The sequence below is a fragment of the Thamnophis elegans genome, chromosome 2 (assembly GCF_009769535.1).
Source record: "Thamnophis elegans isolate rThaEle1 chromosome 2, rThaEle1.pri, whole genome shotgun sequence".
NCBI classification, from domain to species: Eukaryota; Metazoa; Chordata; class Lepidosauria; order Squamata; family Colubridae; genus Thamnophis; species Thamnophis elegans.
In genome coordinates, this window is record NC_045542.1 from 169,040,631 (window position 1) to 169,111,719 (window position 71,089).

The 71,089-nt window shown below is 48.7% G+C and overlaps 1 protein-coding gene and 1 pseudogene across 1 annotated transcript; one reads left to right on the top strand and one right to left on the bottom strand.

Annotated features, from left to right (window-relative positions):
• Positions 1-819: 819 nt before the first annotated feature.
• LOC116502580 lies at positions 820-18,988 on the bottom strand (annotated as a pseudogene).
• Positions 18,989-37,500: 18,512 nt separating this feature from the next.
• On the top strand, positions 37,501-50,638 carry LOC116503389 (major histocompatibility complex class I-related gene protein-like). Its single transcript, XM_032209782.1, has 7 exons — positions 37,501-37,665; positions 42,409-42,645; positions 44,339-44,614; positions 46,011-46,298; positions 46,841-46,912; positions 48,278-48,429; positions 49,443-50,638. Exons 2-7 carry the CDS (start codon positions 42,561-42,563, stop codon positions 49,794-49,796), a joined length of 1,227 nt encoding a protein of 408 aa, XP_032065673.1. The 5' UTR covers positions 37,501-37,665; positions 42,409-42,560; the 3' UTR covers positions 49,797-50,638.
• Positions 50,639-71,089: the final 20,451 nt, after the last annotated feature.

A 71,089-nucleotide genomic window follows, 5' to 3' on the forward strand; every position in this document is an offset into this window, starting at 1 on the left:
GTCGTGATGGACTCTTGTGACGAGCCAATTGACAGATGATGGAAGCAGTTAGCTTCCTCCCATAATTGGGGCTTACCAGGGTTGTAAAATCTAATATATATATATATATATATATATATATATATATATATATATATATATATATATATATATATAGATAGATAGATAGATAGATAGATAGATATAGATATATAGATATATATATAGATATATATATAGATATATATAGATATATATAGATATAGATATATATAGATATATATAGATATATGATTTTTACAACCCCTGGTTATATCACTAATCCTCTATCAAGTATACATAAATTCATTGTTATCCTTATCCATTTTAAAATAACGTTCTAAAGTATTCAATTCTATATATGTATGTATGTATGTAGTATGTATGTATGTATGTATGTATGTATGTATGTATATGATTTTTACAACCCCTGGTAAGCCCCAATTATGGGAGGAAGCTAACTGCTTCCATCATCTGTCAATTGGCTCGTCACAAGAGTCCATCACGACAGAAACCCAATATTTTTACTGTTGCCTTTGTTATATTTGTGTTTTTTTTTATTTGTGCTGATAAATAAATAAAGGGAGACTAGTATAGATCTATTTCAAGCTATTTAGCTCTCATCAGCTAGCCATACCCTTACTGGGATTTGAACCTGGGCTATATATATATATATATACACATATACATACATACATACATACATACATACATACATACATATACACATACATACATACATACATATATATACACATACATACATACATACATACATACATACATACATAGGTCTTTGGTTGTTCGGGTTTTCTCCCGCGTAAAATTGGAGGTGTCTTGGCGACGTTTCGACAAAGTCTCATTCGTCATCTTCAGGTTTCATGCTTCCAGGAATTCCATATTGCTCCTTTTGCTCCTCATTTTCTCCAACCACATGTGAATTTTAGTCCAGTATCTTTTGGCTTCAATACAAGTCCACCACATGTGGTAATATGAGCCTGGTGTCTGATGACATTTCCAGAACTTTTCTGATTTATTCTTGGAAAGACCCCAAAATCTCTCCAGGTTCCAGCATGCAAGAAGGGCCGGAAGGGCTCCTCCTGGGAGTCCGGCCTAATTCAGAAGGAGGCCGATCCCATCTTCTCTCCTCTCTCCTCATGCTGGGCGTCTCCCCTGCAAAGAGGAGGGAGAAAGTATCCAAGGGTTAGTTGGATCAAGACAGTCAGAGCCTGAGAGGTGCCAGAGGATCAGAGTTTGGGGGCAGGAAGATACCTCCCCCGAGCCCCCTCCCCCAAATTCCTCACCTTCCAGTGTTTGAGGTGAATAGGAGAGGGAAGAGGGATTCCAAAAGCATCTTTACCCTCACTTGGTCCTTGGACCCCAAAGGCCCCCTCCCTCTCACCCCATACGGCCCCCACTGAGACCACTCACCTGCAAGGGGTCTGCTAAACAGTCCGGTTGCTCCCTGGATTGGAGAGAAAGACCCAGAAGGAATAAATGTTTGGATCCAACAATATAATCCAACAGGGAGAGTTTCCCTTCTCCTCTGCAGAATCAACCAGTGCAAGGAAAGCGGATTTTGTGACACCCAGCCGGCTTTCATGCCTAAGTAGAACTCAGAGTCTCTCCTGGTGCCCTCAGCAGTAAGCCAAAGTGGATACAGTTATTATTATTCCACTAGAACCCAGACTCAGAGGGACCCCAGGGAGGATGAATTGGGGGGGGGCTTTTAAAAGTGGGGGCTCTCCCTCTTTTCATCCCCTCATCCCCCCAAAGTCCTTCCAAAGGGAGAGAATGGCTCATACAGCAGCTGCTCCCTCCAACTTACCCTGGTCTGAACTGCTGGATCCTTTGTTACTTGCTGGAAAAGAAAGAAAAAGGGGATGAGAGAGGATGTCTGTCTGTCTGTCTCTCTCTCTCTCTCCCTCCTTATAGGAAGCTCAGCTCTTTCTGACTCCAGCTGCCTCCCTCCCTTTCTCTCCCCCACACAATAAAAAATGCAGAAATAACATGGAGAGAGTTTGGATCAAACTGCTTTGGTTAAAAGGCATTGGAAAGAATTATTAAAATTTATTATTTCTATCATAAAAGCCAGAAGGCAGAGCTGGCCTAAAAAGATACAGATGGATTCAAAGTTTATTTTTGTAACCAGTTGTGAGCCTTTGGGACAGGAGACCAAGAGGAGATCCAGCTGGCATTCCCCAAAGCTCCTTTTCCCTCAAATGCCCCCTTTTCATCCCTAATTTTATGGAGCTTCTGTCTCTCATTTGGCCAAGCCTTTCCTCTCGGCCTTCTTGGGGAACAGAGCATGTCCTCAGTCAGAGGGACCTTCCACCACCTGTGTCTTCTCATCTTCTTAAAGGTTCCTTCTCCAGATGTTTCTCCTAGAGGACTCCACTTCTACTAGTAGCCTGGCTGTAATGAAAAGGGGCCCCAACTTCCTCAGCCTGGTTCTTAGCATGAAGAGGAAGACACATACATACACACACCCCTCTCAAATAATTGCGCCCCTGGTCCCTGCTCTAAGTTAGAGATTAGATGGAAAGAGGACAATTCACTCACTTGGTGCTGCTCTGTAGTCATCTTGACATTTTTCTGCAAGAATAAAAATCAGTGAAAGCTCAAAGAATCCACCAGAGATCATCCAAACTCTCCCTCTGTAGGAGGAAGAACTCCAGATGCTTCACTGTCACTTAGTCCCATCAACCAAGACAGAAAGATCTTCAAAATACAAATGCATCTCCTGATTTGCCCCAAGAGAAACCTGCTGCCTCCGAGATGGATGGAGGGGAATTGGGGGAAGCAGAAGGAGCAGCTGGGAGGGGAGGAAGGTTTCCATGGAAATCCTTCTCTGCTGCTCTTTGACCAAAGCCTTTGAAAGGGACAAAGGAACTGGGATGCCTCTTCCCAACTCAGAAGGAGACAGGACTGCCCGAATCTCAGACTCAGCTGAATAGAGATTGGAGTCCCAGCAAGAGGCAGAGATCTCAGATGCTCCCCAAGAGGGCTGGGAAAACAGGACAGAAGGAAGCCCAGAAGAAGCTCCCCAAAGGGAGAGACTTGGGGAGAAAACATTCCCATCTTTCTTCCGTCCCCCCTCCCCAAAAAAGATACTTACTGAAGAATACCCAGATCCCAGAAATCGTACACACCAGGACAAGAGCAACGCAGCCAATGATGAGCTCCAGGTTGGATTTTGAATTGGTTGGTTCTGAATTGGGACAAAGAGCAGATCATTGAAGGAGAACCCCAAACAATCTTCCAACCAGGGAAGAGACCTAAAGAAGTGAAAGCTGGAAATACCCCAAATTAAAAACTCCATGGGCTCATTTTGGGTCCTTCTCAAGGTAACATGAAGGCGCCTTGCTATCCGTTGTTAGAGGACGTGTCCTCAGGATGCTGCCTTCTTCTCACACCAGCCCAGCATGAAGGCAACTGAATTCCTCTTTGGCTTTTCCACTCAAAAACAGCCCTTTGCCACCTTCTGACTCATAGCAGCTTCCAAAAGAAAAACTTCTTCAACACAATAAAACAAACATTTGTTAAACAAAAACATTTTTTGTTCTTTTTATAGGCTGCCCCAATAAGCCATGACTCTGAGTGGAATTGGCAGCTCTGTATGCTTTTTACTTCAGTTTCAGTGTTTGTATTTTATTATTTGAAGTAAAATAAGGAATTTCATCAGGATCAGCCAAGTATTGGGATGGGATTCTGTCCTTTCCATCACCCCGAAGTCAGTTCTATGGTCTGGTCCCTGCAGCTTCTCCAGCCTCCAAACACTGGAAGGACCAATGGATGAAAGCTCAGCTATGCTCACATCTGGACACAGCTGGGCTCAGATTTCTCTCCTACCACCCTCCAGCCTGCCAGAGAGCCCAGCCCTCCCCTCCCTGCAGCCTCTCACCCTTCAGCTCCAAGTCCAGAGGCTCCTGCAGGCCGTCATGCTCCACGTGGCACCGATAGCGGCTCCTCTCTTTGGGGTCGATCCAGATGCTGAGCCAGTAGTGGTAGGTCCCATCCGCGTTGGGGCCACAGACCCATGGAAGGTCTCTTCCAGCCATTCTTCCCCATCCCTCCTCCAGGAGGCATCGATCTCCCTGGGGTAGAAGCCATCCACGCGGCAGATGTGAGTCTCCATCTCATCCTCACCTCCGTCCGGCTGCTCACTGTCACCTTTGGGGTCTCTGCAGAAACGGCACCCCAGAATTAACTCTGAGCCCCTCCAGAGCCTGGAAGGTGGGTGGGAAACTTGGAGGGGCAGGAAAATCTCCCACCACTTAGTTTTAACCCAAAGATTCACATTCCACACTTGCAGCCTCTCCAAGAGTTTTAGGAATTATCCAGATCTGGAAAAGGCTCAACCAGAATAACTCCTGATTTTGAGTCCTTCCCAGGGACTCAGCCTGAAAAACCTCCGGAAGCAAATTGAGGCTCCAAGGAAATTCCTCTCTGGCTGCTTGAACTCTGAGTGATCTTGGGCTGCTCCCTTCAGGGGAGGGAAAGTGGAGATGGTCTTTTAGGTCCCCTTTCAAGACACAACCACACAGAAGATTCTCCTACTTTTTGCCTCCTCTTCTCTCCTGAATCTGAGGCTGCTCCAGGCCTCTTTCCAAGGGATACAACCCAATTTGAAGAGGAAGAGAGATCAAAGGAATCTCACAGGATCAATTGGGAAAAGAGATTTTGTCTCTGAAAGTGGGGGGGGGCAGAGAGAGGTTGATGCCAATGGAGAGAGGGTCCTCCCCAGGCAGGAGGGGCTGTGGGCAATCATCAGTGTGGGGGGGGGATTCTCCCATTGATCCTATTCCATCCAGCTGATCCTGGAGGGATGAAGGACCCAGGGGGAGGGGTAGACCTAGGGGGAGGGGGGGTCTACATGCAAGAGGGGCTGGAAGAGGAGGAGGGGGATTCCCACAGAAACAGGCTAAAGACCAGGGACCAAAGGGGCTGAATGTGACAAGAGATCCAGCCATAAAGGAGGAAAGTCCACCTGGATCCAGATGCTACCTGTCTCAGCAGTCTCCTTCCCATAGGACAGGTACTTCTCCAGCCACTCAATGCAGATTTCCTCCAGGTAGGACTTCCAGTACTGATTTTGTGGTGAAAGAGCATCCCATTTCCTCTGGGTGATCTGGGCCTGGGGGTCGGGAGCCACCCAGGTGAGGGTCTCCTTGTCAAAGGTGATGAAGGTCCTCCCTTCGTAGCCAAACTGCACAAACCCTCTTTTGCTCTTGTCTTGCTGGAGTTCACAGCCATACATCAGCTGCCATGTGTGAAGGCCGGAAAGACAGACAGGAGGATGGTTTGGGAGTCCTGAAGATAGACAGAGACCCCCTCCCTGCAGTGACCTTGACACAGGCACTGACACCCCCCCCAATTTCCTCCAAGCATTCAAGGGAAAGAAGTCCCCATCAGTAATTGCCCTTTGCCTTCCCTCAACCACCATCCCTGCATTTCCCCCCCAGGATGGAGCCCCTGAATCTCCCCAGGAAAAGGGAATCTGGAAAAGCCAGCAGAGGATCCCAAGGGAGATTGAGAAAAGAAGGAGTTGCAAAGAAACGGAAGGAGGGAGACCCTTCCATCTTTCCTTCTGCCATTCATCCGCAGGGGAACTCTTGTGGGGGAGGAAGGGATCCCCAGAGAGGGAACAGTTGCCTGAACCTGCAGCTGCAAAGAGGGAATGAGAATCTTGTGCCTCAAGAGGTATCGCTTGATCTGGAAAATGCTTGCAGGGATCCCTATGACATAAATCATGCTCTGTGTTCACAAATAGCACCAAGTCACAAGGGCTGGTTCCCACTTTGGGCTAACCAAAACAAACCATGGTTTAACGTAATTTGGGAATGAAGCCTCGAAGGGCCCCAAAGGAATATTTCCTCAGCAACAGCAGCAAGTGGCCCAGTCTGATCTGGAGACCCAAAGGGTTATTGACCTTTGAAATAAAGCTTGAAGCTTACAGGCTCTGGAAGGCCCTGGAGAAGATATTTCAACTTCAAGTGAAAGATTCTTGGATTAAAAGAAAACCAAAAGGAAATCCTGAATGTTTCTACTCCTGTGTGGGCTTGAGAGGGAGGAAGGACGCCAGGAACCCTCGAATCTAAGGGAAAACCACCTGGAAGTAGAGTTGAACTAAACTGACCAGTCCTCTCCTTTCCTCTCCACACCCAGGAATGACAGGTGAGGGGATCCTTTCTCTGCATCTTCTGCTCAGCCAGAGAACTTCCCTTTGGAGGAAGAGGAAGATCCTTGGGAGAGCCAGTATGATCCTTCCCTCGAGAGGAGATTCCCTGATCTCCCCAAGGGAAAAATAGTTCAGGATTTCTGTCCAAGAAAATCTCCTGCCATTCACAGGAAAGCACTAAATATTTGGCTGCAGTTTTCAACTTCTGAGAACAAATTCTGTCATTTCAGAAGCATCAAAGCTAAGACAGAAACTGTCTTCTTTCCCTTAAAATGAAATGTGTTCTTATCTCAGGTTTGGCACAGAATTGAATTTGTGCAGCAAAAAGAAAGCACGGGATCACATTGAAAAGGCAAGTTTCGTTGTTGATGTTTAGTGTAAGAACACTATTAATGCATCTCTACAGGTCGCGATGAAACAATTCTGGCCCATCTCTGAGCCTGGATGTTCAGGGGGTTTCCTGACATCTGAAAAATAGTTCAAGGGATCCTCCAGGGTCAAAAGCTTAAGAAAGGAGGCTTTAGAGAGGCTAAAATATATTATGTTTATAACTGCTGTGAAGTTATAAACTTTCCTCTCTCTCTTTTCCTTATGTTATTCTATTAGTTTTTATTTTTGTTGAAAAGCTTTAGTAAAAATCACATAGAAAATTTAAAAAGCTGTCAGGGATCATTAAAACAATTGAAAACACAGGAGAGGCAAATGTCACCAGCCTCTACATGAATCAAGGCAGAGCAACCACATCTGGAGTATTGGGAGCAGTTGTGGTCCAAAGGCCTCCGAAAGGAGAGGAGGGAGCCGGGGAAGGTCCAGAGGAGGCGACCCAGGCGATGGGAGGGGGGAAGCAGCCTCCCTTGGAGGGAAGGTTGGGACCTTGGGGGCTCTTTAGCCTGGAAAGGAGGCTCCCCTCCCCTCCGGCCGCTCTCCTCCTCCACCAGGGGGAGCCCTCTGGGCCCAGCTCTAATTCCCTGGGAGGCCAGCAGGGGGCCTGGAGGGATCAGGGGCAGGACTGGCAGAGCTCTGGGGTCTGCCTGGAGGGGGGAGGGGGGAGGAGAGGAGAGGGGGGCTGCACCTCCTTGGGAGGGAAGGAGGGGAAATGGGGGATGTTTGTGGAGAAGGTTTTCCTCAGCCAAAAGGACCTTTAGCTACACAGACATTTCCTTCCATCCCTTTTCCTAAATGAGGTTCCTTGGAGGTGAATCTTCTCCCCCCAAAGGTGGCAGAAGAAGGGGGGCTATGCTGAAGAAATAGCCCCCCCCATCCAGGGCAGCCCCTCCAAGAGGGCAGGGCAGGAGTTCAGCCTGAGGGACCAAGGAGGGGAAGCCAGGAAGGCTCTGAGGGACTCAGGAAGGGCCCCAAATGGAGGCTTCTTCCTCTCCTCTCTTTCCCCCTCAAGACCATCGGGAGGATCCTGGACCTCTGATCCCCCCCTCCAAGAGCCCCCACCCCATTTGGCCTCCCGGCCTCTCCTTCCAACTGGAGGATGAGGAGAAGCTCCTGGTGTTTGGGCCCCCCTCATTGTCCCCAAAAAGGGGAGAAGGAAAGGATCTAGTCTCCCCAGGTGGTCTGCACCAGATCCCTCATTTCTCTGGGGTGGAAAGAGAGAGAAGAGAGAATCTGCTTCCCCCAGGATCTCCTTAGGATCACCTGCCCTTTTTTCAGGGGGGAGAGGCCTGTGATTCCCTTTCCCCCACAGCAGGAGATCCACCCAGGACCCTCCAACTGTCATGGGGGGAGGGGAGATTTCGGTCTCTTTTGACCTCAGTTTATATCAACATCCGGAAAGAGAGATGGAGAAATTGAAACACGTTTCCATTAACTGCAATTGGCAGAAATCGTCAGCAATGGAGACAAGGACAATCTTATATTGATTAAAGAAAATAAACATATAAAAAGGCTTTTCAAAAGGTGTGGAAGGAGCTTTCCCTTTGAAGGGACCCCCCCTTTCTTCCCCCTCTGGTTCCTGGGAGGGGATTATGGGGCCGGAGGAGCCACCCGACCCATCACTCACCTTCGCTCTGATTGTAGCGTCTCCTCAGCTTCTCCAGGTTTCCTCTGATCATCTCCTCAGAGTCACGTGATATCTGTGTCTCTCTGTCCCAGTACTGGGGATCCTCCTTCCCCAACTTCTCCATCCAGGAGACTCGAGGCTGCTTCCTCCGGCTGTGGCTGTCGTAGTGAACGAAGAGCTGATCATCCACGTACCCAACAGCGACAAAGTGGGGCTGCTGTCCCTGACTGGGGTCCCAGATGGTGGTGTAGAAATACTTCAGGGAGTGGGAGGAGGCGCCTGGAAGGGAGCCAGAAGATATGAGTTAGGGGGCTTCAGTCAAGGACCCGGATCCCATGGAGGCTCCCATCTGAGGCTCTGCAGAGAAAGAAGGAAGAGGAGGAAGAAGAAAGCTGGGGAAGGAGGAGGAAGGGGGGAAAGGAAGGGGGAGATGGGGGGACAGGAGGCAGGAGGGGAAATGAGGGGGCGACTGAGAGGGAAAGAAGCTTCTTGGGGGCCTGAAGGGTTGGAGGGCAGGGAAGGTGGGGGGTGAGAGAGAAGGGGAAGGTCGGGTCCCCCAAACTTCACCTGCCCCAATTGTGTCCTCCCCACTTCCAGCAAAGCCTCCCTCAAACCCCCTTCTGGATTGCTCAGTCTCTGCCCCAAGGAGGCTGCAGTGGCCCCACAGGTAAAAGGTTCGAGATTCATTTTATTTATATGCCGCCCTATTCCCAGCGGGACTCAGGGCGGCGCACAAACCCAAAGGAGGGGAAGGGAAACACAAAAACTACAACAAAAAGTACAGGGCATTTAAAACAACCAACAGCCACACGATTCGAGAGGGGAAGGGAACTCATCGACCCCAGGCCTGCCGACACAGCCAGGTTTTAACGGCTTTTCGGAAGCCCTGGAGAGAGGTGAAGGTCCGAATCTCTGCGGGGAGCTCGTTCCAAAGGGCCGGAGCCGCCACAGAGAAGGCCCTCCCCCGGATAGTGGCCAGATGAAATTGGCTAGTAGACGGAACCCGGAGGAGGCCTAATCTGTGTGATCTAATGGGTCTTTGGGAAGTAATTGGCAGCAGGCGGTCTCTCAAATACACAAGTCCAATACCATGAAGAGCTTTATAAGTGACGGCTAGCACCTTGAAGCGTATCCGGAGACCAATCGGTAACCAGTGCAGCTCGCGGAGGATAGGTGTAACGTGGGTGTACCGAGGTGCACCCACAATCGCTCGCGCGGCTGCATTCTGGATGAGCTGAAGAGGGGATTCCACCCCCAGAAGCTCAAAAGCAGCAGGAAACCCCACCTGGTCACCCCAACTTTCCATTTATATCACTGGGGGCCAAAGTGGCTGGTGAAAAGCTGCAGATGTTATAAAATGGGGGGGGGAATCTGGGTGAGACCAGAGGCCAATGTGAACCCTCACCCTAACCTCAATATGGGGAGGCAAAGAGGGCAGAGAAGGGAGCAGCAATGAAGTCACGTAGCCTCCCAAATCTTCCTCCTGTCCCTCTCCCACCGCCCTGAAAAATCCCCCCCCCTCCCAGAGTTCAGCCATCTGAGCAGGAATCGGCCTTGAACCCAGGACTCTGAGGGGCTCCCCCCTTCCACAGGGAATCTCACTGAGATCTACTGAGGCTTGACTTTCGGAGACCAAACCTCCACTGTAGGGGGAGGAACCGACCAGGTGGTTCCGCCCCAGGCGACTTATGGACCCCATGAGGTTCCAGACGGAGCTTGGGGTTATTCCTGATACCCTCGCCACAGTCCGGTGGAGACTCTGGTTGCTGCTTGGAACTCAGCGGCGACGGAGTCTCTTGACCGGATTGCGCCACTACGGCCACTCCGAGGCAGTGGATCCAGGAGGCCTCCTTGGTTTACCGAGGAACTCCGGGAGAGGAAGCGCCAGAAGAGACGCCTAGAGCACCTATGGAGGTCCAACAAATCCGAATCGAGCCGAGCACTTCTAACATCGTGCATCAAGGAATACATCAGGGCAATTAGGACGGCAAAAAGAGCTTATATTGCCACCTTGATCGCCTCCGCTGAGTCGTGCCCAGCAGCCCTGTTTAGGATAACCCGTTCCCTCCTAAATAGGAGGGTTACGGAGGACCCCCTGCAGGGTAAGGCTGAGGACTACGTCCAGTTCTTAGCGGACAAAGTTGCTTGGTTTCGGTCGGAGTTGGACTCCGATTCTGCAGATCCAGCCGAGGCACAAGGGGATAATCTGGTAGACCACCCCTGGGTTGAGTTTCAGGATGTTGCCCCTGGGGACGTGGACAAGGCCATGAGAGCTGTGAGTGCCTCCACATGTGTACTGGACCCGTGCCCCTCCTGGCTGGTTGCTAACAGCAGGGAGGTGACACGGGGCTGGATCCAGGCGGTTGTTACTGCCTCCCTTTGGGAGGGGGTCTTTCCCCCGCACTTAAATCGGCGGTGGTGAGACCCCTCCTGAAGAAACCATCTTTGGATCCAGCCGTTCTTAACAATTATCGTCCAGTCTCCAACCTCCCCTTTGTGGGAAGGTTGTTGAGAAGGTGGTGGCCTTTCAGCTCCAGCGGTCCTTGGAGGAAGCTAGCTATCTTGACCCATTCCAGTCTGGCTTCAGGCCTGGCTACAGCACAGAAACCGCTTTGGTCGCATTGACCGATGACCTCTGGAGAGCCAGGGATGGAGGCTATGCCTCCATCCTGGTTCTCCTTGACCTCTCAGCGGCTTTCGATACCATCGACCATGGTATCCTTCTGCGACGACTGCGGGAGGTGGGGGTGGGAGGCACTGTTTTGCGGTGGTTCTCCTCTTACCTCTCGGACAGGTCGCAGTCGGTGTTAGTTGGAGGGCAGAGATCGACTCCTAGGCCCTAACATATGGGGTGCGCAGGGTTCGGTCCTGTCCCCCCTACTTTTCAACATCTACATGAAACCGCTGGGCGAGATCATTCGGCGGCACGGGATAAAATACCACCAGTATGCGGACGATACCCAGTTGTATCTGTCCGCCCCGTGCCAACTCAATGAAGCGGTGGAAGTGATGAACCAGGGACTTGAAGCTGTTAGTGACTGGATGAGGGCTAACAAACTCGTGCTCAACCCAGATAAGACCGAGTGGCTGTTGTGTTTCCCTCCCACCAATTTGACTAGTATTCCATCTCTCAGGCTGGGGGGTCAAACACTACGCCCCTCAGACAGGGTCCGCAACTTGGGAGTCCTCCTGGACCCACAGCTGACTTTCGAACATCACTTGTCAGCTGTGACCAGGGGGGCATTTGCCCAGGTTCGCCTGGTCCACCAGTTGCGCCCCTACCTGAACCGGGAGGCTCTCACAACAGTCACTCGTGCCCTTGTGACCTCTAGGCTAGAATACTGCAATGTGCTCTACATGGGGCTGCCCTTGAAGAGTATTCGGCGACTTCAGCTAGTCAGAATGCGGCCGCGCGAGCGATTGTGGGTGCACCTCGTTTCACCCACATAACACCTATCCTCCGCGAGCTGCACTGCCTACCTGTCGATCTCCGGGTGCGCTTCAAGGTGCTACTTGCCACCCATAAGCTCTCCATGGTAGTGGATCTGGATACTTGAGAGACCGCCTACTGCCAATTACCTCCACACGACCTATTAGATCTCACCGGTTAGCCTCCTCCGAGTTCCATCTGCCGGTCAATGTCGACTGGCAACTACGCGGAGGAGAGCCTTCTCGGTGGCAGCTCCGACCCTGTGGAACGATCTCCCCGTGGAAATTCGTACCCTCACCACCCTCCAGACCTTCCGCACAGCCCTCAGAACCTGGCTATCCCGTCAGGCCTGGGGTTAAGACTACAACCCGCCTGAATAGTATGAATGTTGTGTTTTAATTATGTATTTGTCTTATATGTTAAAGTTGTCTCCCCCCCCCTTCTTAAAGTTGTAAGCCGCCCTGAGTCCCCCCAGGGAAAAGGGCGGCATATAAATAAACTTTAAATTCTAAAATTCTAAATTATCCCAAGATTTCTTCATCTCAGCAACCCAGTTAGGGCCCCGGAACCATCATTCCCGGAGGCTTTTCCCTCTGAATCTCCCCCCTTCACTTTCCCCAGAAGCTGCTCTGACCCTCGTCCTCCTCTGGGGCTCATCCTGCACTTTGTCAGCCCAAAGAAAGGCAGAAATGCCCCTCAGCCTCCTCGGGAGGGGATGGGGATCCTGCTCTCCAACCTTCACAGGATCAGAGACTCCCAACGTAAAGGCCTAAATCAGAGTTTCTCAGCCATTTGGACTTCAATTCCCAGAATTCCCCTCATTCCCAAAAATCCATGGGCCTCTCCACCCTGCCCCCACCCCACTGTCCCCACTGAGGCTACTTGAGTTCCTGCTGAGACAACCATGTGGGGTGGGGGGTTCAGCTGGGAAGAGACTCTAAGGCTGCCACTGAACAGAAAACACAATTTCTAACCAGGTTACAAGAATAAAAAGAAAATAAAAGGAATAAAATGCAGCTGGGAAATCTGTTAACTAGAAAATCCCCAAGGCCCCTTTTTGGTCACCATTCTGAAGTGAAACCATTTTCAAAATTCTATGCATAATACTTTGAAATATATTGTGCATAGAAAGAATAGTTTGAAATGTTTTACTTCAATTTATTCTGTGTGGATTCTTTTTTAAATTGTCTTAGACTATTTAAAAAAAGATTCTATCTAAAATACAAAATACCAGCTGCAGTTACTCACTTAAGAACTGTGGCAAGAAAGGTGGTATAATGGGCTTAGTGACCAAAGTTACAATGGCATTGAAAAAAGTGACTGATGACCATTTTTCACATTTAGCGACCATTTTCACACTTAGCGACCGTTTGCAGCATCCTCATGGTCATGTGATCAAAATTTGAATGTTTGGCAACAGTTACAATTTATATTTGTAAATTGTAGGTATGTTGAAATAAAAAATATTACATACTATTTTTGCATTGTATGAAAATTTTTGTTGCTCCGTATAAAATTTTTAATCAAGCCCCCCTCCCCCCCCGGGATCAAAGGTGTCCCTCTTTACCAATCTGAAAATCTGGTCACCTTAACTATGGGAGGTGGGGGTGGGGGGTTCAGCTGGGAAGAGACTCTAAGGCTGCCCCTGAACAGAAAAACAACTACTTCTAACCAGGTTACAAGAATAAAAGAAGATAAAATGAATAAAATGCAGCTGGAAATCTGTTAAACTGGAAACTCCCCAAGGCCCCTTTTTGGTCTCCATTCTGAAAGCTCTTCAGATGAGAATTCTTTCACCAAAGATTTGAAAGATCATTTTCAGGATCCTTCATGGGACTTATTTGGGCAGAACCTGGGTCTCCATGGAAAAGGGCAGGACCTCCAAAGCCCCGAGAAATAAACACAGGGAGTCCTCGGCTATGACCATTTTTGAGCCCAGATCTTTTGTTGCTAAGTGAGACATTTGTTAAGTGAGTTTTGCTCCATTTTACAAATTTTCTTGCCATAGTTGTTAAATGAATCCTTGCAGTTGTTAAATTAATAACCTGGTTGTTACGTGAATCTTGCTTCTCCATTAACTTTGTTTGTCAGAACATTGCAAAAGGGGGTCATGTGATATGGGGAGACTGCAACCGTCATAAGTATGAATCAGTTGCCAAGCATTCAAATCTCAGTCATGTGACAATGAGGATGCTAAAATGGTCATAAGTCTGAAAAAATTGTCATTCTGTCACTATTTTCACTGACATTCAACTTTGAACAGTCACTAAATGAACTGTTTTAAGTAGAGGACTGCCTGTAGTCCCACTGCCCATTCCCTCCAGTATGGCCTCCCAGTCCTTCCCAGTCCAAGGCAAAGGCCTGGGCCTCCCCTTCCTGCTTCTCCCCACAATCCTGGAGGCTTCTCAGAGCTTTTGGGGAAAGGGAGCCCCAGATCCACTTCCTGCTCTGGGGAGATTTCAGGATCCAAAGGGATCAGAGCTTTTCTCCAACAGAAGGAGGGGGGATCGGACTCTCCGTGATCCAGAACCCTGTTTCTTTCCCTTGTGGGGCTGAGCAGTGAGGAGCCTGAAGTCTGCCTGAGAGGAGAAACGTCCTGAATGGAACTCGGGTTGACGTCCTCACAGTCAAGAAACCCCTTCATGTCAGTTTGGGCCTGTCTGTCTCCAAGCAAGCCCTTCATTTCATGCTCCCCATCCAGAGGTTCTTCTCTTCTTCTGCCTCCAACCAGCCTCTTTAATCCTTAAGATCCGGACAGATTTTCTTTCTGTCTTTTGAAAGCTGCTCCATTCATAGGGTAGTTTCTCAGAGCAAACAGCCAGGAACCCCCCAAGGCCCCTTCCTGATTCCTAGGAATAATAGGTACAATTTAAATATTTTGGATTCTGCAAACTGACCCATGCTGAGAGCTCCTGAAATGGAAGGAGGAGGATTTTTGGGTAGAACATCCCTGCCTGTCCTAGAGAAAAGCTCTGGGGATTTTGGGGTTTAGGACGGAGGAGAAAGTGAACATAATAAAGGCGGATCTTTAGAAACCTTATTCAAAGGAGCCTTTCTCTCTTCTTCTGCTGCATCCACAGGGCAGCCTTATCTCAAAGGTTCAGTGTCGGCGTTGGCCAAAACACCGAACCGATTCCAGAAACAATCCGGGTTCCTCCAGCACCAGAAGCCACCAAGAGCCACCCGGCCCCCCTCAAAAGCTCGGGAGATCTCATAAGGCGATGGGGGGAGCGAAGGGAGCAGCAATGATGCCATTTGGTCCACCTGGATCTTCCTCCTGCCCCCCACCCCGCTGGGAAATTCCCCCTCCCGTCCCAGAGCTCAGTCATCCAAACAGGAATTGGCTTTGAACCCAGAGCTCAGTGGGGCTCCCCCTCATACCTTGAGCCAAGGTGGCCCAGTGGTTAGAATGCAGCATTGCAGGCTAATTCCGTCCTCAGAGTTCGATTCTGACTGGCTCAAAATCGATTCAGGCTTCCGTCCTTCCAAGGTCAGTAAAATGAGGACCCAGATTGTTGGGGACAAGATGCTCACTCTGCAAACCACTTAGAGAGGGCTGTAAAAGCACTGTGAAGCGGTATACAGGTCGTCCTCTTTTTACAACAGTTCATTTAGTGACTATTTGAAGTTACAAGGGCACTGGAAAAAGTAATTTATGACAATTTTTCACACTTACAACCATTGTAGCATTCCCCCATTGTCACATGATCAAAATTCAGACACTTGACAAATGGTTCATATTTATGACGGTTGCAGTCATGTGTGGCCATGTTTTGCAACCTTCTGATGAGCAAAAAACAATGGGGAAGCCAGATTCACTTACAAACCTTGTTACTAATTTAATGACTGCAGTGAAATGGTCATAAAATGGGTCTGGTGAAAACTCTGATGGGGCGCAGGAGTTCATGGCTTCCATGGACAGCCATGGGGCTTGACCCAAGTAATTCGAGGCCCAACCCATTCAGCGGGACACATGCTTGACCTTGTATTCTCTCGGAGCAGTGGATTTGTGATCTTGGTCAGAGGGGGAGCGACATCATACCCCGGTCGTGGTCAGACCACTGCCTACTGAGGCTCGACTTCCGGAGGCCAAACCCCCACTGTAGGGAGGAGGAACCGACCAGGTGGTTCCGCCCCAGGCGCCTTATGGAGCCGTCAAGGTTCCAGACAGAGCTTGGGGTTATTCCTGACACTCTCGCCCACAGTCCGGTGGAGACTCTGGCTGCTGCGTGGCACTCGGCAGCGTCGGAGGCCCTCGACCGGATTGCGCCACTGCGGCTCCTCCGAGGCAGCGGATCCCGGAGACCCCCTTGGTTTACCGAGGAACTCCGGGAGATGAAGCGCCGGAGGAGATGCCTAGAGCACCGTTGGAGGTCCGATAAGTCCGAATCGAACCGAGCAATGGTAAACACCTGCACCAGGGAATACACCAGGGCACTTAGGGCAGCAAAAAGATCCCACATAGCCACCCTGGTTGCATCCGCTGAGTCCCGTCCAGCCGCCCTGTTTAGGATAACCCGCTCCCTATTGAACAAAAGGGAGGCGGGGGAACCCTTGCAGGGCAGAGCTGAAGAGTATGCCCAATTCTTAGCGGACAAAATTGCTCGGTTTCGGTCGGACTTGGACTCCACCCCCGCAGTTCCAGCCGAGGCACAGGGGGACCAAGTAGAACAGCTTCTGGGTTGAGTTTCAGGACGTTACCCCCGGGGATGTGGACAAGGCCATGAGAGCTGTAAGTACCTCCACCTGTGTTCTGGATCCGTGTCCCTCATGGCTGGTTACGAACTGCAGTGAGGTGACACGAGGCTGGATCCAGGCGGTTGTAACCGCCTCCCTTCGGGAGGGGAACTTCCCCGCCGCACTGAAAGCGGTGGTGGTGAGACCCCTCCTGAAGAAACCATCCTTGGATCCAGCTGTTCTAATGCTATCGCCCAGTCTCCAACCTTCCCTTCTGGGGAAGGTTGTTGAGAAGGTGGTGGCCTTCCAGCTCCAACGGTCCTTGGAGGAAGCAAACTACCTAGACCCCTTCCAGTCAGGCTTCAGACCCGGTTACAGCACAGAAACCGCTTTGGTCGCATTGATTGATGATCTCGGAGAGCCAGAGATGAAGGACATTCCTCCATCCTGGTCCTCCTTGACCTCTCAGCGGCTTTCGATACCATCGACCATGGTATCCTTCTGCGACGACTGCGGGAGGTGGGAGTGGGAGGCACCGTACTACGGTGGTTCTCCTCCTACCTCTCGGACAGGTCGCAGTCGGTGTTAGGGGGGGGGCAGAGATCGTCCCCTAGGCCCCTAAATTATGGGGTGCCTCAGGGTTCGGTCTTATCCCCCTACTATTCAACATCTACATGAAACCGCTGGGAGAGATCATCCGCAGGCACGGGATTAGATACCATCAATATGCGGACGATACTCAATTGTATCTGTCCGCCCCGTGCCAACTCAATGAAGCGGTAGACGTGATGAGCCGGGGGCCTTGAGGCCGTTATGGACTGGATGAGGGTTAACAAGCTTGTGCTCAACCCAGAAAAGACCGAGTGGCTGTTGTGTTTTCCTCCCAAAGATTTGACTAATATTCCACCACTCAGGCTGGGGGGTCAAATTTACACCCCTCAGAGAGGGTTCGCAACTTGGGAGTCCTCCTGGATCCACAGCTGTCATTTGACCACCACCTAACGGCTGTGACCAGGGGGGCATTCGCCCAGGTTCGCCTGGTGCGCCAGTTGCGACCCTACCTGAATCGGGAGGCTCTCACAACAGTCACTCGGGCCCTGTGATCTCTAGGCTGGAATACTGCAATGTGCTCTACATGGGGCTGCCCTTGAAGAGCATCCGGCGACTTCAGCTAGTGCAGAACGCAGCCGCGCGAGTGATTGCGGGTGCACCTCGATTCACCCGCATAACACCTATCCTCCGCGAGCTGCGCTGGCTGCCTGTCGATCTCCGGATGCGCTTCAAGGTGCTATTAATCACCCATAAAGCCCTACATGGCAGTGGATCTGGATACTTGAGAGACCGCCTTCTGCCAATTACATCCCTGCGACCAATAAGATCTCATAGATTAGGCCTCCTCCGTATCCCATCGGCCAGCCAGTGTCGGCTGGCAACTACAAGGAGGAGGGCCTTCTCAGCAGTAGCCCCGACCCTTTGGAACGAGCTCCCCGTGGAGATTCGTACCCTCTCCACCGTACAAGCCTTCCGCATAGCCTTGAAGAACTGGCTCGCCGTCAGGCCTGGGGATAAGGATAGTTACCCCTCCCGAATGATGAATGTATGTTGCCTACTATTTTATTATGTTTCTATCTTGATGTCTGTATTCCCCCTTCCCGGTTTTATGTGAGCCGCCCTGAGTCCCCTCAGGGAAAAGGGCGGCCTACAAATACTAATAAAACTCTAAACTCTAAACTCTAAACTCAAATTCACATAATAAATGTCTCCCTTAGCAACATAAATTCTGGGTCAATTGTGACTTCAACTCCCAGAATTCCCCTCATCCCAGAATCCCATGGGGCCTCCCCTCCCTGCCCCCACCCCCTGCCCCCACTGAGGCTTCTTGGGGGTTCCTGCTGAGACCAATCATGTTGGGGCGGCTCAGCTGGGATTGTCTCCCTAAATTCAGTCTCTGTGAGGAGGGTCCTGTCGCCTTTAAACCCTCTGGGGAATCCAAGATAAACATACAAAATGATTTCAGTTTCTGACATGCAAAGTCCTGATCGAGGAACATCAAAGGTTTTTAGCGGGGGAGGGGGGGGAGAAAACCCGGAAGGAGGAATCTTTAGGAAGATGATTTAAGAAGCGCTTCTCTCCAGACTCTCATCCTGCTGCATTCACAGGACAATCTGAGCCCGGATCTCTCCACTGCAGCAGCCTCTGCGAAGACACGGAACCGATCCAGAAACAAGTCGGGTCCTCCCAGCACAGAAGCCCCCAAAAGCCACGAATCCCAGCTAAAGGCAGGGAAGATGGCCCACGTGGAGGGGTTGGGCGAAGGGAGCCAGGAAGTTTGTGAACTGACCTGATCACCTGCAAAACGCTGCTTTCCGACAATCTCCGTTTTGGGGGAGGGAAAGAACTGAGCTTGGGGGCGCCCAGATAGACTTGACTGAGATCAGGAGGGGCCACCCTTGTCCTGCTCCCAGAGGGGCTCTCCTGGGGAAAGTGGGGGCGGGGAGAGGCAGGCAGAGTCCCATCCAGGCTTTGGGACCTAATCTCAAAAGAAAAAGGGGCTGAAAAAGGCCCCAAAGGGACTCACCAATGCAGCTCTCATGGAGGGAGACCCCCAGCAGCACCAGGAGCCAGAGGGACGCAGAGCTCACGGCCATCTTAGCCGCGATCCTCAACCAGCCTCCCCCGCTCTCGAAGTTGCAGGCAAATGGAGACTCACTCCGGGCGATCAACAATGCAACAATCCAGAAGAAGCCGGCGATTGGCCAAGCTCAACCAATTTGAAAAAAAAGTACCCTCCTGTTGTCGTTATTGTTGCTAGGCGGACATCCAGGCGCAACCGGCCAGAGAGGAGGGAAAGGAAAAGCGAAAGTTCCACCAGGAAATCCCCTTCCATGCATTCCGCCTCTTGGGGGGAGGGGTGGAAGTGGGGGGATGGAAAAGCGGGAGCCTTTTCTGGGCCTGGGTGGAGGGGAGACCCCGCACAGCCCCTCGCAGTAGGGGATCAGGTGGAGATGCCAAAAAGACAGTGAAGTCTTGGGCTGCATCAAGAGAGGGAGAACATGAAGAGAAGTCCGAGAAATGATCATTCGGTTTATCCTGCAGAAGTGAGGCCACCCTTGGAGTGTTGGCTCCACTTCTGGTCTCAGGATTCAAAGAGAGGCTGAGACCCTGGAAAGAGGCAGAGAGGAGCAACAAAGACGCTAAAGGAAGGTTGAAGGGTATGGAGGACCATGGAGGAGAGCTCGGTATGCCAGGCCCACAGAAGAGGAAGAAATGCGGGAGGGGGGGTTGTGTGTGTCAGGATAACTGACTTCCAGCACTTGAGGGTTTGTCCGGAGAAGAAGGGATTCAGCTCTTCTCCAAAGCCCCAGGCAGCAGGACACAGAAGCAATTGGTGGAAGCTTGACAATGATAGGCTAGGAAGGTTTTGCTCTCTTCTCTTAAGTACAACAAATGTAATTTTGTGCCCAAAGGACAAATGTAATTGAGCAGATGTGAACACTAATCCTATGAAAGAATTCACATAGTTTGCTTATAAATATAAACTTCCTGTGTGAATATCTTGTTGCAGAAAATGACAGGCTTTAGACTTCTCAGGATACAGGAAAAGTTTATTTGGCAGCCAGGTTCAGAAAGTTAGCCCATGGCTAGCAATGCACATTCTGAACCACCTTCATTATCGAAGCACGGTTTCTTATACATTCTCAAAGCATTGCAATACGGAAATACTTAACACATTTCTTATTGGTTGCCTTTAGGAGAAAGCCTTATAAGGAGATGTGGTCTTACTTGTCCTTTTGTCATAGGTACTGAGTAGATGTCTCGAAGGAACGTTGGCTGACTCTTGTGGTCTTGTGAGCTATTGAACTCTGCGGTTAGGCACTTGCTTCCTGTTCTTTTGCAAGCTGCAGCTCTGCCTATGTGGCTTTTTAATATAGAAGTAAAGGGGCTCTCAGAGGCTGTCCAGCCTGACCCAGTAGGTTTCACACTTAATGTCCAAATCTCACTTTACGTCCTACTTTAATCTGAGCCGTATTTTACACAACATGCTAGATTTGGACCTCTGCTCTGACTTGCACAAGACCCCAAAGGGGGAGACTCTCTGGATCAATACAAGCATTCACGGCATGTATCCGTCCCAGGGGTAGTTTGAGGACCCCTGATTTAATGCTATATAAAAATTGCAAATAATTTTTCTGTGGACCACCAAAATTTTCTCACAGACCGCCTGTCGTCCACGGACTACCAGTTGGACTGTCTACTAGGAGAGGGTCTCCAAACTCAGCAGCTTTCAGAGTGGTGGACTTCAACTCCCAGAAGTCCTGCTGGCTGAGGAATTCTGGGGGTTGAAGTCCCTAAGTCTTAAAGTTGCTCTCTGCAGGACTGTCCTGGGGTTTTCCCACATTCTTTAAGTGCCTCTCTGCGCCTCCCCCAACCCCCCAATCTCCATGCTTAGAGGTTTAAAGAGCCCTAAAGAACAGAAAACAGGCACAATTTTCTCTACCTGGAAGCAGGAACAATAAAATCTAGAAAGATTCTTTCCTCAGTTGATTTATTTCCCAGGAATGGATGGGGGAGGGGGGCATCCTCATCTCCTGTGCTTCATGCCCTGTCTGGTACCACCATTCCTCTTTTCCCATGACTTACATATCAGCACAATTTCATGACCGTTGGTGCCACAGCGACCTCAGAGCCTGAAGCCACAAAGAGAGGCTCCTGAAGAACAAAAAACGGATGAGAGACAGCAGAGGTGTTCATCTCCAGAGCTTCTGATAAAAGCTGCCTTGAACAAGATCCTGGAAGTGGGCTACAGTGGGAGGGGCAACAAATTGAGGAGTGTGCTTCTTTCAAGAATTGGGAACCCTTGTTTTAAGTATATTTTATTCAATTTTCACATTCCATTTGCAATCATTTATATACAGGGTATTACTATAAAAAAAGAAAAAAAAAAGAAAAAGGGAATAAAACGAACAAATAAAAGGGAGAAACACACTCATCATTCACAACCCCACCTAACCCTTTCATCCTCCCATACACCCCATCTACCCCCTCCAACTTCCTTTCTCCCTCTAACACTCCCCTCCTACTTCCCTTTCCCCTCAACCTTCCTTCTCCCCTTACTCCCCGGACACCCTCCTTACATTCCCCTTACTCCTTCCTTACTCCTCCATCTTCTTTCCCTCTACCTCCCTCCTTGGTGTATGCCTTTATTCGAGTGTTGTTTGATCTGATAAAAGTAAAATGAACCAAGGAAAAAAAGAAATAAAAAAGGGAAAAAGAAAAAAAAAAAAAAACCCCGTATATAAACATTCTTGTTCTTATTAAGACTATGTTAACACCCCCCCACCCCACCCCCCACAAATCCCCATCCCTAATCCTCCCGACTTCCCAGGGCCCACACCTGGCACTACCTTCTGTCTAAAATATCTTGTATACATATGGATTAAAAAATAAAAGTAATATATCAAAAGAAAAAAAAACAGAGAAAAGAAAAAAAAAAAAGAGAAAAGAAAGAAAAGAGAAAAAAGAAAAAAAAGAAAGAAAAGAAACCACTCTTTGTGTTGATCTCAGCCCCCTATCTTTATCTATACTTAAATAGTATAAATCATTCTATCTATATTTTATTCTCGTCTCTTACTTCTTTGCTATTTACCCCAACCTTCTGTAGATTCTCCCGTTCCTCTTCCTAAACCTCATGATCCCTTCCAATAAAATGTAAGCAGCGTGGTTCATGCCATATATTCAAATATAACTTTACAGACAAGTAATCAAACTTTCCCTTCTGGTAAAATTTAAACAGCGTAAGTGATCTTTCTTTACCCCCTTTTCAAACAGTAATTCAAAATCCCCTTCTTAGTAAAATTAAACAGCGTAGATCAAATATTACTTTACACAGGAATCAATTTCTATCTTAAGATAATTCCAACTGACTTCCTCTTCTAATAGGATTTAAATAACGTAGTTCATTCCACATGCATTTTACCCTCATCCCTCACTTGTCTGATATTTACCACTATCAAATTTATACTAGCATTTGTTTAAAATATAACTCAGAGGGATTTCAACCAACTTTCCCTTCAAATGAAAGTTAAGTAGCATGGATCATTCCACATATTCAAATAATACTTTCAGCAAGAGTCAGTTAACCTTCTATTTTAAAGTAATCCCTTCTAACAAAGTTTAAGCAACATAAATCATTCCGCATTCTTTTTACACTTATCTTAAGATAATCCCAACCGGCTTTCTGTTCTAATAAACTTTAAACAACGTAAATTTTACCCTCATCCCTTGCTTGTCTGATGTTTACCACAAATAACGTAGTTCATTCCACATGCATTTTACCCTCATCCCTTACCACTATCAAATTTGTACTAGCATTTGTTTAAAATGTAATTCAGAGCGATTTCAACCAACTTTCCCTTCAAATAAAAGTTAAATAGCATGGATCATTCCACATATTCAAATAATACTTTCAGCAAAAGTCATTAATAAGCTTTAAACAACGTGAATTTTACCCTCATCCCTTGCTTGTCTGATGTTTACCACTATCAAATTTATGCTAACGTTAATTTAAAATCTAGCTCAAAGTAGTTTCACCCAGCTTTCCCTTCTGATAAAAATTAGTCCGCTTTTTCTACCGGAGAGAGGTCTCAAACCCCCATTCAGTCCTCAACTTTAGCAAGCATTTTGAAATGTCTAGATTCTCGATCTCCGTTTTTCTGCTTCTCCGAGGGAGGAGGGCTACCCCCTCCATCTTGCAGCCACATGGCCTGCCGTTTGCCTTCTCCTTCCGCTTGTCTCTCCTCTCTTCCAAGCGAGTCAGGAAGTCCCGCCTTCAGAATCCTACAATAGAAATCTTGAGCCTCCGAAACAGAGTTAAGACGAAATCTTTGATTCTCAAATGTAACCGTGATACCGGCAGGGGCCTCCCATCTGTATCGAATCTGTTGACTCCTAAGCTCCTTAGTTAAAAAGGCGTAATCCCTTCTTGCTTTCAGCATCTGAAAAGGAATATCTTTGAAAACAATCAGGTCCTGGCCGTCAACTCGGAAACTGTTATTATGAAGCTTTTGCACAATCGCATTTCTAGATTCTTTTGTAGAGAAATGTATAATTATGTCCCTCGGGAGCTGTCGCTGTGCCGCTATCAATGAGTTCTGGCGATAGATTTTCCGAATTTGCCAGTCAAAGTTAAGTCCCGGGCTTCCCAGCGCATGGCTGAAGGCTTCAGCAAAGGTCTGTTTCAAATTCTCTTGCTCCTTTTCACGGAATCCTCTGACTCTTATCGCAGATGCCTTCCTATTAAAATTTATCATCATAAGCTGTTTTTCGTTATCTCTAATTTCTTGTTGTAAAATTTGAATATTGGTAGTCAAATTAGAATTAGCCTTCTCCAGACTTTCCAATTTGTTCTCCATTTCAGCAGAGTAATCTGTCAGGGCAGACACGGCTGCAAACGTATTCGCCTTCATTTGATTAACTTTAGATTTTAAATCATCATATAATTCCAATACAAATTCCCTAATTTCTTTCTTAAAAGCATTAAGCATTTTAAAGAGATATTCCTGTGTTAAAAGTTCTCCAGCAGAGGGCATAGGAGACAAAGGCTGTGTTTCCAATAAAGATTCTTTAAATTCTTTAGACACATTTGTAGCAAGACGCTTCTTTGACTTGGGTGCCATAATAAATAAACAAGTAAGCAGAGCTTCGCTCCCCTCTATTTCAAAGAAGAAGAGTTTATTTTGTTAAGGAGCAGTCTGCAGGAAGATAAAACCGGCTAAGTACATCAATCATCCACGGAGAGAAATCGCCATTTTGAGGTCTATTTAGACAAAGAAGTCTCTAAGACGAATGGTGCTGGTATTTACGATAGTAATAAAAGCATAAATCTCACAGGGGTGGGACCCGCCCGTATCAATTCTAGCTTGAAAAAACTTTGTTTTGTCCTGGGGGGGGCTAGCCTGTCTGGGGCTGCCAAAAAAAAAAAGGCAGCTGAGAAGAAATGGCTGGAGATAAACGCTCCGCTTCGGCTGGATCTAATCTCTTTCCACAGCCAAAAAAGAAAAAGGCTGTGGCTTACGAATAGACCCTAGCCTACGGAGCTATCCTCCCTGCCCCTTTCTTAGCCAAAAAGGGGTGCTATCTATGATCTTATTTAGATATACAGACCAGATCTCTGAGGAGCTCGGTAGCCCTCCTCGGCAACAGGCCACGCCCCAAGAATTGGGAACCCTTGAGGGGGTCTATTGAGGGGCCCTATGGACCATCTTGTAGGAGATGGAAAGGCTGGGCTGGAAGGGGGGGTTAAACATGTCATCAGTTTGTCCCAAAGGGGCTTTTCCAAAAGGCAACTGGACTTCCTTGGGGTTTTCCCCCCTTGAAAACGTTTCACTTCTCATCCAAGAAACTTCTTCAGCTTCTGGCAAGAAATGAACACGGAGGAAGACAAGACTCCAGATGGGAGAAGAGAGTGATTTGAAAGAAAGGCTGTTCCTGCCTTTTCTCTCATTCGCTCTGTCGGGAAAACTATTCCGCAGAGGATGGCAGCCCTTTCGATGCTCTCCAAGAGGGCTCTTCCAAGCAGCGAAAGTGAAGGAAATCAATGAATTATGACACCCCCTGTTCACCTCCAGAGGGCGCCCTCGTCTGCCTTGATTAGAAGCACCCGCCCACAAAAGATTGAGACTCCGCCCCTCTCTGAAAGCGCTAACCACCCAAAGACTGTTCCCCGTCCTCCCTTCTTCTGCTTTCCCACTAAACCCCAGGGGAGGTCTTGGGGGGAGGGGGCTCAGTCATATCCTGGAGCAAGCGATCCCTCCCCGGGAGTGGGGAAGAACTGCAAGACTGGCCTCTATTCAGCAGGGAATTGTCAACTTCGCTTATCTCTTCTGGAGAAGAGGAACCCATCAATCAGAACAGAGCTGGAAGGGACCTTGGAGGTCTTCTAGTCCAGAATTCCTCAACATTTCTGGGTTGGGGGCCAGGAATGGGGGGGTGCAGTGAGGGGAGGGGAGATGATTTTGTGGGAGGGACAAGTGCATGTGTGCGTGCGTTGATGTCGGTGATGTTACTGGCGACGCTCACGCGAGTGGGACCATAAGCTCCCTCAACGAGCTCGCACGAGTGGGGCTGTGTGTCCCTGCGGAAGTGTATGCACTCACCGGCCAGTCAGGCGGCCCAGTGGCCATTAGCCCTTGGCCCGGTAGTGGGCCACCGCCTGAAGGCTGGAAACCCCAGTTCTAGTCCAACTCGAGCAGGAGATCCTGTGCCATTTCAGACACGTGGCTGCCCAGTCTCTTCTTAAAGGCTCCAGTGATGAAGCGCCCACGACGTCTGAAGGCAACTTCTGTTCCCTGGTTAACTGTTCTCACTGTTAGGAAGTTTCTCCTTCATTCCAGGTTGCTTCTCTCTTTGATTAGTTTCCATCCATTGTTTCTTGTCCTCCGTTCAGAGGCTTTGGAAGATACAAGCTGACCCCCCCTTCTTTGTGGCAGTATCCTGCTGTCTTGTCCCTCCTGGTCCTCCTTTTCTCTAGGCCATCATGAAGGAGGCGTTTCCCCGTTCTGGTTTTGGGTCTTTCTCCCTGCCTCCAGCTCTTTCCCCAGAAGTAACGTCTTCCTTCCTCCGCGTTACGCTGAGCCTCGTTTAAAGGCTGCGGTTTTGAGCTCAGGCAAGATGGGAACGAAGGAGGGGTTTTGCACAGAGCTTCTTCAGCTCTGACAGGATTGTGGGGAATGGGAGGATTTATATTCCTTGCGGACAGCTGGGCATTTGCATCCCCCACTTCCTCCCTCCTCACCGTTGCAGCCATTGCTGGTCCAACACTATTTTCCTCCCCTGGGATGGGGGCTCCTCATCCATCCAACTCCCAGCCGCCCCCTTTCTGGTCTTTGCCCACTTCCCTCTTGTTTCCTCCTTCGCAGGGCTGGTCGGTCCTCCGGTACTCAGGAGGGCAGTTGTCTCCTCTGCTCCCCCCTCCCTCTAACTGAAATGCCTTGCTTAGCTTCTGCTCTTCACAACTTCTGCCTTCCTCTCTGTTGCCAGGAGCCTGAGCTCCCCTACTGCGCCCCAACACTGGGGAGTTTGAGAGGCAGTTGTGGGAGCTCCTGCAAAATGCCCTTGGCCCAGATTTGGCTGCTACGCCCGCTGCCCCTCTGTCGTGGAGTGAGAGTCTCAGCTCCAATCTCGTGATTTCTCAAGATAGATGACTGCAGGGCGCTCTCCCTTGGGCTCCCCTGGAAGACCAGGCTGGCTTGTGGGAAGGGAAAGTGGAGGCAGAGGCCCAGAAGTGGCGCTTTCCCAAACCCTCTGGCATAGCACGCACGCACACACACAACACACAAACAACATCCACACCCCAAAGATGTAGTTCCTGCTCTCAGAAGGGCTGAACATAAACACCTGCTGCTTCCTAGTTCCCATCCTTCCTTGCGCCTTTTATTACCGGGCGAAAAAACTGTTATTACAGTGCAGCGCAGTTTCAACCCCAAACCGCAATCTGTGGGCTGGGGGAAAATTTCCGCTGAGGTCGGAGGGGGCGGGATAGGTGTCGAAGGGGCGGGGCGAGGTGAAGACCGGGCGCTATCATTGGCGGAGCGAAGATACCATCCGTTGCAGGTGCAAATGCTCGTTTTCCCCCTGCGACGCTTTGCTCCAGGAGCGCCGCCTTCGTGTCCTTCGTGCTGGGAACTGCGGTGGTTGTGGGGGGGTGAGGGGGGGGCGGGGGTGAGAAGAACGAGGGGAAAAGGGCGCGAGTCCCTCGCGAGTCTTGCTGGGGTCCTTGGCGGAAAGGGAGCGGGGTCCGAGCCTGTCGCTGCCCAAACACGCGGCGACCCCCTTCAGATCTTCCCCCAAAGCTCTATGGGGCGAAGATGGAATCGATCGGTAGCCTCGCAAGCAAAATTAGCGAGGAAGGCATCGCGGTGGCTGCATTCACACAACCGGGGTAACCAGGACGTTTGAGCACTACCGTTGCCCGGTTGTGGGCAACGTCTCCCTAGGAACCCTGCCTCCCTTCCTCCTTGTTGGCCCCCCGGAAGACAACAAGGGGGCAGCGCTCTTTTCTCTCTTCTTCACGACCCGAACCTCCAAGAACATCCCCACTGACACTGACAGGGAAGCCACTAGTGTATAAAAACCAGAGCAAACCCTGCTTCCTTCTAGGACTGATGATATTACGTAGTTTGGTAATGAAATGTCTGCAAGAAAACTACCATTTCAGCATCAAGGACCCCAGTCAGGAGGAGTTTCTCCCCGGAGGAGTCTTCTGTGGCTGGGGGGGGGGGAGATCCCAGGTAGACCCAGTTCAGCAAAGACATTAATGATGTCACCCCAACCCCTGGAGAAGTAGACTTTAGCTCAGATAATAGCCCTCAAATGCTTTTTAATCTTTTCAGGGCAATTTTCTTCGCCCACAACTTGGGCAAAGAGCTAAAGGAGGGGAGGGAAACCTTTATTTATTGTGAGGCAAGCAGTCCAACAGCAAGACATTGCAAAATCCGTTACATCAAGGACCTGTATACAGGTGAGAAGAGGGCTGAGAAGTGTTAGGTAAGCTCCCCGTTGGGAGAGCGAGTGCCTTCAGAGAAGCGTTGTGAGAATTGTGTTGGAGAACACACAAACCAGCATACAGAGACACTGCAGTTTCAATAGGCTTTTATTTTCATGGAAATAGAGGTATCAGAGTCCATCAAACAGTCCAAGTCATACACGGGATAAGACAGTCAGTCCTCAATGTCTTTCAATTAAGGGATAATCCAAATAACATAGTCCAATATCATATAATCAGTTCAGTACTCAAAGTTGCTAGCAATTGCAAAACTTACAATAGCTCACGGCACTTTCTAACAGCCAGCTTCCACAACACTCAGATCAGATCAGCCAGCATCTAACAACAGAGAGCTAACAGTCAGTTCTGGTCCCTCTTATGGCCGATTGAGGAAAACAGCAACCAATCACATTTTACAGTATGATTTAAAGAAAACAGGTACAAACAGCATTGTTACATGATTTTATATATTGCCAACTCAACAGTTAGAAATTATATTCCTAACAAAAAATATCTACCTACCCCTCACATCCTGCACATGAACTGTTCAACTCCTCCCCTCAGGATGCTGCTATAGGGCATTGAATGCCAAGAGAAACAAACACAGTTGTGGTTTCTGACTTTATGCCATCACTCTGCTGAACACCTAATTCCCACAGAGCTTCTCTTATGTCTGTGGATATTTACCCATGTAGTAGAGCTTTATTACTATTAGCCTTCTCATCTTTTCTGCTGCCACCCTCTTATTAGTATCAGTATTATGATATTATTACTTGTTGTTTGTACACTGAGACTTTTGCACCAGAGACAAATTCCTTGCATGTCCATTCACATTTGGCCAATAAAATATTCTATTGAAAATATATATATATATATCAATGGGTTATGAGGAGAAACAAGGTAGTCTGGCTAGCAGGAGCATCCAGGGGGCAAATGACAGAGCCTACAAGGCATGCAGAAGAAAAAAGGCGGGAAAAACAATGGAAACTCCTTCTCCATATCCACAGCAACCAATCACAGTGCAGATTGCCTCATGCCAGCACCAGCCCTCTCTAACCAATCATCTAAATCTGTGTCTTCTGGCTCAATGCACAACCGCATTGGTCCAGCTACTACATTTAAATACCTTAACATTACATTAGTAACAGGCTGTTCAATGCATTTGGCTTCCACGTTGATTTGGCTTGTCAGAGAGTCACAGAGGTTGATCATAGGAGCCCAGGACTCTGCTTTTCCAGAACATTCCAGCCACATGGAGTGCTAAGAGTAGGCCTTTGGAGCATTTGAAGGCGGGCTCTGAAGGCAGATGGGGATGTACATTTAAAAGGGCTTTTTTTATTCCGCTTTGTCTGCTTTGTAAAAAGATTGTGGCAGAAGGCGGTCTGTTTCCGGCTTTGGGTAATTGTTGTCTCCAACCTTGGCTCTTGCTTGATGTCAAAGCCGATAATTTCAGGAACACAAGGTTGTGATATGTTCTTGCGGTTTTTCTTATAAACAAGCTATTCTCATTCCTAATATAACTGGCTATTGGTTTTAAGATGCTAACTTCTGTTTTCCTGTTAATGTGCACCCACCCACTTCCGATTGCACAGCAGAATAAAAGAACACAGTTTTAATCTGAGGTAGCTCCACCACCCTCCTTCCACAGAGAAAAAGTAAAGCAGCTTAAACTTTTGTCTGAGGTAGCAACCTCCCCACCTTCCCGCCTCCCATTGCAGTCAGAGAGACAGGCAAAGAAATGAAGACCAGAGAAAATGTTTCATGAGAATTCATATTCCTCACTCTCATCTCTTCCATCCACACCTGGGTCCTATCTCCTCTGATCCCCAGGGCCTCATCTGTGCATACATTCCATCGTCTGAGCCTTCATACTCATGAATGATGAGGCAGAGAGATACTTTGCTGGTGCCTAGCTGCTTGAGTTCTTTAGAGCAGGGCTCCCAAACCCCCGTCTGTGGAGCAGAACGCGGGCCACAACATGCCACGAACTCGGACACACAAATAAGCAAAGCCCCAACCACGAGATCCAGAGAGCAACCAAATTCACGCCCCCCCACCCCCTCGGTCCACGGAGAAACCTCCCTCCACGGAACCTGTCCCCCATGCCCCAAAAGTTGGGGGCCGCTGCTTTGGAGGTGTAAATAGTGCCTGAGGCTATTTATTGCTATCGCTGATGGAGACACCAAAGGAGAGGAATGGATTGTTTCTTATTTTCAGGGAAAATTTCCCCCCTTTTGATAGAGGCGTCTTTCTTGTTAATTCTTTTGAAGGGGAAATTCTTTGAGGAGGGGGCGTCTTTGGAGGGGGGGCTCCTTCTCACAGGATGATGGGGGATGTCTCGAACTCCCGAGGCTGCATTTATTATTTATTTATTTATTTATCATATGATGTTTATACATTGAGAAGCCAAGAGTTGTTTATTATTATTATTATTATTATTATTATTATTATTATTATTATTATTATACAATTGTATCACAGCGGCCAGTTGTTTCGCTGGATTTGGCATTGGTTACTAGTCGGAGCCGCTGGAGTGTCGGGGTAAATGATAGCGGGGTGGAATCGGGCTTTCTTTAAATCCTTCCCTTTCTCACCTGCCAGGCCTTCCCGCTTCTTTTCGCCTCCTTTGCTGCCTAGCAAGACAGAAACTGAGCCAAATTGGCGATTCTCAGCGTTAAGCGCCAGCCTTCCTCGCAGGCTCTGGGTGAGTCTCGCTGAGTCTTGCAATGGAGCGGGGAGGGGGTGGACAACAGAGAGGAAGTGGGGGGAGCGTTGTCCCGGACTGGCTCTCTTCTCTCCGAACTCCCTTTGCAGGAAAACGGCTTCCTTCCCTGGCGCTTCACCGAGGCTCCTTTGAGGAGGCCTTTTTCCGTTTGTATTTCTGAGTCAGCCTCCCCCCCTCCCCCGCCTCCTCAGTCCTGTCCAGACAAAGGCTGAGCTGTCAAGGGGAAAACCTGATTATGAGCATAGCTGCATTTATTAGAAACTGAACATATAGTGAACCATAAAGCATCTCACTGAGGATCCAGAGGTGTATTTCGTTAAGAGCATACGTACATAAAGCACTTACATCATAATCACGTTGCAATGAGGGTCAATCAGACAAGCAGTCCAAAGGGGCGGCTTGAGGCCAATTGGCCCCCCTCTCCCGTTGTCCAACTTTGTCTTATATATCTTGAAACCACAAAGCTCATGGCTTTCTTCACTGACATAGCAACTCAGTCAGTTGCCTCTCTTATTAAACAGAGTCATGCTGAGTTATCCTTTAGACATTTTACTGTCAATGCCTACTTCTCTATCCTCCCACAGCCTCAGCTCCCCTTGTTTAGGGAACTGTGATGTAGAGGAAGAGAAACTATACACCAAATCCCCAGATCAACTATCGTTTCTATTAGATGCACATGCTGATTATAAATGTCCCTTTATATATGCATCAGGTAATGAATGCTATATTGAACCCATCTCACCCCCCCCCCAAAAAAAACCTCTACTGTGCTTAGAAAGGCATGCAAAGAGGACAACAGCAACAATATTGTGGGTACTCATTATTTTCTCCTCACAGAGCCTCCCTGCAGATAGCTCCCCCCCATCAGAAAAGTCACTAGGGGAGGACTATGAGGAGGGTGGCATCTTCTGCCTGTGGTCCAGCTGCCCCGAGCTCCGAAATCCCCGAATCAGAACAGCCTGGAGGGAAGAGCTGGAGCTACAGATCTTCCCATTCCCAATTCCGCCCTTCACCCTCTTCCCTTTCCAGGCTCCCCCGGGCTCTTCCTGTCTACTTGGATCAGGTGGTGTCAGAACTCAGAGGAGGCTGTCCCTCTACCCCAGCATGCTCTGAACTGGATCCAGAAATAGCCTGACAATTGGTACAACAGAAAGAACAGAGGTATAATGTGTGTGTGTGGGGGGGGGGGGTTTTGAAACAACACAAATTACTGCCCATGCAAACTTCATTTGGCACCAGCTGAAGCTTCCGGATAATCTTCGAGGGCAGCCCTATACAGAGTGCTTTGCAGCAGTCCAACTAGGAAGTGAATGGCGCATGAGGGATTGTGCCGCTCAATTGGTAATGGCAACAATTAACACAAAGACAAATTCAACAAAAGCTGTTATGGGGAAGACACACACACCCATGATTCCTTAACACCGGTGGTGTGTTTTGGCCCTCTGAGCTTATGCCCAGAACCTGGACAGAGAGACCCAGGCCTTTGGCTGCTGCTGCTAAACTCTAGGTTGGTCAACAACAAGGAATTAAGAAGTCCTAGATCTGAATTCTTGGCTGGAACAAAGAGAGAAGAGGAGGGGAGCAGGAGGAGGAGACTGATGCAGGTCATTTGTCCCCCCCCCCCCTGGGAAAAGAGGCCAATTGGGGAAGGGGCTTAGACTCTTCTCTGCATTGAAATTTTGCCCCCCCCCTCCCACTGTCAGGGCCACCCAGACCCTGAGACCTCCTCCTGGCTGAAATCCTGGCCAGGGATTTCTTTGCCCAGATTTGGCTGCTACATCGTGTGCCCCCCCCCCTTTTTTTGAGGGTGAACCCCAGCTCCATGCCCCACACCCTTGTGATTCCTCCCAGGTTAGATTACTGCCATAGGCTCTCCTTTGGGCTCCCCTGGGAGACTGTGCAGAAACTGCACCTGTACAGGGGGAAAAAAAGCATTTCACACATGGGCTGGCAAGAGAGGGTGCAGCAACGTGGCTTCCTGCATTGGGGAGGGAAGGGGTTGCATGGCCTCCATTGGGGTCCTGGGGGCGATTCCAGGGGCTGCTTGGAACTGAGAAAAACACCCTGGCCAAGAGGGTCCACAGGCCCCCCCGCCCTCCAATGGGCTCCAGCTGGGTTTTTCTGTCCTGCTTATGAGTGCAGGAGGGGAGGGGCAGAGGCCCAGAAGTGGGGGTTTTTCCCCAAATCTCTGGCAAAATCCCCCAAGATCTGGTGAGCCCCTCCAGTCATCTTCCAAACTGTTCAAACCTACGGTTGCTATTCTCAGAAGCTCCGGAAACTAAACTCTTGTGGTTGCCCTCTTTCATTGCTGTTCAGGAGCCTCACTTGGTGGTTTCACCGTCTGCAATTAAACTGAATGACTGACTGTGGTTTGTCATGTTAAAAATCCTTGTTTTGTTTTTGTTTTGTCATGCTTTGTCCCTCAGTTACACCTGGACGCCTTTTCCAATGTGGGACTTTTTCTCTGTCAACCAGTCCTTGTGCAGAGACAATCAGCTTCCTTGGGTGATCCTCTCTTCGCTCATTGTCCTTTCAACGTTTTCACATCCCAGTCCTGGGACAGCTGCAGCCATGTCACTTCGCCCACAAAAATCATGCATTCCCAAGCACTGGAGTCTCTTTGGCCTGACAAACCTGCCCCTCAGGAATCCTGACCATAAGATCAGCTTGTTTGCAGGTCTTCTCCTTGACCCAGAACTTATCCAATTTTGGTGTAGGACAGCACAGAAAGAACAATTACAAGTTTAGAAAAGGATAAGCAAGACGTTGAAGGCAGGGGTGGGTTCCGGCTGCTGCTACTGCCAGTTCACTCAGATAAACTGTTTGGCTTCAATGGACTTACTTCAGAGGAGGAAATAGCAGCAGCTCAGGAGTCCAGGAAGAGTCCCTTAAGTGATCTTGGAAGTGCTAGAAAGGTCATAATCCCCTCCCTGAGGAAGATCTCTTTGCCATGTCACCTGGCAAAGGAAAGCTCTGATGGAAGGTGAAGTCCATGGAGGGAAATCACAAATCACACCTAGGAACAGACAAGAGCAGGGAGGAAGGCCTAGCGGTGATACCTGCTTCTTCTGCTCCTACTCAGAGTCAGAAGAGATACGAGGGGGAGGGAGGATGCAGGACGTGTCTCCTCAATCGAGTTTCACCCAAGTGCACCTCCGCACTTCCTGGTAGCTTCCTAAGCAAGAATTTAGAAGTGCTTTGCCATCTCTTCTTCCTGGACGGGCCTTCTGATTGGCTTGTTATTCTCTGACCCAGACAGACCCAGCTTAGCCTTTCAAGATTAGCCAAAGTTGCTGGTTCTTAGATCTGGCTAGGTTAAGATTGGGTCACAAATATTGTGACAGTTGCATTAAGAACAACTAAGCCCAGGTTATATGGGAGACACCATCTGTCTAGTTAGGACCAACAAAATTGCAAGTGGTTCAGGATAAATCCTTCTCCAGCTCAGGAAGGAGCTGTTACCCCCGAAATAACTAGCTGTTTTCTCTTTTTGCCACCTGTCAGGCTGGTGGAGGAAAAGATGCAAGAATCTTCCTCTATGAGGAAGTGACTTCCTGCTCTTATCAGACTTCTTCACAAGATAGTCTTTCTTCCTCTGTGTATGAGACTCAATCACTGTTGTTGCCGCAAACTAAATTAACATCAAGGTTGAGGGTGAGTGTTTCTGATTATTGTTGCTATTTAAGAGACAAAACTCTGCGCTTCCAATATACCTGAGAACCAAGACCATCAGGGTTGTTGGGGTTGGGGATTAAATTTTCCCAAGGTAATAATGTGGGATCGTTGGGTTCCTCTGATTGGCTGCTTTGCAGTGGAAGATCCAGTTCAGCTCAGCCTCCCTGGCCAATCAGCTCTGAGGGAGGAGAGAGAGACCGGGAAGAAACCAGGAACAGGAATTGGGGCACTCTGGGGAAATGGAGGACTTCTGGCCAGGAATGGCAACTGGGACTTTCTAGAAACAAGGCTCCCTGGCTATGATGAGCTGGAGGCACACGGGAACTTTGGGGGAGAAGTGAGGAGGCTCCACCAGCAGCTCTTGGTGCATAGGAATGTCACAATCCTTCCTTCCTCTTAACTGCTTCCCCTTGTGCCTGTAGGTGGGGGGTAGGAGAGAGCTGATGGGAAGAGAGAAGAAACACGTCCCCCCCCCCTGTAAATACGGGTATGACTTCCTCCATTTTTTTTCTCTTTGAAGCACAAGGCACCCTATGGACTGAAAAGGACTTGGACTGATCCAGAAATGCTGCCGTCCTTGTGCAGGCAAGAAGGAAAGCCGCCTCTAATGTGGAAAAGCTGGAATGGGAGAGACTTCTCCTGCTCAAGACCCAAAGAAAGACCATGGGCCGTAGTTTGAGGACCCCTGGTTTAATGCTATATAAAAAATGCAAATAATTTTTCTGTGGATCACCAAAATTTCCTCACGGACCACCTGTGGTCCACAGACTACCAGTTGGTGAACATTGCTCTAGGACAGGGGTCTCCAAACTCAGCAGCTTTCAGAGTTGCAGACTTCAACTCCCAGAAGTCCTGCTGGCTGAGGAATTCTGGGGGTTGAAGTCCTAGTCTTAAAAGTTGCCACCTTTGGAGAGCCCTGATCTAGGACAGCCATGAAGATGCTCTCTGCAGGACTGTCCTGGGGTTTTCCCACATTCTTTAAGTGTCTCTCTGTGCCTCCCCCACCCCCATCTCTGTGCTTGGAGGTTATGGCTGGGGGAGGGGGGGCATCCTCTTGTCCTTTGCTTCAGGCACTGTCTGGTATCACCATTCCTCTTTTCCAGCAACTTGCACATCAACACAATTTGACATGGGCCCATCCAAGGCTGCTTTTAGAACCCAGGAGAGGTCGGGATCCAATAAAGGTGATTAAGGTGACAGCTCAGAGGGCCCTATCCACTTCCTCAAGAGGCCCCAGCTCGCATGCATCCAGACCCCTTCAACAGACAATGCCACAGGCACCCCGGCCTTTGCTATTCAGTCCCAGTCAAGGTCAGAGCGTGTCTGAGCAACTTTATTAACCAGGGAGGCTCAGTAATTCCCACAGTGGCCCAATAGATGTTCTGGGGGCTCCTCCATAATCTGAAGGGACTGGGACTCTCCCTCAACAGGGCTGCAGGATGGCTGTCAGCAGGTGCAACTTCTACCAAAATTGGAGTGGGAGGAGAAAGATTTTTCAATGCTGAAGAGCGAATGGAAAACGTCCTTGTGTCCTTCGCTTCAAGCCCCTGGTCTCTTCAGCTGCCTTCTCTCTTTTTCCCAGCAGCTCTTGGGGGGGAGGTTAGCAACCTCGGATGGTGAAACTATCAGGTGAGGCTCCTGAACAGCCATGAAAGTCGCAACAGATGGAGAGAAACTGCAGGTGTTTATTTCTGGAGCTTCTGAGAAGAGCAATTGTTTGTTGAGCAACAGCTTGGAGGGTTGCTGGAGGGGCTAACCAGATCTTTGAGGGAGGGGCTTTGTCAGAGGATTGAGGAAAACCACCGTTTCTGGGCCCCTCCCATCCTGTATTCACAGCCAGGACAGAAAACCCAGCTGGAGCCCATTGGAGGGATGGTCCTGTGGAACCTCTTGTCCAGGGTCTTTTTCTCAGTCGCGAGCAGCACCTGGAATCGAACTCAGGACCGCACTGGAGGCCATGCAAGTTGCAACCCCCTCCCTTCCCAATGCAGGAGGCCATGTTGCTGCACCCTCTCATGCTAGGCTGTGTTTTTCTGTACAGGTGCCATTTCTGCACAGTCTTCCAAGGAAGCCCAAGGAAGAGCCCACGGAAGTCATCTAACCTAAGGGAATCCCAAGAGTGTGGAGCAAGGAACTGGGGCTCCCCCCCCAAAAAAAAGAGGGAGGCACATGACGTAGCAGCCAAATCTGGGCAAAAGGATCCTTGGCCAGCATTTCAGCCAGGAAGAGAGGTCTTAAGGTCTGGGTGGTCCTGGCAGTGGGAGGGGGCAAATTTCAATGCAGAGAAGAGTCTAAGCCCCTTCCCCAATTGGCCTCCTTGCGGGGGGGGGGCAACAGATGACCGGCCTCAGTCTCCTCCTCCTCTTCCTTTCTTCCCCTCCTCTCTCCTCCTCCTCCTCCTCCTCTCTTCTTCCCTCCTCCACCCTTATTTCCCCCCTTCTCCTCTTCTTCTTCCCTCCTTTCTCCCCACCCTCTTTTTTCTTCCCTCCTCCTCTCCTTCCCCCTCTTCTTTTCTTTCCCTCCTCCTCTTTTCTTTCCCTCTTCTTCCTTTCTCCCCCTCCTCCTCTTTCTTCTTCCCTCCTCCTCCTTTCTTTCCCCTCCTCCTGCTTTCTGCCCCTCTTCCTCTCTCCTTCCCTCCTCCTCCTTTCTTTCCCTCCTCCTCCTCCTCTCCCCTTCCCCTCCTCCTCGTCTCCCCTCCTCTTCATCATCAGCGCTTTAATGAAGAGGAACCAGGGCTGCCCCTGGCTGGGCTCCGTCAGCTTCAGGTAGCTCCTGGGGGAACCTGGCAGGGGAAAGGGTGAAGGCAGAATTAGGCGGGTCTGGATTGCACCTCTATTCCTCCCGCCCCGTATATTATCCTTCATTGTGGCAACAGCTTACTGAGTGTTAAGATCTTCCTTTTATGGCGCAGGTGTCTCTGCTGGGATGCTCTGCCAAAAAGAAGCCCCGGAGAGGGGAGGGGGAAAGGAATCCCTCCGGAAGAATTAGGAGGGCCCCGCTGTGGCTTGCAGCCACACAATAGCCGCAACCAGGTTAAACCTGGCTGTCCAAGCTCTTAAGGGGATCGCTGCGTGTTGTGGCTAAGTGAGGGTAGGAGCTTCCCTCTTCCGAAGTTTGTAACAAAAGCAGGGCTGGGGTTTTTCTTTTTCTTTTTTGTCTTCTGGGGTGGATTTTTTTTGGGGGGTGGGGGTGGGGTGGGGACGGGAAATTACAGCTCACCTCGGAGCGGAGGAAACTAGTCAGGCGCAGCAACTCTTGGCGGCGCTTTCAGTCTCTGGGTGCAAAGCGGGGTCTTCGGTCGCAGGCGCAAACGGGCTCGTTGTCGGAGGGCGATGGAGCTGCCCCGGGCGCCCCTCTGGCTCCTGTGGGCTGGGCTGGGGTCCTTCGTGCCGGGCAAGCCGCTGTGGTGAGTTTCTGGAAGGGTTTGCGAGCGGGTGGGAGGAGATTGAAAGCGAGAGGAGGGGGACGCCTGTCCCGCCTGGGTCTCTTCCTCCACATTCACCCTCCCTGGCAAGTTCCTTTCCCAGCGGGAAACGCCTCCCTTCCCTCGTCCTTCGCTCAGCCTCGTTCAAGAAGTTTGTTGTATTTTAATTTGCACTTCATTCATTTTTGTATCTGAGTAAAGAGCGTTCAAGATTCAAAGTGGCCCCAGCCGTCCAATTCGGATCGTCTGGACGGTCCAATCCGGACCTAAACCGTCCTGAAGAGACGGTGAAGCTAGGGGCAGATCCTGTGGTCCCAGAGACACCCGCAAAATCTCTGGTGACCCCCCTTGCCAGCGATCGTAAGTCAGCCCCCAGGCTGCTGAAACTGCTGACAGCTCCTACACGCAAGCGCAGGAGAGAAGCATGTCGTTTTGGTGAGAGTCTTTAAATCTTTTTTTCTATTGGAGAGAGAACACCCGAAATCTGGAAATTTAATTTAAAATAAAGGCTGACTGAAGAGAAAGCGGCGTATTTAAGACGACCAATTGAAGATTTTCTTTTCCCCCTTTTTATTTCGGAAGCCAGGCTGGACTTTAATTGCAGTTGAATGTGGATTGGCTTATTGCGCTTTTCCTATATTCCCTTTTCCTCTTTTTTTTTGGCTTTCCTTTTTGTATTTTCTATTCTTTGTTTTTTTTAAAAAAGTTAAAGGCAGAGTGGAAAAAGACAAGGATTGAGAGAGCTGATACAGTTAACACTGCCACCTAGTGGACCTGAAACATTGTTTACTATCTGACTTGTTTAGAGAGAAGCTGTTCCCTTGAAGGCTATTGGTTAAGAACTGATAGGGGCAGGAACAATGTTCCCTCTAATTTTTTTTCAGTGTGTGCGGAAAAGTATTTGAGCAGCACATTTTCATGCCTGAGCACCTGAATTTTTTTCACAGATGTTTCACAGAGCAATTGATTTATAGGATCCGAATTGGAATGGAGAAAAATGGTTTTGTGTGTGTGTGTGTGTGTGTTTCAGTGAGCGAGGGATCCAGTAAGGGAACTGCGCCTATTTAGGAAAGAAGATAAATTATTGCAAACATGATCAATCGAAGATAAGTATGGGGACAGGTTGGGCAGTAGAGAGAAAATGATAAAAGAGTGGGAGAGAGGAAGAAAAAAAGAGGGAAGAGAGACAGAAAGAGACAGAGAAGGACAGAGAAAGTGACAGAAGAGTGGGAAAGAAGGAGAGACAAAGAGAGACAAAGAGAAAGAGGGTGAAAGAGACAGAAAGAGACAAAGAGGAGAGAGAAGGGAGAAGGAGAGAGAAAGTGACAGAAGAATGGAAAGAGGGAGAGGATGCCAAGGCTGCAGGGCTCCCGCTCCTCCTTCTGTGACATTGGCCTCGGGAAGTCCGTAGCGCGGTCTAGAAGGGATGCCGCAGACTGGGCGACGATGGGTGCAGAAAGCCAGCCTGGATCCTGGAGACAGCGAGTGAAAATGGTCCCCTGGGAGTTTGGGTCCCGCTTGAACCTTCATCCTTTGGCCGCACGGCGGGAGGGACCCACTCAGGATCCTTTCCCTTTCCCTCCCTTTTCTTCGGTCTTTCCTCTGGTTATAAATGCAAGAATACATTTCCATTCACCCAACGCGGCTGAAAATCGAAGTGAAGGAAGAGGCTGAAACACCCCCCTTACTCCCCTCGGAAGAGATTGCGGAGGTGCCAAGATCCCCTTTTCCCTCCTCGGAGGATCGAGGAGGATCCGGCTCAGTTCTTCCTCCTCCAGGGCCCTGGAATGAGCGCAAAGGAACACAGCGCTGTTTTCTCTCCCTCAAACTTTACGGACAGAAGGCGTAGCTGTCCTGGGTGGATTTTTGTGATCTTTTCAGTCGCTGAACGCAAACTAGTGGCTCTGGTCGCAGGTGCAAAAGGCCTCCCTATTCGGGCGGGGGGGAGACGATGCCGCTGCGCCCGGGACCCCTCCTGTCCCTCAGGGCGGCGCTGATGTCTCTCTTGCGGGGCAGGGGGTTGCGGTGAGTTCCTGGAAGTGAGGAGGTGGGGGGGGGAGATAGCCAGGGTCGGCGTTGGGTCCTTCTCCCTGCCTCCAGCTCTTTCCCCAGAAGGAAACGTCTTCTTTCCTCCGCGTTACGCTGAGCCTCATTTAAAGGCTGCGGTTTTGAGCTCAGGCAAGATGGAAACAAAGGGAGCCGGGGTTGCACAGAGCTTCTTCAACTCTGACAGGATTGTGGGGAATGGGAGGATTTATATTCCTTGCGGACAGCTGGGCATTTGCATCCCCCACTTCCTCCCTCCTCACCGTTGCAGCTATTGCTGGTCCAACACTATTTTCCTCCCCTGGGGTGGGGGCTCCTCTCATCCATCCAACTCCCAGCCGCCCCCTTTCTGGTCTTTGCCCGCTTCCCTCTTGTTTCCTCCTTCGCAGGGCTGGTGGGTCCTCCGGTACTCAGGAGGACAGAGTTGTCTCCTCTGCTCCGCCCCAATGTTCCCGTGGAAGGCGTCTCACAAAAACCCCTGGGCGGCAGTTGGAAACTGCTGTGCGGTGTTTTATTGCCACGTGAGCTGCCGCGCACCCGCGCACCTTAGAGGGAACAGTGGGCAGGAACACAGTTGTTTGTTTATACAGCTGTGGAAACTTTCAGTATCTGGAAACCTACTTTGGAATAAACAGAAGCTCTAAGGAAAAGCTCAGAGTGACCTTGGAAAGACTTTAATCTTTAAAAAAAACTTTTGATTTTTTTTCCTCTTGTTTTGGTGGAAACTGGAAAAGAAGAACTATTGGCACAACTACTGGACGCACCCATAATTGAGATTGAAAAAATAGAAGGAGCTTTAGGCGGAATTGATAAAGAAGAAGGCACGGTGGGTGGTGTAAACCCCAGAGAACAACGAGAACCCAGATCTACTGGAGCTATAAATCCTGTATATAAAGTATAAACATGGAGGGGAAAAAATGGTCACAATCAATATTAATGGACTTAACTCAGCAATTAAAAGAAAGAAAATATTTCACAAATTAGAAAAGCTAAACTTGACATAATCTGCCTACAAGAAGTGCATATTCAAAAGAGATATGAACACCTACTAACACAACCAAAGCTTGGAAAAATGTTTACTACATTGGCGAACTGTAAGAAAAGAGGAGTGATCTTCTACATTAAAGATAAAATTTCAGCGAAACTAATTTATGCAGATGAAGAGGGAAGAATCTTGATGGTGGAAATTATGGATAATATAAAAAAATACTCTTAATCGCAATTTATGCACTCAATGAAAAGCAAGATGAATTTTACAAAAATTCCACAAAAAAAATTCTGACTTGGACTATGTTGATATTTGTATGATTGGACATTTCAATGGCATTGTAGACCAGAACATGGACTACAAAACACACAAAAGAACGAAGTTAAATAGAAAATTGCTTCCGAATCCTTTTTCAGGATGATAGATGAAATAAATTTAAAGGATATTTGGAGAGAAAGAAATAGTACAAAAGAACAATATTATTCAAATAGATATTCATCATTTTCCAGAATTGATATGATATGGGCCTCAACAGAACTGATTTGTAACGTACAAGAAGTTGAGATTGAAACAAGCTCCTGAGCGGATCATAATCCAATCACAATCAAATTTCTCTTTGTACTTCTGTATTTTAAATTTTGATAAATTAAGAAAAAATACTAAGAAAAATAATAATCCATGGCTCCTGTGGGACAGTAGCCTTTGGGGTTTAATTTGTCATCAATTCTGAATGAACTCCTGAGCAAGAAGTACAAGTCAAAAGAGAATGTTTAGGTTTGGCCCAATTCCAGTGTATTGTACCTTGGTCCCCTCCACCCCCCACCCAATAAGGGATGTGGTGGCTCAGTGATGCTGAGCTTCAAAAGAGAATGTTTAGGTTTGGCCCAATTCCAGTGTATTGTACCTTGGTCCCCTCCACCCCCCACCCAATAAGGGATGTGGTGGCTCAGTGATGCTGAGCTTCAAAAGAGAATGTTTAGGTTTGGCCCAATTCCAGTGTATTGTACCTTGGTCCCCTCCACCCCCCACCCAATAAGGGATGTGGTGGCTCAGTGATGCTGAGCTTGTTGATCAGAAAGATGGGCAGTTCAGCACTTTGAACTGCACATAATACATCCTGCCCATAGGCCACAAGTTTGACAGCTAAAAGTTTCCAGTTCTGTGTAAATGTTTGAGCCAGGAGTGAAAGTGAAAACAGAATGTTCCGAGTTCTGTTTTCCTCCTCCGACTCCTCCCCACTCCTACCAGGAGAAAGGCTGAGCCTCCCTCCAGTCTAGCTCCCTCCTGATCAGGAAAGTCTCCCCGGGAGGCCTGTGACCAAGAATGGCTTCTTCTGGGTGTGGTGCAACTTCCAAGGATCAGGAAGTCTCCCTACTCAGGTGAAACTCCAAGCAGCTCCTGTCCTGCTGTTCTTCAGGCCATGGCCATGTGGGGTCCAATGGGGTCAGGCCCAGAAGCAGTCGAGTGAGCCCTGAGGGTCCCCTCACCTGAGGTGGCCATGTCCAGTTATTTCCCAAGTCAACCAAGAGTCCCTAGGGTCTCCTTTGGCCACTTTCCAGGATGACTGGAATCATCCAAAGTAGAGCAGACAGTTGGCCTTCTGTTTGAGAGCTGTTTTCATGAGAGCATCGAGGGAGGAGCTGGAGCTGCAAACCCTCCTAATTCTGTCCTTCACCCTCTTCTTCTTCTAGATTCCTCCAGGCACTCCCTATGCCATTCCTACCTGGAGATATCAAAGCCCAACCAAGGGCTGCCCCAGTTCCTCTCCGTGATCCACCTGGATGATCATCCCATTGCTCGATATGACATCCTCAATGGGACGACAGTTCCTCTGGTGCCCTGGATGGAGGCGGAGGAGGTGAAGATACCTGAGAGGATGTTCAGAGCTGACCTGGAGTGGTTATCAAACCGCAACCCCCAGACTGGAGGTGAGCAGAGGCAGAATTGTCTTCAAGCCCCAAATTCTCTCCCAAATCTCACCTTCCCACCTCTTGTCACTTTGGTTAATGGGAAAAGAGGCAAGTAGGCAAAGAACAGAAAATGGGGGGCTGGGAGCTTAGGGGGTTGAGATAAACCCTGTGCCAAAATTCTGACTAATGAATCCAACCAAATCAGAATTCTGAGACTGGAACCTTCCTCAAAGAACTTCTTTATCGGCTACCACATATCGGCATGAGTAAAAGCAAAAGCAACTCTAAATGTTTCCCACGGTTTCAGTATAAATAAAAGAGTAAATGATTCCCCCCCCCCAAGTGTCACGTGTCACATTGGCCAATTCAGTTAATTGGAGAGCTTTTAGGTCACTCCTCTCCGTCTCCCTCCGGGACCTCTGAAAACGATCTTGGTTCCTATGGGACAATTGCCATATTTTTCGGCGTATAAGACACACCTTTTTCCCTCAAAAAAGAGGCTGAAAATCTGGGTGCATCTTATGCACTGAATACAACATTTTTTGCTTCCCGAAACCCTGTCCCCTTCAACCAAATCGCCTTGCATAGCCTCTAGGAAGATTCCAGAGTGCTCCTGGGGGCTGTGGAGGGTGGAAATGAGAGAACATTGGGTCATTTTGCTCAATTCCCCCCCCCCCAGCCCCTAGGAGCACTCTACAAGGCTCCTAAAGGCTATTCATGCCCTTAAAAAAAATACAGGGCCATTTTCATGAAAAACATGCCGTTTTTGTGAGGTCTGCAGAGTGCAAAAACTTTTTTTTTTATTTGCCTCTTCAAAATCTTGGTGCGTCTTATACGTTGGTGTGTCTTATACTCCGAAAAATACGGTATGTGTTATGTCTGGTCTGGACTGGAGTGACATTCCAAACCTCTCCCTCCCCCTCATTCCTGTGTGGCAACTGAGAAATGGAAAAATGGCTGCTGCCAGATTTTGGTAATTGACACTCCTTCCCAAGAAGGGACAATATTGTCTCTGCCCTTGACCACCAATGGCTGTAAGGAGCATGAGGATGGGAGATCCTTTCCTGCAAAGGAAAGAAAACAGCCTCCCCTCCCCAAGATCTTCTCTGTGTCTCAGGGTTACAAGTAGCACCCCCAACAAAAGAAGACTCCAAGGCCAGAAGTTCCTCAAAGTTCCATTTTATTAGAGATGTCATATTGGCACATCTGGGGAAACCCAAATTGGAAAGCTTCCAGGTTTTTCCCACCCAAAGGAAAGTCCCAGTCCCTGCCCCAGCATCCACATGTCCATCACATGGTCCAATCAATGCACCGTCCCAACTGGAGATGCCTCCCAGCCACACCACTCCAGGGGCAGGGCAAAATGTCCTTGACTCTCTGAGAAAGGAATGTTATTATGGCTAGATATCTCCCCTACTCCATGCAATCCCCCCTCCCAGTTTCCCACAGCACAAAATGTGGCAGGCCTGAAAATCCAAAGCAAAAGATGGCTTCCAGGACAGACTCTTATGGTCTTCATGATCTTCTAGAAGACTTAGTGTAGGCCCAGATCACAGAAAAGATCTCCCACCATTGAAAAGAAGAGGAGAGGCAAAATCTGTTTCCCTCCCCTGGTGGGATGGGTGGGAAGTAGACACGTCAATCGTTTTGGGCGGAAGGTCTCTAGGGAGAGGAACTCTGGATTTTTCTACACCTTCTCTGTGCATTTCAGGGCTTCACACCTGGCAGCTGGCTTTGGGCTGTGAGCTCATTGAAGACGGGAGCAAAGGAGGGTTTTTGCACTATGGCTATAATGGGATGGACTTCATCAGCTTCGACAAGGAAACCCTCAGATGGGTGACAGCTCAGCCCCAGGCCCAGAAGGTCAAGGAGGAGTGGGAGGAGGATCCAAGGTGGTCCCAGGGAATCAAAGACTTCCTGGAGAAGACCTGCATTTTGTGGCTGCAGACATACCTGCCCCACCAGAAGGAGGCTCTGAAGAAGACAGGTGAGTGGCCAAATGGGCTCAGATTGTGCCATTTTTTTCTAGGCCTCCACATCTTCCCCTCCTCAGGTTTATTCTCTACACAGCCAAGCCACCCTTCGTGTGCCTGGCAAAAATAGAACTATTTATTTATTTAGTGGATTTATAGGCCGCCCAATCCCGGAGGACTCCAGGTGGCTTACAAAACGAAAGAAAAGTAATTAATAAAAAATATAAAGGAAAACACTTTAAAACATCACCCATGCACCCAATCTAATAGGGGCAGGACCTCAGTAATGAGGTCAACAGCCCCAGGCCTGCCGGAATAGCCAGGTTTTAACAGCTTTTCGGAAGGCCATGAGAGTGGGCAAGGTCCGGATCTCTGGGGGTAGTTCATTCCAAAGGGCCGGAGTGGCCACAGAGAAGGCCCTCCTCCAGGGAGCTGTCAGCCGACACTGCCTGGCTGACGGCATCTGAAGGAGGCCCACCCTGTGGGATCTCACTGGCCATTGGGAGGTATGCAGCAGTAGGCAGTCTCACAGGTATCCTGGTCCTAAGCCATGTAGGGCTTTAGAGGTAATGACCAGCACCTTGAATTGCGTCCGGAGACCAATAGGAAGCCAGTGCAGCTCGTGGAGAATAGGTGTAATGTGGGTGTATCTTGGTACACCCAATATCACTCGTGTGGCTGTGTTCTGGACCAGTTGTAGTCTCCAAACGCTTTTCAGGGGCAGCCCCATGTAGAGCGCATTACAGTAGTCTAGTCTTGAGGTGACGAGGGCGTGAGTGACCGTTTGAAGTGCCTCCCGATCCAAATAGGGCCGCAACTGATGCATCAGGTGAACCTGGGCAAAGGCCCCCCTGGTCACAGCCGACAGATGATGTTCCAATGTCAGCTGTGGATCCAGGAGGACCCCCAAGTTGCTGGGAACTGGGAACTTGCCAAAACAAACTAGGGGAATTTACCACAGTAGGGAAAAGAAGTACCAAACCTTCACCCCTCAAAAAACAAGTTCTTCAAAGAAAAAGAAAAGGAAGCCAAAGGAGCAAGATATTAGGGCTGAGATCCAATCCTTTTTTCATGAGGAAATCTAATTTTTGCATCCTGCATTTGTGGCAGAATCAAAAGCTGATTGATTCTCTTCCCAGTTTCCACCTTGGACAACAAATTCAGTTTAGGGTGTCAAAACTGAACTCAAAGCCCAAGCATTACAATTACTTTGGTCAGAGTGAGAACTTTACCCCCAACTCCATGTGTCCCTTTCAAAAATGAATCTAAAGAGTTCAGTGTCCCAGTGGTTCAGGAGAGGAGAGGGGGCAGAGGGAGAGGATGGGCAAAGGAGATCTTCTTCCCACTTATTAAATCGCCTTGACAGAAACTCTAGAAATCCCAGGAACTTTGTTGTTACTCTTTCTTCAGAGCCCCCAGTGGGGAATGTGACTCGCAAGGTGGTGGATGACAGCCTGGAGGTCCTCATCTGCCAGGCCTTTGGCTTCTACCCCAAGGAGATCAGGAGCACCTGGATGAGAGACGGAGAGGTCTGCCAGTATGAGACCCTCCATAAGAATGTGGCCCCCAACTCAGATGGGACCTATTATGTCCAGCTCAGCATTGATATCGACCCCAAGGAGAGGAACCGTTTTCAGTGTCACCTGGAGCACGAGGGCTTGCAGGAGCCCCTGGTCTTGGCCTGGGAGGAGGAAACAGGTGAGAGGCTCAGCATTTGCAATATGTCATCTCATGGTGAGATGGGTGGCATATAAATTTATTAAATAAAATACATCAATAAAAATAAATGTGGAAGTAGATTGTTCACCATTGTAGGATGGTTCAATCAATGCCATTTTCAGCAGGGGAGGTTGGCTCTTTGTCAGCCCAACAAGGGAGACCAGAATTAAAAAAAAAACAATGCCAGGTACAATCTGTCAATCTGAAAATGCTTCTGCCTCCCTCCATTTATCTTCAGGTGATCTTGAGAATGGCCTGTTTGACATGTCTACTTAAACTGATTTCTTGGCCCAGGCTGAAATCTCCTCCTTATCTGCCTTCTCCCTTGGTTGTGGCTCCTCCTTTGCCCCTTCAAGGCCATTTGCTCTTTCCTCTTCAGCCTCAGGGTCATGGGGGGCTTCCTTCAGGTGGAGACATTGCATGAAAGCCAGTTCTTGTTGGGAAAAGTTTCCATTGCTCAGCATCTCCATGTCAGGGAAGTCAGAATCTGTCTAATCAGAACCATGTTTCTCTTTCTTTAGATATGTTGCTATTTCATTCGGTGGGAGTTGTGATGATCATAATCTTGGGAGCTGTGATTCTCTTCCTGATCTGTAAGTGAAATGCATCCATTGACACCCCTCCCACAAGTCCTGTGTCTTTCTGTGCTGATTGAGCTCATGTAGGTGGGAGAGGGTCTCCCTGAGAGTTGCAGCCAGGTTCCCCACAAGCAACATTTTGAATGAGAGTCAGAAAGGAAGGAGAAACAAGGCAGCCATTTTTCTACTTCCCGTAAATCTCAGAATGTTCCACCTTCCTGTTGTCTGGAAGGAAGCCTCTTTGGCCTTAATAGACGTCCTTCAAAGGAGCAAATATCAGGGGCTCAAGAATCAAAGAAAAGTCCCATAAATGATCTGGAAAGTGCTTGAAAAACAATAATCCTGACCCTGATAAAGATCAGGGAAGTTCTGGTGGAAGGTGGGGGCAATGGAGGGAGGGGCCTTGTGTCCTCTTCCCCTGCTTGCAGTCACACCTGGGGACAGACAACAATAGGAAGGAAGCCCCAGTGGTAAAAGCAGCTGCTGCTGCTTCTTCTGCTCCTACTCAGAGCAAGAGACGTGAGAGGGAGCAGGGATGTGGGGAGGGTCTCCTCGGTTGAGCTTCACCAAGTGTGAGTCAATAAATCCATGTTATTTTTTCAGAAATTGTCCCATTTCCTCCTTCCAGGATGGGCCTTGCTTGTGATTTCTCTTGCTTGCCAGCTAGTCTCAGGTGCAAGTGCTAAACCAATCAGACCCACCTTAGCTTTTCAAGACCAGACAAGGTTGCCAGATCTTCAGTCTGCCTAGGTTGGGACAGGGGTTTTGGAGTAGAAATCAAAACAAATGTTATGAGAGTTGAATTAAGAGCTGCCATGTTTGGATTACATGGGGAATACCATCTGTCTTGTACCAATTCCCAAAAGTCTAACATCCTTGCTTAAAAGCAATTGATGGTGGCCAAGGTCCTATCAGGATAGGTTGGGATTGGGGTTTTGGAGTAGAAATCAAAACACACATGGTGGGAGCGTCTTCTCTCTTGGACCGAAAACAGAATTCCCAGAGGTTTAGCATCATTGAATAAAAGTCAGTGATGGTTTAGTTAGAAACCCCTACTGGGAACAGCCCTGCTGGGCAGCTTTAAATGGCTTCACTGGTGTTGGAGAAACAGGACTGTGACGTCCTATAGGAGCTCTAATGGGAACACGGACAGTTTCAACTTGATCATTTCTCAATGTTCCCTCCAGTTCCCCATGGTCAGCACCTCTAGACAGCCAACAATTTTGTCTTTCATTTATAATAAGCAAATCAAGATGCTGAGTTACAATCCAGGCAGTTTTACCACCTGGCCCCCTTGGGGTCTTCAGCTTAAATCCATCTCAGGCAGGAACTGATGCTCCAGAAATAAACTAACTGTCTTCTCTCTTTTCCATCTATTAGGCTGCTGGAGGAAAAACAGAAAAAATCTCCCTCAGACAATGACAACTTGCCTCAATCACCTTTCTTTAGAAAAACGTTTTTCTTCCTCTACTTTTACCACTGAAGATGGGATTCAATCACAGGTGATGTTCCCACCCAAAATGACATCGGAGGTGAGCCTCACTATTGCTGAAGTCTATTTAAGAGACAAAACTACTACTACTACTACTACTACTACTACTACTACTACTACTACTACTACTACTACTTCTTCTTCTTCTTCTTCTTCTTCTTCTTCTTCTTCTTCTTCTTCTTCTTCTTCTTCTTCTTCTTCTTCTTCTTCTTCTTCTTCTATATCTGTCATCAGACGTTGGCGATCATGTTGGTGATCGTATTTTTATCAACAGATGCATGAAAAAGTGCTGTTGTGTTTTGTCCAAACTGGTCCCTTAGATTTTGAAGCCATGATGTTCTTCTTCTGCCTGGACTTCATTTGCCTTCAATCTTTCCCTGGAGGATAAAGTGGAGGATGCCGTATGTTTCTGGGTGTCGCATCACATGACTGAAACATTCTAACTTTCGCTTTTTAATTGTTTTGATGATTTCCCTTGGCTTTCCCAGGCAGCTTATCACCTCCTCATTTCTGATTTTAGACAAAGCCTGGGGCTTGGAGAATATCTGAGAGCCAACACCTTCAGGATAGTTGTGGTGGGGAATCCATCCTCAAAGTCTTCCCAAGGCAGCCATGGAGGGATGGTGGGATGTCTGGGGCCCCTCTGGGGCTCAGCCTCTTCTCTTGGGGACCCTCTGATCTGGTTGCAATACAAGGGGAAATCAGTCAAAGCTCAGCTCCTCTGGCCCTCCAGCTCCAAGGAAGGAGAATGAGACAGGAAAAGGGCTAGGAACAAGAAGTGGGGCACCCTGGGAAAATGGGGGATTTCTGTCCAGGAAGGACTGGAGTGGAGGGGGAGAAAGAGAAGTTGGACTGGAAAAACAGGGGGAAGCTGTCTAGGATAAAGGCTTCTTGGTGATGATGAGCTGGAGGTATAAGAGAGACAAGAGGAAGGAAACACTGGTGGGAGAAGTGATGACCCCTTCCTAGAAATTCCTCTCTCTCAGGGAGGACCTGTTTATATGGAGGGGCAGTGCAAAACTTTCTCCTCTTTGATTTCTTCCTTCCCTACAGGGTGGCTGTGGTGAGAAGACAGAGCTAAGGGAAGGTAAGAAAAGACTTCTGAAGGCTTCCCCAGATGCCTATTCAGACAAGGTGGAAGGAGCAGCTCTGGAGATTTCAGAGGAGGGATCAGAGGAACGTCTGGAAGATGCTGATGCCCCGAAGCCAGGAATGGAGGGGCTGGAGGAAGAAGTGAGCCCAGGAACTTCAGAAGGGCCCTCAGAGGAACAACCAGTGGAGCACCTGGCTGGAGAGGAAAGGGGAGAGACGCAGCTGCAGCTGGAGGGCTCACAGACCCAGCCAGAAGCCCAGGATGGAGAAGGATTTTGCTGCAGCTTATCAGAAAGGATGAGAAGAACCTGTTGAGTAGGACTGAACGGAAGGAGGCGCAATGGAGGTCGGTCCATTGCCTCTTTCCTCCTAAGGAGTAATACTAGCACACCCCTCCTTAGTCCAAGATTTGCACAATGTAGTGTTAGAAACAACCACACATTTTTCCCTGCCATGCAGGTACTGTCACTTTGTGGCTGCTGTTTACATGACTTCCAGCCTGCACTCCATGTGACCTCCGTTTGGACTTCAGATATGCTTTTCAGACTTTGGCCTTGCACTTTGCCTTGGATTTGGGTGTGGATTCTGAACTATGCCTGGATTTTGGTGTGTGTGTGTGTGTGTGTGTGTGTGTGTGTATTTGGGGACTTTTTCATTTCCCTGGCATCTTTGCAACTCTCAGCCAAGCTGAGCAACCTTGCATTCAGTAGAATTTTGCCATTGGTGTGAGTGGGACCTGGGGAATATTATCAGGGCTTTCACCCTCATTTTTTTGGACATGACTAAAGTTAAACTCAGATAATCTCAGGGCCAAATAGACCCTTGGACAGTGGCCAGGGAGGGTGTAGTTTCCTTTTGTTACTTTTCTTTTCTCCACTAAAAGCAAACCCTCTTTTTTATGGGGGAGGGGAAGGCAACCACTCTGGTTTCCTTAAGAGAAAGGCAGGATGTGGGTTGAACTCCTTTCTACGTGCTGGAACTGCTTCCCAGGTCAGCCTCTCATTCTGATTGTTCCTGGTGGTCTCCCATCCCATCCCATGGAAAGAGAAAGCAGGGCAGCCCTCCTTACTTGAGGGGCCCATGATCTCTCCAGAGGAGCAGTGACATGCAGTCAGGGGAGGCAGGGGAAGGATACTGCAAAATCTCCATTCCCTCTCCACTCCAAACAAACAATATTGCAAAATCTCCATTCCCTCCCCACTCCAGGGAAAGGATACTGCAAAATCCCCATTCCCTCCCAACTCCAGGGAAAGGATACTGTAAAATCTCCATTCCCTCCCCACTCCAGGGAAAGGATACTGCAAAATCCCCATTCCCTCCCAACTCCAGGGAAAGGATACTGTAAAATCCCCATTCCCTCCCCACTCCAGGGAAAGGATACTGCAAAATCCCCATTCCATCCCCATTCCAGGGAAAGGATACTGTAAAATCTCCATTCCCTTCCCACTCCAGGGAAAGGATACTGCAAAATCCCCATTCCCTCCCAATCGGCTGGGACTCAGGAGGCAGAGAATAGATGGGGGTGGGGCCAGTCAGAGGTGGTATTTACCAGTTCTCTGAACTACTCAAAATTTCTGCTACCGGTTCTCCAGAACTGGTCAGAACCTGCTGAATATCACTTCTGCTGCTAAACTACCTGCCCCATGGTTCCCTAGTGCCCAGGAACGCCCAGCCACTAGCTCTGAAATTGGAATCACCAGAGCAGGCAGGATTGTTAGGGTTCCAGACTCATTTTGGCCCCACAATGAATGTATTTCCACCACTATGTGAAACCACTGTCAACCTCACACAACCTCACCACTGGAATGGGACCAACGGTAGCCTCCCCACCCTTGGTGTTGGGCCATCTGCACTCCAGAGGCTGGACAGTGTGAAAAACAGCCCCAGCGGCTCAATCGGAAGTTTGTGAACCAAGAAATAAAGCCTATTGATCTATTAGACCCAATAAGTCCTATGGATGACAGAAGGTCCCAGAAGAAAGAAATATGAAGCAAGGTTTTCAGCTAGGATGATTTCAAAATTTACCAGAAATATTTGTAATCCTGCTGAACCATTGCTAATTGTGAAATACCATATTTTTCAGAGTATAAGATGCACTGGAGTATAAGATGCACCAAGGTTTTGAAGAGGCTTTTTTTTTAAAAAAAGTAGGTAGATAGATAGAGGAGGAGAGAGGGAGAGAAAGAGAGAGAAATACAGTAGGGAGGGAGGGAGAGAGAGTAGTTAAGTAGGTAGGTAGATAAAGGGATAGAGAGAGAGAGAAATACAGTAGATAGGTAGGGAGAGAGAGAGTAGGTAGATTGGTAGGTAGGAAATGTTCCCTCTAATTTTTTTTTCAGTGTGCGCAGAAAAGTACAGTGTTTGAGCGGCACATTTTCATGTCTGAGCACCTGAATTTTTTTCACAGATGTTTCACAGAGCAATTGATTTATAGGATCCGAATTGGAATGGAGAAAAATGGTTTTGTGCATGAGTGTGTGTGTGTGTGTGTGTGTGTGTGTTTGAGTGAGTGAGCGAGGGTTCTGGTAAGGGAACTGTGCCTATTTAGAAAAGAAGGTAAATTATTGCAAACATGATATATGTTTCTAGAGAGAGAGAGTGAGAGAGGGTTGGGAGGGAGAGGGAGAGAGAGAGAGAGAGAGTATCCCTCCTTCCTTCAGCCCAACACACTCGCTGGCATCCCGGCCAGATGAGAGGGACTGCAGAGGGTCTCCCTGAGTTTAGGGCAGCGAGTCATTCGATGGGAAAGTTGCCTCATGGAAGGAATGACCCGGATTGGCTTCCGCTTTCGATTTGCCACCCAAAGACCGAACGGAGAAGCAAAGAGGCAGGAGAGATGGAGCAGGAGAGATGAAGCGGGAGCTGTGTGCTTAAAGTTTTCCATCCCAGCCAGCTCACTGATTGGCTGTAGTCCAGTCCAATCAGTGAGCGGCAGGCTGGGCTGGCTTAGATTTTTAGTGTAGAACAGAACGAACGAGTGAGCGAGCTAGCAGCTGATGGGCGGGGGAGCAAGCGAGCTGTGAGTGCCAAAATAAAGCGGGGGTTTTCGAGAACGGCCCGGGACGCGGGAAAAATTATGGGAAGGCATGCCTGTCCCGCCAGATGCAGGACGTCTGGTCACCCTAGGTATGGTGTTGGTTTTTTTGCAAAATATGCACTTGCATGGATTCGTTTAAAACAAGAAGAATGAAATTGTTGGAAATGAGGAATTGAAAGTAATATACACAGGTCTCCACAGAAAGTGACAGTTGTAGGACTTGCTATTTCTCATTGGCCCACTGCATTAATATGTTAATGTTTTAATTAATGTTAATGCAGTGTTTTAATTAATATGTATGACTGCTATTATATCTTTTATATCTATTCATTTCTAATGTTCCAAATTATTAGAAACAATAAACCTCTGATCTTAAAATAAGAATTATTGCTTGTGTTGTTGCCTTTGTTTCCTATTGGAATTTTCTTATGACACTGGAGAAGGCAAAAGCGGCCTCCATGGCCCTCTGGAAATGTGAAAAATCAGTTAGCAGGTGCACACATGCGCACCGGAGCTGACAGCTGGCATGCCGGCCAATATGGTTCCGCGTGCCACCTGTGGCATGTGTGCCATCAGCTTGCCATCTTACCGCATCCCACCACCATCCGGCTTCCCCCATAGACAATGATCCGGTGATGGGATCTCAGTGGTTCAGCCAGGGGATTGGCTGCTTTCTTCATTTCTGGCAGAGAGTCTCCAGGACCTCCAAGAGAATGTTCCCTTTGGGGCTGCCCCGAGATTTTGCCACCATCTACAAAGCATCTCTCTGCCCACCGCCCCCTCCCAAGAAATCCCTGTGCTGGGATTTTCAAACCTTTCAAAAGAATGGAAAGGTATCACAAACTCCCCCCCCCCCCCCGGTTGATTTACTTTCCCAGGAATGGGCAGGGATGCGGGTGTGGGTGTGTCATCTTCGAGTCCTTTCCTTCATGCAGGTCTGGGGCGTTGTCCTTCTTTTCCCCTGACTTATACACCTGCACAATTTCACATTTGTTGGGGCTGCACCAACCTCAGAGCCTGAAACCACCAAGTGAGGCTTCTGAAGAATGAAGACAAAAGCAACGGATGGAGAGATGGTGCAGATGTTGATCATAAGAGCTGAGAAAAGCCATAGTTAGCAACTTTGTGGAAGTTACAGAGGGAAGGGGGCATCAAATGAGGGGCTTCTTCCAGGGAATTAGGGAAGTCCCACCCTGGGCCTCTACCTCCTCCTTTCCCCTCCCCTGTAGCATCCTTCCATAAGCAGGGCATCCAAAGTCTCTTTCCATCCCTTAGGACAGCCTAAGGTGGACAATTGAGGCTTGAATGCTTCTGTTCCTTCCCAGTCTGGTGGTTGAGGTTCAAGGTTCAAAGTTCAAGGTTCATTTTATTTATATGCCGCCCTATTCCCGGCGGGACTCAAGGCGGCGCACAAACCTAAAGGAGGGGAAGGGAAACACAAGAACTACAACAAAAAAGTACAAGGAATTTAAAACAACCAACAGCCACACAATTCGAGAGGGGAAGGGAACTCATTGACCCCAGGCCTGCCGACACAGCCAGGTTTTAATGGCTTTTCGGAAGGCCTGGAGAGAGGTGAGGGTCCGAATCTCTGCGGGGAGCTTGTTCCAGAGGGCCGGAGCCACCACAGAGAAGGCCCTTCCCCGGGTAGTAGCCAGATGGCATTGGCCAGTAGACGGAACCCGGAGGAGGCCTAATCTGTGTGATCTAATGGGTCTTTGGGAGGTAATTGGTAGCAGGCGGTCTCTCAAGTACCCAGGTCCAATACCATGAAGGGCTTTAAGGTTGAGGTTTGGTAGCCACTCCATGTCAGCCCCGAACACCCTGGGGGTGGGGGGGGGGCACAAGGATTGTTGCCTCCTCTGCCTCCATCCAGGGCACCAGAGCTTCTATCTTGCAGGTGTGGTTGTCCTATCAAGTGATGGGCTGGTCATCCAGGTGGACCATGTAGAGGAATTGGGGCAGCCCTTGGTTGGACTCTGACACCTTCAGGTAGGAATAGCATAGGGAGTGTCTGGAGGAGCCTGGAAGGGGAAGAGGGTGAAGGACAGAATTAGGAGAGTCTGCAGCACCAGCTCCTCCCTCCACGCTATCGTGAAAAGCAGCTCTCAAACAGAAGATCAACCCTCTGCTTTCACTTCTTCCTCAAAAGAGACCCAGGAAAAAAAACAAATTAAATTTTCTCTTTGGACTTGCTCAGAAAGTCACCCAGAATTGGTGATGAAGTAAACACCAAATATTATTGCCCCACAGAAGCCACAAATTATTCAAACCCTCCTGTATTGTGCATCTCTCCCTCGTTCAGAAGATTACAGAATTTTTAAAAAACAAATAAATAGAGGAAGCGAATTTAACCAAAGCAGGAAAGGGGAAGGGGCACAGCTCCTTTGGGAGCTTCCCGGGGCCCTGCGGCGGAAGGGGCGGGGATGGGGGTTCGGAGCCTGGCGCTGCCCAAACACACAGCGACCCCCTTCTGCTCATCGACCCCCCCACACCTTCTTCCCAAAAGTCCCCCAAAGGCCTACGGGGCGGAGGTCGATCAGAGACCCGTCCAAGAAGAATTAGCGAGGAGGTGGCTGCGTTCACACAAACCGGGACGCTTGAGCGCTACAGTTGCCCGGTGATGAGCAACGTCTCCCTTCGGACCCCTCCCTCCAGGAACCCCGGAAGATTGCAAGACAAGAGCGCTGTTTTCTCGCTTCTTAATGGGCCCAAAGGGGCAAAAAAGTTTTAGCAGAATCGGGAGGTTTTTTTTGCGGATCCGGAAGGGCCCGAACGGGGACAGCAGCGCCTAAGCGACTTGTCCTTAGCGGACGGCAGGGGTCTTTGGTTGGGGGTGCATGGGGGCGCCTGGTTGGAGGGCGATAGTGGTGCACCTTGGTCTTGTGGGTGGCGCTGGGGTCCTTCGTGGTTGGAGCCTTTTGTGGTGAGTTTCTGGGATGATTTACAGAAAGGGAGGCGAGCGCATGTCCTGGGCTGGGTCTTTCTCTCCCCCATCCTCCCCCCTCAGTCCCAAACTCCTTTCCCAGAAGGCAAAACTTTCCTTCTCTCGCGATTCAGAGAGCCTGGTTAAAAAAAAAACTTTAGTAACTGATTTGTAATCAGCTCCTATTTGTATAAATGAAAGCCCTCCTGCCTGGGCAATGGGCCAGCTCCTGTCATCAGGCTCCAGTGGTGGGTTTCAAAAATGTTCTGTGTAGCTTGGCGGTCATGCGAAAGGGTGGGCCAATTTAGCCGTCCATTTTGTCCATTAAACAATACACAGCAGCCCCCTTTTCTATTATTTTTAATACTACAGGAAGTTTTTGCTCTAGGTTTTTTTTTACTAGTGGGGAGAGGTTGGCAATGCCTGGGGATTTCTGGGGATTTCTCCTCCGTGTTAGAGGCACCAAAATAACCAAGATGATATAAGGTCTCCTGCTGGAGCAGGGGGTTGGACTAGATGACCTCTGAGGTGCTGTTTCAAAGCATCCTCTGAAGCTGCGTCTAGTGCCAGGTTTGTGGTCCTTCCTTCCTCTCCTTTTTCTCTCTCTCCCTCCCTCCACCAATCCATATATATCTCATTCACTTTTACTTCCCTTCCCTATATCTCCATTCCCTCCCTCCCTCTTTCTCTTTCTCCCTCCCTCCCTCTTTCTCTCTCTCTTTTTCCCCTTCCCTCTTTCTCTTTTCCTCTTCCCTCCCTCCCTCCCTCCATCCCTCCCTTTTGTTGTTTGTTTCTTTGTTTCTTTCTTGTTTCCATTCCCTCTTTCTCCCTTCCCTCCCTTTGTTATTTTCTCCCTTCCATCCTTCCTTCCTTCCTTCTTTCCTCCCTCCCTCCCACCCTCCCTTCCTTCCTCCCTTTCTCTCTTCCTGTGAAGAACCCCAGAAAGTCTTTGGTAGGAGGAAGAAAATCCAGACATTTTGAAACAGAGAACATGTCCATTGATCATCTGGCATTCTCAGAGCTCCACTATTGATTAGCTTAGCCCCAGAAAGGATATCTAGCAGCACTTACAATAAGCTCTCAACTCAAGCTCCATGCCAGAGGTCTTCAAACTTGGCAACTTTAAGACTTGAGGACTTCAACTCCTAGAATTCTCCAGCCAGCAGAGCTGAATTCTGGGAGATGAAGTCCGCAAGTCTTAAAGTCGCCAAGTTTGAAGACCTTTCTGCTCCATGCACTTGGGGATCCCCAAACTGTGAGGATTTCTTTCTCCCTTGAAGCTGCCCCCACACACCCTATTTTGGCCTAGCAGGCCTCCCTGAAGACTCCTGGGAGCCAGAATGGGGCTTGTGGGGATCCTATAAGGGATGGGGGAAGGTAAGGTTGCGAGCCTGGTGGGGTCAGGGAGGGAAGGGGGGACTAGTAAGATTTACCTATAGGCAGGACAAGGCAGCTCAGTTGGGGCGCAGCTCCTGCTTGAGCAGGGGGGTGGACTAGAAGACCTCCAAGATCCTTTCCACCTCTATTTTGATTGATTGATTGGTTGAAAGAGTATTAATGATAGCTCAAAGTCCAGACTGTTTTTTGTCATTCTTTTTTAAAGGTAAAAACATAGAAATACTATAAAGAAACATCATACCTTAATAAAGATGCTGCTTATAATAAACACCCACTATGCTCAAAAGACATACTCATGGCACTAAATTTCCTTGTGACTGTAATGATGTGTAAAAGCAATGTCCTATAGTCATGTGATCAATCTCTCTGTCCTTCTGACAAGCAAAATCAATGTGGAAGCCAGATTCATTTAGCAACCATGATACTAACGTAATGTTAATGTATTTAAATTTAGTAGCTGAAGCGGTGGGGTTGTGCGGTGAGCCAGAACACACAGACATAGTTGATTGGCTGGAGAGTGCTGGCTTCTATACAAGGCAATCTGCACTGAGATTGCTTGCTGTGGGTGAAGAAGGGGAAATTCCCTTTTTCCCCTGTCTTTTTCTACTGTGTGCCCTGTATGTTCTATCATTTACCTCATGATACTCCTGCTAGCCAGACTATCTTGTTTGCTGTAAATATAGATGTAAAACATATTTATATATGTGAAATTACAAGTTTGTGTCAGCATCTATGACTTCTTTTGAACACTTGCTACCCAATTCCCTGACAGGTTATGGGCCCAAAAGTGCCCTGTGGTGACTGTAGTAAATGTCTCTGAGGTAAAAGTTTCTTCATGAACCTGAGGTAAATTTCTCTGAGGTAAGAGTTTCTTCATGAATCTGAGGTAAATTTCTCTGAGGTGAAAGTTTCTTAGTGAACCTTAGGGAAGTTGAGTATGATTGGCCTGTAAAGACAGCACAATACTATCTGTTCCAGGAATGGGAGGTGGATTATCTTTCATGGAGCCTAAAGACAGAGATGTTTCTGTGGAGGGAGGATTTTGTGGACAATTGTAAGCAATCTTCCCATAGATCTCAATGAGGAAAAAAAATGAAATGAAAAAGCATTAGCCAGCATATTTTTGTCCTTGGAAGATGGCCAGATAATACATATGCATGGGCCAGCATCTGCTAGAGAACGCTGGCTTGCCTTACGCAGAATTTATGTACCAATAAGAGAGACGGCAAGTAGTAAAGTAACTCTCATCAGAAAACATTATAGAACAAGGCTACAGTCTGGAGAAAGTCTGTTGGATCACCTCCAGTTCAAGAAAAGACTATAAACAAGCATCATATCTTAACAAAGCTACTACTTATAATAAATACTTTCTATGCAGAAAAGGCATACTCAGACTTAATGTCCTTGTGGCTGCAATGATCTATAAAAGTCCTACAGTCATATGATCAACTTCTGTGACCTTTTGACAAAGCTGCTACTTATAATAAATGCTTGCTATGTCAAAAAGTCATGCTCTATTAAATGTCCTTGTGGCTGTAATGTCTATAAAAGTTCCAGAGTCATCAACCTCTGTAAACTTTTGACAAGCAGAATCAACGGGGAAGCCAGCTTCACTTAACAAACATGTTACTAACCAGCAACTGCAGAGATTAACTTGACAATTGTGGCAAAAAAGGCCATCAAATGGAGCAGAACTCACTTAACAACTGCCTCGCTTAGCAACATAATTTTTGGGCTCAGTTATGGTGGAAAGTCAAGGACCTATTCTTTAACAAAAGTAGACATGGTGCTCACTCCCAACCTCATTTTCCTGTTTAAATAAAAACATTACACAATTTAACTACAAAAAATATATTTATTTTTTTCTATAATTTCCCCAAATGAAAACTTGTAAAGCTGTGTTTAAAATAAAACTTTTTAAAAAAGAAACTCCATTCTTCTTCCATGACAACTCAAACAGCCCAAGTCTGAGCCTAACTTGTGACTTTAATTAGTGCTTGTCATTTTAGTATGTTACGATTTATCGCACAGTGATTGCAATCTTTGGAGGGGCTTTCATGCAACCTCAAATGTTTTAAATAAAAATAATGATAGCTTGTTGGGGAAAAAAAAATCTAAGAAATTTCTCCTCATAACCCATTTAAATTTTTAAAAATAGAATACTTTATTGGCCAAGTGTGAATGGACACACAAGGAATTTGCCTCTGTGCAAAAACTCTGTACATACAAAAAAAGTATTAGTATTAGTATTTAATAAATTTATAGGCCGCCCAATCCCGAAGGACTCCGGGTGGCTTACAGAATAAATTTTTTAAAAAGAAAGAATTTAAAAAACAGAGGAAAACAAAATTAAAACCACATCATACACCCAATCTGGTTGGGGCTGGACCTCAATCATGAGGTCAACAGCCCCAGGCCTGCCGGAATAGCCAGGTTTTGATAGCCTTTCAGAAGGCCATGAGAGTGGGGAGGGTCCGGATCTCGGGGGGTAGTTCGTTCCATAGGGTCGGAGCGGCAATAGAGAAGGCCCTCCCCTGGGGCACCGCCCACTGACATTGTCTGGTTGACGGCACCTGGAGAAGGCCCACCCTGTGCGATCTTATCAGCCGTTGGGAGGTATGCGGCAGTAGGCGGTCTCGCAGGTATCCAGATCCTAGGCCATGTAGGGCTTTAAAGGTAATAACCAGCATCTTGAATCACGTTCGGAGACCAATGGGAAGCCAGTGCAGCTCACGGAGGATAGGTGTAACGTGGGTGTATCTTGGTACACCCAATATAGCTTGCGCGGCTGCATTCTGGACTAATTGCAGTCTCTGAACACTTTTCAGGGGCACCCCCATGTATAGCGCATTACAGTAGTCAAGTCTTGAAGTGACAAGGGTGTGAGTGACCGTTTGAAGTGCTCCCTGATCCAAATAGAGCCGCAACTGGTGCACCAGGCGAACCTGGGCAAAGGCTCCCCTGGTCACAGCTGACAGGTGGTGTTCTAATGTCAGCTGTGGATCCAGGAGAACCCCCAAGTTGTGGACCCTCTCTGAGGGGTGTAAATTTTCACCCCCCAGGATTAGGGATGGACTATCTGGACTGTCCTTGGAGGGCAACATCCACAGCCACTCGGTCTTGTCAGGATTGAGTGCAAGTTTGTTCACTCCCATCCAGATCCTGACAGCTTCCAGGCACTGGCACATCATGTCCACCGCTACACTGAGCTGGCACGGGGCAGAGTGATACAGCTGTGTATCATCCACATATTGATGGTATTTAATCCTGTGCCGATGAATGATCTCACCCAGTGGCTTTATGTAGATATTAAATAGGAGGGGGGACAGGACCAAACCCTGCGGCACCCCATATTTAAGGGGCCTAGGGGTCGACCTTTGCCCCCCAAACAACACTGACTGTGACCTGTCGGAGAGGTAAGAGGAGAACCACTGCAAAACGGTGCCTCCCACTCCCACCTCTTCCAGCCGTCGCAGAAGGATACCATGGTCAATGGTATAGAAAGCCGCTGAGAGGTCAAGGAGCACCAGGATAGAGGAATGTCCTCTATCCCTGGCCCACCAGAGATCATCGGTCAGTGCGACCAAAGCAGTTTTGGTGGAGTATCCAGGCCTGAAAGCAGACTGAAAGGAATCCAGATAATCTGCTTCATCCAAGGACCGTCGGAGTTGAAGGGCCACCACCTTCTCAACAACCTTCCCCAAAAAAGGGAGGTTGGAGACCGGAAGATAATTCTTAAGAATAGCTGGGTCCAGAGAAGGCTTCTTGAGGAGGGGTCTCACCTCCGCTTCCTTCAAAGGTTGCGGGAAAGAACCCTCCTGCAAAGACACGTTCACAATCATCTGGAGCCAGCCTCGTGTTACACGGGTCCAGTAAACAGGTGGAGGCACTCATCACTCCCATGGCCTTGTCCACTTCCTCAGGGGTGACAAGCTGGAACTCACTCCAGGAAATCTGATCAAGACCCTCCCTCGGCATCTCCGCTGGTACTGTCTAAGTGGAGTCTAGGTCTGCCCGAATCTGAGTGATTTTGTCCGACAGAAACTAAGCAAACTCCTCGGCCCTTCCCTGTAAGGGTTCCCCCGCGTCCTCATCCTTCAAGAGGGAGCGGGTTATCCTAAACAGGGCGGCTGGGCGAGATTCTGCAGATGCAATAAGAGCAGAAAAATGTGCACATTTTGCCGCCCGTATCGCCATTAAATAAGTCCTAATGAAGGGTCTTAATAGTGTTCGGTCGGATTCGGAGTTGCTAGCCCCCCCCCCCGTCGCTGTAGGCGTCTCTTTTGGCGCTTCATCTCTCAGAGTTCCTCGGTAAACCAAGGTGCCCTCCTGGATCCACTGCCATGGAGAGGCCGCAAAGGCACAATCCGATCCAGGGCCTCAGTCGCCGCTGTATTCCAGGCAGCGACCAAGGACTCTGTCGGATTGTGGGCAAGGGAGTCAGGTATCTCTCCAAGCTCCTTCTGAAATCCCAGTGGGTCCATCAGGCGCCTAGGGCGGAACCATTTAATCGGTTCCACCTCCCTGCAATGGGGGAGTCGCTTCCGAAAGTCAAACCTCAGCAGGGAGTGATCTGACCATGACAAGGGCGAGATCTCTACTCCCCTTAATTCAAGATCACATCTCCACTGCCCCGAGAGAAATACGAGGTTGAGCGTGTGTCCCGCTCTATGAGTCGGACCCTGAATTACCTGGGTCAAGTCCATGGTTGTCATGGAAGCCATGAACTCCTGAGCCCTATCAGAGCATTCGCCTAGGGATGGCAGGTTGAAGTCCCTTAGTACTATTAGTCTGGGGAACTCCACCGCCAACCCGGCTACTGACTCTAGGAGCGCAGGCAGGGCTGTTGTGACGCAGCTGGGAGGTAGGTACATCAAAAACAAGCCCACTTGAATCCCTAGGTCCAACTTCAAGAGAAGGGACTCACACCCCACAGTCTCTGGAGCAGGGATCCTATGAGGAACTAGAGACCCTCAGATAATTACTGCCACTCCCCCACCCCTTTCTCTGGTGTCGTGGTTGGTGAAGCACCTGGAACCCTTCTGGGCACATTTCTGAGAGGGGGACTCCTCCCTCATGGCCCAGCCAGGTTTCTGCCCCCTCGTCAAATATTAAGTCCTGGACGAGGGGAGCTTTGTAGATCACAGACCTGGCATTTAGCAGCAACAACCTGAGACCAGGGCCCTGACCTCTCTTGACACCAGGTCCTCGAGGTTGAGCTTGCAGGGCTGGAACAAGGGATTGCTGTAACGTAGTGAGCCCTCCTTCCCTGGTAATGGCTAGCCCTGCAGCTCCCGTCATACCTGCCCCTCCTGGTCATGACCGAGATGCCTCGCCCCGCCCCCATCCCCATAGACCCTTCTCCCTCTCCCATGGCCCCCATTCCTCCCAGCAGGCCACACATATCATTCATTCTAGGACAAGAGGCGAGTCTGGGCCCCCATCCACTTCTGCTTCTGCACTCAGTGGAGGGGGCACCAGGCTGCACTCTCAGTCCTCTCATGTATGCCACACAGACACTCTCCTCATGCATACCCCACTGTAATCATTAAAAACATACAAAATACAATAATACAATATAAAATCAGTTAATTTAAAAGTGGGTTCATTCATCTTCATTCACACAGCACACACTCCACCAGCAGGATTAACGCAGGTCTTGAATTCCGCCCAAGCGGTTTGCGCAAGTTCAGACAGCTGGGACTAATAATGGTGTAGGAGGGAGAGTTCCTCGATCTCTCTTCCCTCCTGCAGGCCCGGAAAAGTGTAAAAAAAGGGGTCCGAGGGTCCATAGTCTGGGGGTGGCTGAAGCGGCTGCGGGGGGGGTGCCAGTTGGAAGGGGCGTTAAATCCCCACCCGCATCCGCCCCGTTTTCCGTCGTTTCCTTCCGTCGAGGGCGTGTAGCAAGAAACAGGCTGCAGGAGCTGCCAACACGCCAAGAGGTCTTCATAATCACTGCAGGATCACTGCATTGTTTGAAGGATAAAACCAGAAGAAAAGAGATGGAAAGGGCTCCAGCCGGGGCCAGGAATGGCGGCCGCTGGGGGAGATATTCGTCCAATCCCCAGGCGCACCACCTATCCAACCTGGAGGCACTGAAAGTAAGATGGTCAAAAGACTAGCACTGTCTGAGGTGGCACTCCTGGGGCAGCAGCAGATAACAATAGGCACAGCAAAAGGGGCCAGGTGCGAGACCCAGGGGCCGAGATCAAAGCAGACAGAGTATCGGTGCCGGGAAGCCCCGCAGCAGCGACGGCAGGGGAGATAAAGGCTGCGCCGAGAGGGAAGCGGGGTCGCCCAGAAGAGCTGGGGCCGCGGCAGAGAAAACCAGCTACCCAGTCCCGGCACACAACGCTGTACAACTCACCACCCCCTCCAAAGAACGAAGCACAAACTGCCGCACCGGCTTAGCCCAGCGCAAGTCCAACGGCTCTCCACGGCGGCGGGGCCAAGATCGTCACTGTCCACACAACGCCGACCAGCGCAGGAATTGCCTCCCTGGATCGTCTCCCTGAATTGTCTGAATGATGGTCTCTTGCAGGCGCCCCTCTTTTGCAATGTCCGAGGCCTTAGTTTCATAGCTTTGTTCGTTTTATTTTCGCAAGCCTAAGCGATGAAGCTTGGCAGCCATTTCCCATCCTTGCGCATGCATCAAGAAGAGCAGGGTGAAGAGGAATGAAAGCTAAGTAATATCATAATACTAATACCGATAAGAGGAGGTAGCAGAAAAGATGAGAAGGATAATAGTAATACAGTCCTACTACATGGATAAATATCCACAGACATAAGACAGCCCGGTGGGAATTAGATGTTCAGCAGAGTGATGGCACAAAGGCAGAAGCCATGGCTGTGTTTGTTTCTCTTGGCATTCAATGCCCTACAGCAGCATCCGGAGGGGAAGAGTTGAAACAGTTCATGTCCAGGATGTGAGGGGTAGTTAGATATTTTCTCAGCCCTCTTTCTCACCTGTATACAGGTCCTTGATGTAAAGGATCTTGCAATGTCTGGCTATTGGACTGCCTGCCCCACAATAAAATATAAGATCCTCTATACACACAGGCCTTCTTTCACTCCTTATGGGCGAAGCAAATTGCCTTGAAAAGACTAAAAAGCAGTTGAGGGCTATTCTCTGACCTAAAGTGTACTTGTCATACCTCGCCAGGCAACGGGATCAATTTTAACACTGACACTAATGGCGGATCCATCAAAATGAATCCAACAGTCACTAGAGGTTAAATGTTCTCCAGATATCCAGATTTTAGATATCAAAATGGGGTTCCAGTGATGGTTCCTTGTGTGGAAACCAACACAACCGCTTGAATGACGCCTCTTCTAAACCCATTAGATTATCCACGTTGTTGCTCAATCTGTTCTTCGGTTTCCTCTGAAAACAGGATATTTACCTCTTGATGGGTTTTGCAGTCTACAGCAGCTGGCTGTTTAGGGGAGAAAATTCCAACAAAACAAGTATGTTTGGGGCATATTCATTTTAATTATAGCTGTTGTGAAAAGACCCACTTCCTCCCACAACATCCTGTGTGGAAAAGGATGTTTCATTATTCATTATTATTATTTAAAGGGGAAAGACGGAAGTGGGATGAGGTTACCGGAGATGGGAGAACGATGGCAAAGGCTTAATTTTTACATCTTTTTTCCCCTGGGAAAACACCCCACATAACCTTTGCTGAAAGAGTTTTAATTAACCTTTTTGAGCCCCCTATCTCCCCTTCCTTTTTAGAATTAAGGAGTCGGGCAGTGGTGCAACAGGTGTCAGGGCATGGGAGGTGTGGCTGTGCTAAGTAAGAGACATCCCCCCCCCAAAATAAGACCTGGTACTTATTTGGGGCCAAAAAGAAAATAAGAGCAGGACTTATTTTCAGGGAAACATAGTATTTTACTGATCTTTTTAGCATGTGGGCTGGAGAGGCTGAGCTGGGTTGGATCCTCCTGCAGAGCAGCTGATCAGGGGACCCAGACAGGAGGGGATTAGCCCCAAAGGAACCTCAGGAACACCATCACCAGAGCAGTGATCCCCAACATTTCCACTTTGGCAGCCTGGCCTGACATGGGTGGGAAGGACATGTCAGTGGCACACATGGATGCACAGATCCATTTGAGTGAGTGGAGGGTGCTTGTGCTCGCGTGAAAACGCCGCTTTCGTAAGTGGCAACACATGTGCTTGCATGTGAAGCTTGGCTCCCTTGAGCATAGTCCACTTCAGTGGAGGCTGCTGGTGCCCATGCTCAAAGCTCCACTCGCATGAGAGCACTAAAGCACAAAGTTCCATTTGTGCGAGTGGAGCTTGGCATGCACACGAAAGCACCCTCTGCTTGTGCAAGTGGAGTTTTCTCCACTCAAGCACCCACCACTCATACGAGTGGTGTTTCACAGGCGCGTGCACTTGCCCGTCCCTCATGCGGCTTGGTTTCAAACAGGACATGTCTCAGTAGTGAGCTGTGGTATACCCCTGACTTAGAGGGTGCATTCCGTACTCCAAGAAGCCAGATGGTCTCAGCTCCCAGGTATTTATGAAACCCAGAGTTTTGTCTCATAAATATTCAGCATTAGTCAGGCTCACCTGCTGGAGTGTCGCTTAGTTTCAATCTCATCTTCTGTACTTGGGGCAGAAGGAACCATTTCTGGAGGGACATCACCAGAGTAAGTTTTCTTCTCCTGATGGAGATTTGTCCTGCATCTCAAACACCAGCCTAATAAATGGCAGGAAGAAAAGAGGGCTCAAATATTTATGGGGCAGCAGCTCCTGCCTGGGGTGGATTTAAGCTGGAGACCCCAAAGGACCCAGATGGTACAACTGCCTGGAGTGTAACGCAGCATCTGAAGAAAGATATACTGTATGTGTGCTTCCATTTATAATTGATAAAGGACAAAATTGTTGGCTGTCAAGAGCTGCTGACCAGGGGGGAAATGATACAGACCATCCCCACCACCATCACCAGCGGAAGATGTCTGGCTGCGGAGCTGCTTCAGCCTTTTCCTGGGAGTGTCTTGCCAGCATCCCCTTGATAGCCCCCCCCCGACCCCCGTACATATCCCAGAGAGGGAGAGGAGGCAAGAGAGAGAGGAGGGGGAACAAACAGAAAGGGCACCTGGACTCACAGCATTTTCTTTTGATTTGCACACTATGTCTCATGAAAGGCCTCAGAGAGAGGTGGGTGAGCCCATCATTCTTAGCTGCTGGATGGAGGGCTAGGCTGGGTAGAAGAGAAAGTGCAGGGGGAGGGAATCAAGCTTCCACCTGCTGCCGGTGCCACCTTGCCAGAAACTTTGATCTAATCACGGACCACAAACCATTACTAGGAATCATCGTGGGGGACCAGCCGACTCCAATTACGCTGTCCCTGCAAATGACGAGATGGATAGTTTTCCTGGCAGGCTATAATTACAAACTGCTATACCGGCTGGGGAAAACCATCAACCACGCCGATGACCTCAGCCAGTGCCCACTTCGAGACCTCATCGAAGATCCGCCCCCAGTCACACCCACACTCCTAATCGAGGAGCTAGACCCTAGCCCTGTCATGGCAGCCAAGATCTCGAGAAACTCAGCCAAAGACAAAACTTTGGCATGAGGTTTGAACTGGGAGTGGATGGGGTGGATGGAGGAAGAAATGGGAGATGAATTCAAACCATGTAGGATGCACCAACTCAAATTGTCTGTATTAAAGGGATGTTCATTCTGGGGGGAGAGAGTTGTGATACCACAACCATTAAGGAAGCCAGTACTAGAAATGCTGCATATGGATCACCAGGCATTGTCAGAATGAAAGTGTTAGCTAGGAGCTATGTCTTGTGACCAGGTTTGGAAAAGGACGTAGAAGAATGGGTTGCCACATGCCAGCCATGCCAGGAATTCAGGGCAGCACCACCCAGGACACCTCCCCCAACAATGGGAGACCCCAAAATCCCCATGGGTCAGGATACACATTGACTTGGCCAGACCAGGACAGGGACAAACATTCCTCATAGTAGTGGATACATACTCAAAGTGGCTAAAAATGATTATCCTGCCAACTACCACAGCAGAGAACATTATTAAGGTGTTACAGAGGCTATTTTCAACACACAGGCTGCCAGACATGGTAGTCTTGGACAATGGACCCCAATTCACAGCAAACACATTTGAAACATTTTTAGCGGCTCAGGGAATCCAACATGCCCTATCAGCAGCCTTCCAGTCAACCAGAGAAGCGCTGGCAATGATGGGTCCAAGGGACTGGCAAGTTAACATCAATACATTCCTACTTGCCCAGCATATAACCCCTAGTGCAACCACAAACTGCAGCCCAGCCAAACTATTAATGAGCCATAAACTAAGGTCAAAACTGGGCAGGCTGTATCCGAATTACAATGCAGAAGCAGCGCATTCAGGCTGCTGCCGCTAAAGCAACTAAACCGTGCAGGTCAGGTCACGCCCACCGAAGGCCCACCTACCTACGTGACTACGGTACATAGTTGAACCATTTTGATTGAACCCATGAGGGGAGGGGGGTTACATATGTAAATAAGGAGTGAACAGCTAAAGCTGAGAGCGAGAGCTGCCAGGCTGCCTCTTCGTTCTTCCTGGATTGTAAATACAATTTCTCTTCGCAACAGCTGGTCCTGCCTCTTCAATTGACCCTATCTAACAACTGCACTTGGCAATGCTCAACTGAGACACTTCATCTATCCTTCCTCCATCTCTTGTCTGAATAATAACAGAGGAAGGAGTGGCTCCTTTTACCACTGGGCCTTCCTTCTTGTTGTCTGCCCCCAGGTGTTATACAAGCAGAGCAGGACATGGGGCCCCTCCCACTTTTAATCAAAACTTCCCCAATCTTCTTCAAGGGCAGGATTATGGGTTTTTCCCCCAGATCATTTATGGGACTTTTCTTTGATTCCTGAGTTCCTTCTCTAAAGTAAATCTATTCAAGCTAAAGAGAGTTCCTTCCAGACAAGAGGAAGGTGGAACATCCTGAGATTTACAGGAAACAGAAAGTATAGATGCATAGTTTCTTCTTCCTTTCTGACTCCTCTTCCAAATGCTGTTAATGGGGAAGGGTCTTATGGGGGAAACCCTCAGAGAGGCTCTGCAATCCACAACAACTCAATCATGGGGGGGGGGGCAGTGTTTGTCAGTGGATGTGTTTCACTTACTCCACAGAAAGAGAATCCCAACCAAGATGGCAGCCGCCAACCCCACAGGAATCTGCCACATTGTAGCTAAAGAAGGAGAAATCCAGAAGATCCCGTTAGACAGATGCTGAGTTCTCTGAAATGGAGATGATGATGATGAGCAATGGAAGAAATGCCCAATCTTTACTGGCCTCCAGGAAGTGCCCCCACAGGAAGGAAGCCCCTCCCCTCCAAAACTGCAGAGGGTGGAGCAAATGGCCTTGAAGGGCAGAAGGAAGAGCCACCCCCAATCATCTCACATATCACCTCATCACACACACCAACTATTTTCATTCCTTTGCTATTAAGTTACCCTTTCCAACTCCTCCGACAGAAATCACTTCTCTCACATTATCAAATCCAGGACTATATTTCCTGCTCTCCACTTGAAAACATGAGAGGATGCAGCAGAAAACTCTTCCCCATCCTTTTCAAATATTGATCTAAGGTTGACTTCTACACAAATTTTAGTTCTATACATCACAATCCCATCAGTCTCTCACCTCTTTTCTGCTTGAAAGCCAACACTAAGGGCTCCTGCAAACCCTCGTGCTCCAGGTAACACTGAAAACGGTCCCTCTCCTTGGGGTCGATCTCAATACTGAGCTGGACATAATAGGTCCCGTCTGAGTTGGGGGCCACATTCCTATGAAGGGTCTCATATTGGCAGACCTCTCCATCCCTCATCCAGGTGGTCCAGATCTCCTTGGGGTAGAAGCCAAAGGCCTGGCAGATAAGGACCTCCAGTCTGTCATCCACCACCTTGCTAGTCACCTTCCCCACTGGGGGCTCTGCAGAAGAAGCAACATCAGAGTAACCAGGTTTGTAGAATTTCTGTCAAGGTGGCTTAATAAGTAGGAAGACAGTCAGAGTTTGTTGCAGAAAAATCAAATCCAAAAGGCACACCCAGATAACTGATTCAGTTGGATTCATTAACTTCTTTATACACATAAGAACAGATGAATAAATGTACAATATCAACAGATGGTTCTTCCAAGTAAACACTAGGAAGGAGAGTTACAGGCAAACACAAGCAGTTAGTTTCCTTTTAGCAGACAAGCTCAGACAAGCTGTTAGTTTACTTCTCAGAGCAGCAGACTGTTTTTTTCTTCTGTTTCTGTTTCAATTCTTTGCACAGACTCAGATCTGTTTAAGCTCCCATTGGCTGACTAAGTTGCTATGCCTATTTATTGGCTGACCTTGTTCCCATGTCTCTCCCAGTCATGAATATTTTAACAAAGACCTCCTTTCGCCACCCTCTCCCTCTGATCTTTCTCCACCTCTGGATGCCTCAAAGATGAGGCACTGAAGCTCTTTAGATGTATTTTTGAAAAAGTTGCATAGAATTTGGGGTAAAGTTCTGAAATTGACCAACATAATTGTAATGCTTGGGATTTGGTGTAATTTCCCTTCTCCCAGATCTTTTTCTTCTGACCCAAACACAGGATATCAGTTTCTTCTCCTTAGCAAGATTTTCCCAGGAAAATCAAATGAACCTTAAGCATTAATTTCTTGCTCTGTTAGATTTAAAAAAAAAATAGAATTATTTTTGAGGAGAATTGGAGATCATTTCCCTTCTTTACTGTGATGTAGGATACAGACTAAGCCTTTCCTGCAAAGGCTGGCTTAGCTAAACAATATGGGGAAAGGGACACACAGAAACATGCTCAATGGAGACCCCCTTTTGCCACTCACTGATCCTCTGCAGAGTCTTCCTCCTGTAGGACAGGTATCTCTGCAGCCACTCAATGCAGGTCTTCTCCAGGAAGATTTTATTCCTCTCAGACCACTTTGGATCCTCCTCCCACTTCTCCTTCACCTTCTGGGCCTGGGGCTGAGCTGTCACCCATCTGAAGGTCTCCATGTCGAAGCTGATGAAGTCCCTCCCATTGTAGCCGTAGTGCAAAAATCCTCCTCTGCGCTCGTCTTCCCTGAGCTCACAGCCCCAGGTCACCTGCCAGGTGTGAGACCCTGAAAGAGACCCAAAGGGGGTGGGTGTGAATCAGAGCTGGTATTCAGCCAGTTCTGACGAAGCGGTAATGGAGATTTTGAGTAGTTCGGAGAACCGGCAAATACCACCTCTGACTGGCCCCGCCCCCATCCATTTTCTGCCTCCCGAATCCCAGCTGGGTCTTCTTCTGTTGCTCTGCACAGGAGAACGGAGATGGAAAGCAGGTTAGTGGGGTGGAGAGGGAATGGGAAATTTTTTTTACAGTATCCTTGCTCTGGAGTCGGGTGGAAATGGAGATTTTACAGTATCCTTCCCCTGCCACACCCACCAAGCCACGCCCACCAAGCCATCTCATGCCCACAGAACCGGTAGTAAAAAAAAATTGTATCCCACCACCGGTGTAAATATAAAGGTTCAGGGTTCCTTTTCCTAGATATCATGAGAGTCTTCACCCCACCCTTCCCACCTGGAGAGAGAAACTTGATTTCTCCCTGTAATCTTTATCACGCGAGGAGAAATATCTCTTATTTCAGTTAACCCTTTTCGACTGGGGTCAGGCCAGAGGCAGAACCGGTTCGTCACATCTACCAAACCGGTTAGAAGAGGTTCCACCAGTGGACCCGGAAAGCAGGCCACACCTACAGAAGAGGTTCCAAATTTTTTTGAAACCCAGCACTGGGTCAGGCCATGAAGAATTTTTAGGGGAGGGAGATAATTGGGGGTCAGGGGGTCAGGGGGTGAGGAATGGGGTGTCTTTCCTTTTCAGGAAATAAAATCTCACTATTATGCCCCCTGCAGGCACTGCTGGCCAAAGATGCCACTTGCTTTGCTCACCTCCAGCACGGTGAGCAAATACCTTCTCCAGGTCAGTCCTGAAGACCCACTCAAAAGGCAGAAAGGTCTCCTCCTTCACCTCCTTCATCCAGGACACCAGAGGCTCCGTCTTCCTGGTGAGGTTGTTAAAGCGAGTGATGGGCTGGTCATCCAGGCAGCCACTAATAAAAGATGGAGGCAGCCCCTGGCTGCACTCTGGCAGATGCAGGTAGAAGTAGCACAGGGAGTGTGAGAGGGAGCCTGGAGAGGAAGGAGGGAGAAGGGGAGAATGAAGGGGGGGGTCTGCACTG

Coding starts and splice junctions, on each gene's coding strand:
- LOC116503389 (XM_032209782.1), top strand. CDS start 42,561: ATGGAGGCGGAGGAGGTGAAGATACCTGAGAGGATGTTCAGAGCTGAC. Junction 42,646..44,338: donor CCGCAACCCCCAGACTGGAG/GTGAGCAGAGGC, acceptor TGTGCATTTCAG/GGCTTCACACCTGGCAGCTG. Junction 44,615..46,010: donor GGAGGCTCTGAAGAAGACAG/GTGAGTGGCCAA, acceptor CTCTTTCTTCAG/AGCCCCCAGTGGGGAATGTG.